This window comes from Salmo salar, unplaced genomic scaffold (genome assembly GCF_965601325.2).
Source record: "Salmo salar unplaced genomic scaffold, fSalSal1 ptg000587l, whole genome shotgun sequence".
Classification (NCBI taxonomy): Eukaryota; Metazoa; Chordata; class Actinopteri; order Salmoniformes; family Salmonidae; genus Salmo; species Salmo salar.
In genome coordinates this window covers 1,303,658-1,375,746 of record NW_027675427.1, presented here as the reverse complement: position 1 = coordinate 1,375,746, position 72,089 = coordinate 1,303,658, and the positions used below count along the sequence as shown (strand labels likewise).

The following is a 72,089-nucleotide window of genomic DNA, read 5'->3' as shown; positions in this document are numbered from 1 at the left end:
ACAGTCTGTAATGTCCATTGGGTGGTGGGGTGCAGGGTAACAGGGTAATAGTCTGTAATGTCCATTGGGTGGTGGGGGCAGGGTAACAGGGTAATAGTCTGTAATGTCCATTGGGTGGTGGGGGCAGGGTAACAGGGTAACAGTCTGTAATATCCATTGGGTGGTGGGGGCAGGGTAACAGGGTAACAGTCTGTAATGTCCATTGGGTGGTAGGGGCAGGGTAACAGTCTGTAATGTCCATTGGGTGGTGGGGGCAGGGTAACAGTCTGTAATGTCCATTGGGTGGAGGGGGCAGGGTAATAGTCTGTAATGTCCATTGGGTGGTGGGGGCAGGGTAACAGTCTGTAATGTCCATTGGGTGGTGGGGGCAGGGTAACAGTCTGTAATATCCATTGGGTGGTGGGGGCAGGGTAACAGTCTGTAATATCCATTGGGTGGTGGGGGCAGGGTAACAGGGTAACAGTCTGTAAAGTCCATTGGGTGGTGGGGGCAGGGTAACAGGGTATCAGTCTGTAATGTCCATTGGGTGGTGGGGGCAGGGTAACAGTCTGTAATGTCCATTGGGTGGTGGGGGCAGGGTAACAGTCTGTAATGTCCATTGGGTGGTGTGGGCAGGGTAACAGGGTAACAGTCTGTAATGTCCATTGGGTGGTGGGGGCAGGGTAACAGTCTGTAATGTCCATTGGGTGGTGGGGGCAGGGTAACAGTCTGTAATGTCCATTGGGTGGTGGGGGCAGGGTAACAGGGTATCAGTCTGTAATGTCCATTGGGTGGTGGGGGCAGGGTAACAGTCTGTAATGTCCATTGGGGGGTGGGGTGCAGGGTAAATGTTCCTGTGTGTGGGAGGTGGGGTGCCGTGTAAATGTTCCTGTGTGGGGGAGGTGGGGTGCAGGGTAAATGTTCCTGTGGGGGAAGTGGGGTGCAGGGTAAATGTTCCTGTGTGGGAGGTGGGGTGCAGGGTAAATGTTCCTGTGTGGGGGAGGTGGGGTGCAGGGTAAATGTTCCTGTGGGGGAGGTGGGGTGCAGGGTAAATGTTCCTGTGTGGGGGAGGTGGGGTGCAGGGTAACAGTCTGTAATGTCCATTGGGTGGTGGGGGCAGGGTAACAGTCTATAATGTCCATTGGGTGGTGGGGGCAGGGTAAGAGTCTATAATGTCCATTGGGTGGTGGGGGCAGGGTAACAGGGTAATAGTCTGTAATGTCCATTGGGGGGTGGGGGCAGGGTAACAGGGTAATAGTCTGTAATGTCCATTGGGGGGTGGGGGCAGGGTAACAGGGTAATAGTCTGTAATGTCCATTGGGTGGTGGGGGCAGGGTAACAGGGTAACAGTCTGTAATGTCCATTGGGTGGTGGGGGCAGGGTAACAGTCTGTAATGTCCATTGGGTGGTGGGGGCAGGGTAACAGTCTGTAATGTCCATTGGGGGGTGGGGTGCAGGGTAAATGTTCCTGTGTGTGGGAGGTGGGGTGCAGGGTAAATATTCCTGTGTGGGAGATGGGGTACAGGGTAAATGTTCCTGTGTGGGAGGTGGGGTGCAGGGTAAATGTTCCTGTGTATGAGGTGGGATGCAGGGTAAATGTTCCTATGTGGGAGATGGGGTGCAGGGTAAATGTTCCTGTGTGTGGGAGGTAGGGTGCAGGGTAAATGTTCCTGTGGGGGAGGTGGGGTGCAGGGTAAATGTTCCTGTGTGTGGGAGGTGGGGTGCAGGGTAAATGTTCCTGTGGGGGAGGTGGGGTGCAGGGTAAATGTTCCTGTGTGGGAGGTGGGGTGCAGGGTAAATGTTCCTGTGGGGGAGGTGGGGTGCAGGGTAAATGTTCCTGTGGGGGAGGTGGGGTGCAGGGTAAATGTTCCTGTGGGGGAGGTGGGGTGCAGGGTAAATGTTCCTGTGGGGGAGGTGGGGTGCAGGGTAAATGTTCCTGTGGGGGAGGTGGGGTGCAGGGTAAATGTTCCTGTGTGGGAGGTGGGGTGCAGGGTAAATGTTCCTGTGTGGGGGAGGTGGGGTGCAGGGTAAATGTTCCTGTGTGGGGGAGGTGGGGTGCAGGGTAAATGTTCCTGTGTATGAGGTGGGGTGCAGGGTAAATGTTCCTGTGTGGGAGGTGGGATGCAGGGTAAATGTTCCTGTGTGGGAGGTGGGGTGCAGGGTAAATGTTCCTGTGTGGGGGAGGTGGGGTGCAGGGTAAATGTTCCTGTGTGGGAGGTGGGGTGCAGGGTAAATGTTCCTGTGTGGGGGTGGTGGGGTGCAGGGTAAATGTTCCTGTGTGGGAGGTGGGGTGCAGGGTAAATGTTCCTGTGTGGGGGAGGTGGGGTGCAGGGTAAATGTTCCTGTGGGGGAGGTGGGGTGCAGGGTAAATGTTCCTGTGGGGGAGGTGGGGTGCAGGGTAAATGTTCCTGTGGGGGAGGTGGGATGCAGGGTAAATGTTCCTGTGGGGGAGGTGGGGTGCAGGGTAAATGTTCCTGTGTGGGAGGTGGGGTGCAGGGTAAATGTTCCTCTGTGGGAGGTGGGGTGCAGGGTAAATGTTCCTGTGTGGGAGGTGGGGTGCAGGGTAAATGTTCCTCTGTGGGAGGTGGGGTGCAGGGTAAATGTTCCTGTGTGGGAGGTGGGTGCACGGTAAATATTCCCGTGTGGGGGTGGATCTTGCAGTCACTCTGACTGTGGATTGCAGTCACTCCGATTCCTTATCCATAGACTGCTTTCATGGTAAGGAAACAAATATCTAAAATATTTCAAATCGCTGAACTATCACTGTAATGTCATCGTATAAATTGTAGCCTTACTGTTGTACTTTTGAATGTTCTAATAAAATAAAAAGTCTAATAAAATAAAATATTTTGGAAGTTTGAAAGACGTGCCCCAACCCTCCCTGGGAGTTCCACTGAATCTTTTCAACGGCCAATAAGGTTTGAGTATTAAGTTAATCAGTTAGACCAGGAAGTCTGATAAGACAGACTGAGTGGGAGCGAAGCTCACCTTGACTAAAGGTTCTTTGAAAACGTCTGTGTCAAGCAACATGGACGCAGTGTTGCAGTGAGACTAGGTCAATGTGCTGATACACAAACAAGTCAAACAACATTGACTTTGCATGCATAGGGTGGCAGGTAGCCTAGCGGTTAAGAGCGGTTCGAATCCCCGAGCCGACTAGGTGAAAAACCATGCCGGTGTGCCCTTAAGCAAGGCACTTAACCGTAATTTCTCCTGTAAGTCACTCTGAATAAGAGCGTCTGCTAAATGACTAAAATCATTTAAAAAATATATATATAAACATCCAATCCTGTCATACACTGAGTGGACAAAACATTATGAACACCTCTTTCCATGACAGACTGACCAGGTGAAAGCTTCGATCCCTTATTGATGTCACTTGTTAATAAATCCACTTCAATCAGTGTAGATGAAGAAGGGGAGGAGACAGGTAAAACAAAATGCTTGAGACAATTGAGACATGGATTGTGTGTGTGTGTGTCATTCAGAGTGTGAATGGGCAAGATCGAAATACACTACAAAAGTATGTGGACACGTGCTCATCGAACATCTCATTCCAAAATCATGGGCATTGACATGGAGTTGGTCCCCCACTTTGCTGCTAGATGTTGGTACATTGCTACGGGGGGACTTGGTTCCATTCAGCCACAAGAGCATTAGTGAGGTCGGGTCACTGATGTTGGGGCGATTAGGTCCTGGCTCGCAGTCGGCTTTCAGATTCATCCCGAAGGTGTTCAATGGGGTTGAGGTCAGGGCTCTGTGCAGACCAGTCAACTTCTTCCACATCGATCTCTGCCGTTGTTGCTCCTAGACGTTTCCACTTCACAATAACAGCACTTACAGTTGATCGGTGGGGGGGGTACCTCTAGCAGGGCAGAAATTTCGTGAAATGACTTGTTGGAAATGTGGCATCCTATGACAGTGCCACGTTGAAAATCACTGAGCTCTTCAGTAAGGCCTTTCTACTGCCTATGTTTGTCTATGGAGATTGCATGGCTGTGTGCTCAATTTTATAGACCTGTCAGCAACAGGTGTCTGAAATTGCTGAATCCACAAATTTGAAGGGGTGTTCACATACTATTTGTATATATAGTGTATTTAAGTTCCTTTGAACGGGGGTATGGTAATAGGTGCCAGGCGCACTGATTTGTGTCAAGAACTGCAACGCTGCTGGGTTTTTTCACACTCAACAGTTTCCAGTGTGTATCAAGACTGGTCCACCACCCAAAGGACATCCAGTCAACCTGCCACAACTGTGGGGAAGCATTGGAGTCAACATGGGCGCAGCATCCCTATGGAACGCTTTCCACACCTTGTAGTGTCCATGACCCAACGAATTGAGACTGTTCTGAGTGCAAAAGGAGGGGCGGGGGTAACTCAATATTAGGAAGGTATTGTTCATTTTTTGTACACTAAGTAGAAACAGAATTAGTATAATACAGTCAAGAAGACAGGGATGTGAATGATCTAGCTACTGCCTGTCTTATTTATCGGTGGACCGTTTCTTCTTCTCTCAGTTCTGGTGTGCCGTGCGAACCCCGGAGGGACTCGTGACCCCACTACCTCCCCCAAAATGCAGCCTCATCGGCACCCTCTCCAACTCGCCAGACTTTGCTGAGCACTTCCAGTGCCCCACTGGCTCCCTTATGAACTGGGGTCACCGCTGCGTGTCGTGGTAGGGCCTGGCAGACCCACTGGCTCCCTTATGAACTGGGGTCACCGCTGCGTGTCGTGGTAGGGCCTGGCAGACCCACTGGCTCCCTTATGAACTGGGGTCACCGCTGCGTGTCGTGGTAGGGCCTGGCAGACCCACTGGCTCCCTTATGAACTGGGGTCACCGCTGCGTGTCGTGGTAGGGCCTGGCAGACCCACTGGCTCCCTTATGAACTGGGGTCACCGCTGCGTGTCGTGGTAGGGCCTGGCAGACCCACTGGCTCCCTTATGAACTGGGGTCACCGCTGCGTGTCGTGGTAGGGCCTGGAAGACCCACTGGCTCCCTTATGAACTGGGGTCACTGCTGCGTGTCGTGGTAGGGCCTGGCAGACCCACTGGAGGGCGCTGCCTGCCTGTGGAGGCTGCATGGAGAACCAAGAGGAGGAGGAGGAGGAGGAAGAGAACCTCCAACTAATCATCTAATGTATTTTTTCATCTAGTAATCTTTTCTTTGTACATGACGCTGGATTACTTGTGGTTTGTGGGTAGAGCAGGACAGATCCCAGGTGAGCAAGAGGGAAGCGTGTGGAGAGAAATGTTGCTGTCTGTTGATGTGTGTGTAATTCCAGTGTTAGGGGATGGTATATTTCCTCATCGTCCAAACACCGTCACATCCCCCCACCCTACTCACCCGTGGGGCACAAAGGCACGTTTTATTTATTGTTTGCTGGACTTGGTAGGGGGCCGTCGCAGTCCTCACTGTGTACCCTGTTTACAATTCAATTCAGAACCTCTAATGACTGAGGGCTCTCACTGAAAGCACTGTAACCTCACAGGAAGTGCTCATCTGCCTCTGTGACCTCGCAGGAAGTGCAAAAAACTTGGCTGTGACCTCACAAGAAGTGCAGAAACTTCACTGTGATTGAACATTGCAGGGTTTTTTTCTGGATCAAAACGGGGCTTAGGGTGGTGGGTGTGACAGGGGGCGCAGCAATTGGCGCAGTCGGCACAGCTGAATTTTTAAAGGCTGCCATATTTGTGTTTTTTTTTATCGCCATTTTTAAGACATGCATTTTTGCAGTTTTAAAGTTAATTTCCTGCAATTCTATGCATTTTGCCATGGCAAGTGCTGTGTTATTTTGCTCAAACTTCAAAACAATATCAATACTGTTAAATTCATTCTTTTTGGAATTTCACAAATATTATATTATTAAAACATACATGCTTGTAGGTCCATTGTCTTTTTTACATACTTTATTATAAATAAAATTACAGTTTGGACTTAAGCGTCCCAAAAATAATTCCCCAAGGGTTTCTGTGGCAGAAAAATCCCTGCATTGTATATGGCTTCATCTCAAATGTATATTTAGTTTAAATTCTATTTCCTAAATGACTTACAGAGCCACATAAGTCATCCACAAGAGAGCACCACTGCTTCCGGTCTGCATTCCCTATATAGTAAACACATAGTACTATGTGGCTCTGGTAAATAGTATTGCCCTATGGGGTGTCAAAGGGTATCATTTGAGATGGAGCCATATAGACTAATCTCTCCTTTTCTTTCTCCGTTGCTTCACAGGAAGTTGTCGTGGAAATTCTAACCAGAAAGGAAGAGAGAGACAGTAGATTCCTCCAAACAACTATTTAAAAAAAAATAAGATTTGCATAAAAGAGAGCTGGTTAATAATCGCACAACAGGTGCAACAGTCAAAAGCCCAACAAACAAGAGTTGGGTCTCAGCCTTTATAGGAAAATACAACCTCTTTTGTCTATGTGGGAGTTTAGCAGGTGTGTGAGATCATGGTGGGGGCAGAGCGTACAAACAAGTGATAATGCCAGTTTTCTTACTTCTTTCTGCTGATAGAATTGTCGCTGCTGCTCAAGCTAGCCTCTGTTCTCTTCATATCTCCACACAGCTGTACCCTTGAAAGATAGGGAAAGAACAGGATGGACCAAAAAACTGGTCACTCTCAGACGGCCCTTTTGTCTTTGGCCACGTGACTAAGTTACTGAGAAACAAGAGAGGGAAAACACTGGCTTCTTCTTACATGAGAGAAACAGACAGTGGAAATGTTTAGATTTAAGGTTTATATAAATGATGTGCATAATAGAGTTTGCAATTTTACCACTATATTCCACAGTTTTGATACTAATCTCAACCTAATACAAAATTACAAGTAAGCATGTGAGTAATAATTCATAATATAAGTCAATTATGCCATAATCTAAGCAAAACTTAAAGCATTGGGGGGGATTTTTCTTACACTAGTACATTATCTGGCTTCTTCTTCCCATGAATAACAGATTAATGAGGCTGATGGTGATGACTACAACAACGATGGTGATATTGATGGAGGAATAGATGAATGAGGCTGAGGGTGATGACTACAACAACGATGGTGATATTGATGGAGGAATAGATGAATGAGGCTGAGGGTGATGACTACAACAACGATGGTGATATTGATGGAGGAACAGATTAATGAGGCTGATGGTGATGACTACAACAACGATGGTGATATTGATGGAGGAATAGATGAATGAGGCTGATGGTGATGACTACAACAACGATGGTGATATTGATGGAGGAATAGATGAATGAGGCTGATGGTGATGACTACAACAACGATGGTGATATTGATGGAGGAACAGATTAATGAGGCTGATGGTGATGACTACAACAACGATGGTGATATTGATGGAGGAATAGATGAATGAGGCTGATGGTGATGACTACAACAACGATGGTGATATTGATGGAGGAATAGATGAATGAGGCTGAGGGTGATGACTACAACAACGATGGTGATATTGATGGAGGAACAGATGAATGAGGCTGATGGTGATGACTACAACAACGATGGTGATATTGATGGAGGAATAGATGAATGAGGCTGAGGGTGATGACTACAACAACGATGGTGATATTGATGGAGGAATAGATGAATGAGGCTGATGGTGATGACTACAACAACGATGGTGATATTGATGGAGGAATAGATGAATGAGGCTGATGGTGATGACTACAACAACGATGGTGATATTGATGGAGGAATAGATGAATGAGGCTGAGGGTGATGACTACAACAACGATGGTGATATTGATGGAGGAATAGATTAATGAGGCTGATGGTGATGACTACAACAACGATGGTGATATTGATGGAGGAATAGATGAATGAGGCTGAGGGTAATGACTACAACAACGATGGTGATATTGATGGAGGAATAGATGAATGAGGCTGAGGGTGATGACTACAACAACGATGGTGATATTGATGGAGGAATAGATTAATGAGGCTGATGGTGATGACTACAACAACGATGGTGATATTGATGGAGGAATAGATGAATGAGGCTGAGGGTAATGACTACAACAACGATGGTGATATTGATGGAGGAATAGATGAATGAGGCTGAGGGTGATGACTACAACAACGATGGTGATATTGATGGAGGAACAGATGAATGAGGCTGATGGTGATGACTACAACAACGATGGTGATATTGATAGAGGAATAGATGAATGAGGCTGATGGTGATGACTACAACAACGATGGTGATATTGATGGAGGAACAGATGAATGAGGCTGATGGTGATGACTACAACAACGATGGTGATATTGATGGAGGAATAGATGAATGAGGCTGATGGTGATGACTACAACAACGATGGTGATATTGATGGAGGAATAGATGAATGAGGCTGATGGTGATGACTACAACAACGATGGTGATATTGATGGAGGAATAGATGAATGAGGCTGATGGTGTGTTGTTTTTAACATGTCCATTGCTTTTTAATTGATCTCATTGTATTCCTGAACCTTTGTTTATAATGGTATGTTTTATTGCTCTTTTGGGGTTGAAAGAAGCACATTTCTGTTTAATTGTTAGATGTGATACAGGTCATTGTTGCATGTCATTTACTATTTATGTCATGGTGAGGAGAACCTGACTTGAGCCTGATATACCCCAAGAGTCTAATGGAATACAGGTTTGCTTCCTCTAAAGTATTGTCTTTTCATTGACCTGTTAGTTGTGGAGTTTGTAAATATATTTTATTTAACCTATATTTAACTAGGCAAGTCAATTTAGATTATTTTGCAAATATTGTCATTTGAATATCTAGATCACCATCATCAATGTAGATTATTGTGTAAATATTGTCATGTGAATATCTAGATCACCATTGTCATCTTTAAAAAAATTAATAACTTCTGCAGCTGATCCTGCCTGGCACCCGCAAAATTTAACCGTCCAATAATGGAATTAGTAACTAAGGATTGTAGCTTTAAGGTTTCAGTATGTAGCCTACAGAGAAACACATTCAGAGATCAAGCCTTGTCATTTCAGATAAATTCACTTTGCAGGAGAGGGGAGACTGGAGGCCATGGTCAAAGTAGCACATTTAATAAATAGTTATTCTAAACAAAAACATTGTTTCTATTGAACATGCCATACTAATAAAGGCATTTTAATCAATTATATGAAGAGTGTCTTGGTCCTCCTTTCTTTTTGATGACCTACTCACCCCTTTTACCAAAGAGCACCTTCTGTCTACCAACATTTACTATTGTGTACCTTAGTAGCGCTTCCCTTCCTCCTCTTTCTACTAGTTGAAAATAACTTCTATTTCACATTATAATCAACTACAATGCTTCACCTTCACCAATATAAACATGGTGTCTACTGGCTGTCAACAATTATAAACAAGAAAAAATATATATATTCTCCCCACTAGCTTCTAGGACTCTCATCTTCCTAAAACTCACTAGCTTCTAGAACTCTCATCTTCCTAAAACTCACTAGCTTCTAGAACTCTCGTCCCCTTGGAACGAGCCCAAACAAAACTCATCTCCAATACGGAAAAACGTGCAGTCAAAATAAATTGTGATCCATGGCAACACACTGGCTAAACACAAAACACTAAACTTTTTAACTGCCCACCCTTGAGACAATCAGCAACCAAGTTGTCCTTACCACAGACATGTCTGATTTCAAGAGGAAACTCCTGCAATATCCATAGTAACTTTCCACCTCACTGCAGAGCTTCTCTCTCTTTTCAGGGTTCACTAGATAGGCATGTTGTTGGATCGGGGCCCAGTCCCCAATGTCATGCTCTAGTACATTTGGGTTGGCACATCTGAGAATGAACCCTGATATTCTAAAAGCAGGGCAACAGTGATGCATTTACATTTAGGGGTCGCTGAACAAAGGAACACAACACTTATTTGTCATCACTCATCGATATCATGTTGAAATCATTTGTGCGAGAGGAGGGAGATGAGGTTGCACGTCCTGTTAAAACTAACAGCTCAAAAACCACATGGAATATGGGAATAATGTGTACATCACTGGTTAGAGGACAATTTGTAGAAAACAGCTAGCTACATTTTGAAGTGTTGCATTGTGATTCCAGTGGGTCACCAACGTGGTGAGTATAACACAGCTCTTTTTTTATTAGTCACTTTTTGTTAAATCACATAAATAGTAACTCTTCCATTTCAGAGCCTGGATTTTTCCCCCTGAGGCTAATATCCATATCATGTTGAAATCAATAGAACAGGGGACAAACGTTTAGGGTTCTACATTCTGACGTTATTAAAATACTCCTACTACAATGTTAAAACATTCTACATTGTGACATTATTTCACTGATATCATGAAACAACTCCTTCATGTAGTTTCTGATGTTTGATCAGAGATCTTTTATCAGAGTATCTCTTCCCACACTGATCACAGCTATAAGGTTTCTGTCCTGTGTGTGTTCTCTGGTGTTTAGTTAGACAGCTAGATGTAGTAAAACTCTTCCCACACTGATCACAGCTATAAGGTTTCTCTCCTGTGTGTGCCCTCTGGTGTGCAGTCAGACAGCCAAACGTACTAAAACTCTTTACACATTGATCACAGACATAAGGTTTCTCTCCTGTGTGTGTCCGCTGGTGTACTATCAGGCTGTTTAGCTGAGTAAAACTCTTCCCACATTGATTACAGCTATATGGTTTCTCTCCTGTGTGTGTTCTCTTGTGTATAGTTAGATAGCTAGATGTCGTAAAACTTTTCCCACATTGATTACAGCCATAAGGTTTCTCTCCTGTGTGTGTCCGCTGGTGTACTATCAGGCTGTTTAGCTGAGTAAAACCCTTCCCACATTGATCACAGCCATAAGATTTCTCTCCAGTGTGAATTCTTTGATGTATTTTAAGGCCTAGTGAAGAGTTGAATATTTTCCCACAGTCAGAGCAGCAGTGAGATTTCTCTCCTGTGTGAACTCGCTGGTGTTTCTTGAGGAGTTCTGATCTGGAGAGACTCTTCTCTGCCTCGTCAGCATCATGATGTTGTTGAGGATCCCCAGGATCCCAATAGTTCCGTCTCTCTCCTGTGAGAACAAAGTCAGGCAGATGGTTAAAGGTCCACAACAGCAGAAATCCACTGTTTATTTGAGGTAAAAGGTGATGCCCAGAGCATACCCATGAAGTTGTACAACAATTGACGTCTGTTAAAATATTTGACAATTAAGACAGTCAACTTAGCAACAATCATATTTTGTCTTGTTTTCACACTAGTAGTAACTAGAAAAGTTTTTAAAGTTGTTGAAACCCTAAGCAGTGTGCCAGATGACTTTTGGTCTCCAATATTGGCCCCTTTCTGTGTTTGCTAAAATTGCGACACGAGGTCAATGCGCACACAAAAATGATTGCAGAAACACTTCCCTGCTAATGAGGAAACCACTAGTTATGGATGTAGTATATCTGGTAATGAGGAAACCACTAGTTATGGATGTAGTATATCTGGTAATGAGGAAACCACTAGTTATGGATGTAGTGTATCTGGTAATGAGGAAACCACTAGTTATGGATGTAGTATATCTGGTAATGAGGAAACCACTAGTTATGGATGTAGTATATCTGGTAATGAGGAAACCACTAGTTATGGATGTAGTATATCTGGTAATGAGGAAACCACTAGTTATGGATGTAGTATATCTGGTAATGAGGAAACCACTAGTTATGGATGTAGTATATCTGCCTGGAGCAAAAAATAGTGAGCAAAGATTTTAGTTTTCACAATGTATTCTGAATATTACAGCACAAGATCAGGAGTGCTACTCAAGGAAACTCACATTAAGCTCTGTGTCTATTCACTAATTCACCACCGTGGGGGAAACTCAGGGGAGTTCTCATAGGCTGACAGTAAAAATAGCCTCCATTTACAGGTTGCTTATGAGTGCATTTCACATTAAATATGGATTATAATTGTAAGACTCGCTTGAATCACCTACTTAATATGTTTGTGTTATTGTCGCATATCAACTGATTTATACTTAAAAAACACTTCAACCAGTAAAATGCTCTTTGGCTAGCTTTAACATCAGCCTGACAATGAGGGCTTGTACACTAAGTGTTTAACAAATTGGCCCATAACTTCACCTAACAATAACATAGACCAACTGTAAGACCCATAACTTCACCTAACAACATAGACCTACTGTAGGACCCATAACTTCACCTAACAACAACATAGACCTACTTCACCTAAGACTATATATAATTTAATATTTCAGGTGAAACATGGAAACTAACATGTCTTTGTCATGACATTTCATAACCTGATCACCAGATAATTTTGTGAATAATCCCACTAGGCTACTCTGTAATGTGTTGTCATTCTAAATGTCCTGAATAAAGGAAAATAGCTCTGTGTGTTGTACAATAGCCTATCCATCAAGGAACAGTTCTCTACACATTATGAGCTAAGTATGTCTGTGTCCAAACAGACTAACAAGACCCTACTGTAAATCAAGCAGACAATAACACTTTATAAACATAAATTTGTTAGGGATGTTGGATCCAACATGGAGAACGGCATAACTGTCTTTACCAGAGTAATGAATGAAGAAGCACTTTGGTTGTTGTTGCATGTCGTGATGTTTGTCATGTGACTGTCATTCAGAAAATGATTTCCTGGATCAGCTGATGATAGTTGAACATGTGACTGTAACTAAACAGCTACAGTATTAAGTATTATGTGTAATTATTGAAGAACGACGTTAATGACAGTATCTATTTGGGTGTTGTCAATAAAGTTAAGGTGACTCTCGGTTAGAACCATTGGATTTAGCAAACTCTGAAATTATTTAGGATTTCTGTGCCCATAAAAACTGTTTTGCCAGCGTAACATAAGGAGACACTAAATGTTACGTAGGTAGAGTGCATTTCAGAGATCTGAATACAGAAAAACGTCCTAACAGGACAATAACCTAAACCACAAGGCCAAATCTACACTGGAGGAGCTTACCAAGATGACATTGAATGTTCCTGAGTGGCCTAGTTACAGTTTGGACTTAAATCATCTTGAAAGTCAATGCAAGACTTGAAAACGGCTTTCTAGCAATGATCAACAACCAACTTGACAGAACAGGAAGGATTTTAAAAAGAATAATGAATATTCACATGAAGATCAGCCTCCTATTGGATGACATCACGACTTCCCATCAAGCCAACTCCTTGAAGGCCTTACTATGACATCACTCACTCCTTCTAGTTTGCAGTTGTTAAAAAAACACTATTTTGCTCAAAACATTTATTTGTTTCCCATTAGTGTGTTTATACTTTACTGTATTTATATATCACTTTTCAAAAGGAAAAGTTTAAAAATCCCTGGAGGACTTCATGGACAATTCATACCGTACAAAAATATATTCAAGTGTAGAATGCCCTTTTAAAAATCACACATTAGTTCAACAACTGCAGAGTTTGTGTCCCTGTTTTATTAGATATTACTCACTGTATTTACTGGTGTTAATCAGATCAATGTCCCTGTTTTATTAGATAGTAATCACTGTATTTACTGGTGTTAATCAGATCAATGTCCCTGTTTTATTAGATGGTACTCACTGTATTTACTGGTGTTAATCAGATCAATGTCCCTGTTTTATAAGATAGTACTCACTGTATTTACTGGTGTTAACCAGATCAATGTCCCTGTTTTATTAGATAGTACTCACTGTATTTACTGGTGTTAACCAGATCAATGTCCCTGTTTTATTAGATAGTACTCACTGTATTTACTGGTGTTAATCAGATCAATGTCCCTGTTTTATTAGATAGTACTCACTGTATTTACTGGTGTTAATCAGATCAATGTCCCTGTTTTATTAGATAGTACTCACTGTATTTACTGGTGTTAATCAGATCAATGTCCCTGTTTTATTAGATAGTACTCACTGTATTTACTGGTGTTAATCAGTTCTCCAGTCTTCTCTTCTTCGTCCTCCTCTAATGTGACAGTAATCTCCCCCTCTTCATCTTTCACTCCAAAAACTGCATCTTCCTCCTTTTCTTTCACAGTAACATCCTCCTCCTCTTTCACTCTGAAGGCGTCTTCCTCTTCTTTCACTGAAACGTCTTTCTCTTCTTCTTTCACGGTAACAGCCTCACCCTCTACTTGTTTTTGTATTGTATCAGTCTCCTCTTCCTCCTCCTCTTTCACGAGAGCCTCTTTCTCCGTCCAGCAGACCTCCTCTTTAGCAGGAGGAGAGTAACTTAGTGAGCGCATGGTCGGGGATGTTAGCTAGCTAGGCTAGTGCTAACTTAACCAGCCAGATAGTTGACTTACAACGTAAATATTACATTAAATGGGGTAGCTAGTTGTTTCCACATAAGTATGTTTAAATCACAGTTACAGTTAAACCAGGAAAGTGTCTAAAGAACTTGAATGTTCAGACTTTGTCGGCTAGCGAGCTACCGAGGTGGCTGCAGTTGTTGAAGAAGCGTTCCGTCCACTAGATTATACGTCACACTAGAAACATCGCCTGAAAGACACATATCGCCATCTGCTGTCTGGAGGGAGGAAACGCAGTTGAAGAGGGAAAACTATTTTTATTCTTCATTGAATTATAATATTATAAAGCAGTTTAGGGAAACGTTTTTTTCCTCTCCATTAAATATTAATATTATATCAACACGTACAAAGAGCAACAAGTGTTGTTTGATTAGTTAAGATTTTTTTATGAGAATTTTAAACAAACTCTACATCTACTCCACATCTGTATTTCTGATTCAGTCAAATAACTACATATCAAAATAAGCACCTAGTTATTGATACCCTTGATAAAGATGAGAAAAAATTACTGTATAAAATAAATAAATAAACTTTACCCACTACCAGGATATTTTAGCCCAAAACCTGGTTACCTCTCTGCTAGGAGGCTGAAACTTGGCCATAAGTGGATCTTCCAGCAAGACACATCAACATCCAAGAAGAAATGGTTAATTGAGCACAAAATCAACATTTTCAATGGCCATCTCAGTCTTCGGACTTGAACTCCATTGAAAACCTGTGGTTTGAATTGAACAGGGCAGTCCATAAGCGCAGACAAAATAAATCAAAGACCTGGAGAGATTCTGTATGGAGGAAGGGTCTAAGATCCCACCCAATGTGTACTCTAATCTCATAAAACATTTCAGTGTCGTTTTCCTCCCAAGGGGAGGGTGCTGGAGTATTGAAAACATGGGTGGCAGTAATTCAGACCCTTACCTTTTGAGAATAACATGTTCAACTAAATCTCTTTCTCTGAGCAATTGTTTCAGCATACAATAATATAATTCACCCTTTTTTTTACATAGAAGTATTTGAATTCTTTATTTTATAGAGTTGTTTTTGCTCATCTTTATCAAGGGTGTCAACAATTTTGTCCCCCACAGTACCTCCATACTGCTGCTACATGGTGTAACAATACATCATGCAGATGTATATAATGAACAGACTAGGTCTATACTGCTCCTACATGGTGTAACAATACATCATGTAGATGTATATAATGAACAGACTAGGTCTATACTGCTCCTACATGGTGTAACAATACAGTGCATTCGGAAAGTATTCAGACCCCTTCACTTTTTCCACATTTTGTTACATTACAGCCTTATTCTAAAATAATTAACGCTACCGTTCAAAAGGTTGGAGTCACTTAGAAATGTTCTTGTTTTTGAAAGAAAAACACTTTTTTTGTCCATTAAAATAACATCAAATTGATCTGAAATACAGTGTAGACATTGTTAATGTTGTAAATGACTATTGTAGCTGGAAACAGCTGATTGTTTATGGAATATCTACATAGGCGTACAGAGGCCCATTATCAGCAACCATCACTCCTGTGTTCCAATGGCACGTTGTGTTAGCTAATCCAAGTTTATCATTTTAAAAGGCTAATTGATCATTAGAAAACCCTTTTGCAATTATGTTAGCACAGCTGAAAACTGTTGTGCTGATTTAACAAAGCTTTTGTAAACAATGTTGTTGCATAACAATCAGGCAGTAGAACAACAATAATCATCACCCTCTTGACCAATCTTCCCTCCCCTTAACATTGGGTTGATTCAGACCCTGTCAGTGTACCAGGTGGACATTGGGTTTGATTCAGACCCTGTCAGTGTACCAGGTGGACATTGGGTTGATTCAGACCCTGCCAGTGTACCAGGTGGACATTGGGTTTGATTCAGACCCTGTCAGTGTACCAGGTGGACATTGGGTTTGATTCAGACCCTGCCAGTGTACCAGGTGGACATTGGGTTGATTCAGACCCTGTCAGTGTACCAGGTGGACATTGGGTTTAATTCAGACCCTGTCAGTGTACCAGGTGGACATTGGGTTTGATTCAGAGCCTGCCAGTGTACCAGGTGGACATTGGGTTTGATTCAGACCCTGCCAGTGTACCAGGTGGACATTGGGTTGATTCAGACCCTGCCAGTGTACCAGGTGGACATTGGGTTTGATTCAGACCCTGCTAGTGTACCAGGTGGACATTGGGTTTGATTCAGACCCTGCCAGCATGGCCAGAAATGTTTTCCAAGGTCAGTAACTTATAACCACAGAACCACCCCAGACCTTTCATGCCTGACTAAAAACACCAAAGTATTAGATTTACTGCCATGGTCTAGTATGTCACTGCATCAGACACCATTCACAATGCTGGCTGATGTACGAGTAAAACATGACATATTATTTCCTAACCATTCACAATGCTGGCTGAGGTACGAGTAAAACATGACATATTATTTCCTAACCATTCACAATGCTGGCTGAGGTACGAGTAAAACATGACATATTATTTCCTAACCATTCACAATGCTGGCTGAGGTACGAGTAAAACATGACATATTATTTCCTAACCATTCACAATGCTGGCTGAGGTACGAGTAAAACATGACATATTATTTCCTAACCATTCACAATGCTGGCTGAGGTACTAGTAAAACATGACATATTATTTCCTAACCATTCACAATGCTGGCTGAGGTACTAGTAAAACATGACATATTATTTCCTAACCATTCACAATGCTGGCTGAGGTACTAGTAAAACATGACATATTATTTCCTAACCATTCACAGTGCTGGCTGAGGTACTAGTAAAACATGACATATTATTTCCTAACCATTCACAATGCTGGCTGAGGTACGAGTAAAACATGACATATTATTTCCTAACCATTCACAATGCTGGCTGAGGTACTAGTAAAACATGACATATTATTTCCTAACCATTCACAATGCTGGCTGAGGTACTAGTAAAACATGACATATTATTTCCTAACCATTCACAATGCTGGCTGAAGTACGAGTAAAACATGACATATTATTTCCTAACCATTCACAATGCTGGCTGAGGTACGAGTAAAACATGACATATTATTTCCTAATTGTAAAAAAAATCCCCACTCCTTAATCAACTAGTCTCTCTCTGTTTAACCAGAATAACATGAGTTGTGTCCTTCAAACTGTTAGTCCATAATCATATTCAGCTACTTAGATGTCATGTATTGTCATGTTCTCTATAATGAAACATCACCACTGTAGATGTCATGTATTGTCATGTTATGTTCTCTATAATGACACATCACCACTGTAGATGTCATGTATTGTTATGTCATGTTCTCTATAATGAAACATCACCACTGTAGATGTCATGTATTGTTATGTTCTCTATAATGAAACATCACCACTGTAGATGTCATGTATTGTCATGTTATGTTCTCTATAATGAAACATCACCACTGTAGATGTCATGTATTGTTATGTTATGTTCTCTATAATGAAACATCACCACTGTAGATGTCATGTATTGTTATGTTATGTTCTCTATAATGAAACATCACCACTGTAGATGTCATGTATTGTCATGTTATGTTCTCTATAATGAAACATCACCACTGTAGATGTCATGTATTGTTATGTTCTCTATAATGAAACATCACCACTGTAGATGTCATGTATTGTTATGTTCTCTATAATGAAACATCACCACTGTAGATGTCATGTATTGTTATGTTATGTTCTCTATAATGAAACATCACCACTGTAGATGTCATGTATTGTCATGTTCTCTATAATGAAACATCACCACTGTAGATGTCATGTATTGTTATGTTATGTTCTCTATAATGACACATCACCACTGTAGATGTCATGTATTGTTATGTTATGTTCTCTATAATGAAACATCACCACTGTAGATGTCATGTATTGTCATGTTCTCTATAATGAAACATCACCACTGTAGATGTCATGTATTGTTATGTTCTCTATAATGAAACATCACCACTGTAGATGTCATGTATTGTTATGTTCTCTATAATGAAACATCACCACTGTAGATGTCATGTATTGTTATGTTATGTTCTCTATAATGAAACATCACCACTGTAGATGTCATGTATTGTCATGTTCTCTATAATGAAACATCACCACTGTAGATGTCATGTATTGTTATGTTATGTTCTCTATAATGACACATCACCACTGTAGATGTCATGTATTGTCATGTTATGTTCTCTATAATGAAACATCACCACTGTAGATGTCATGTATTGTCATGTTATGTTCTCTATAATGAAACATCACCACTGTAGATGTCATGTATTGTTATGTCATGTTCTCTATAATGAAACATCACCACTGTAGATGTCATGTATTGTTATGTCATGTTCTCTATAATGAAACATCACCACTGTAGATGTCATGTATTGTCATGTCATGTTCTCTATAATGAAACATCACCACTGTAGATGTCATGTATTGTTATGTCATGTTCTCTATAATGAAACATCACCACTGTAGATGTCATGTATTGTTATGTCATGTTCTCTATAATGAAACATCACCACTGTAGATGTCATGTATTGTCATGTCATGTTCTCTATAATGAAACATCACCACTGTAGATGTCATGTATTGTTATGTCATGTTCTCTATAATGAAACATCACCACTGTAGATGTCATGTATTGTTATGTCATGTTCTCTATAATGAAACATCACCACTGTAGATGTCATGTATTGTTATGTTCTCTATAATGAAACATCACCACTGTAGATGTCATGTATTGTCATGTTCTCTATAATGAAACATCACCACTGTAGATGTCATGTATTGTCATGTTCTCTATAATGAAACATCACCACTGTAGATGTCATGTATTGTTATGTTATGTTCTCTATAATGAAACATCACCACTGTAGATGTCATGTATTGTCATGTCATGTTCTCTATAATGAAACATCACCACTGTAGATGTCATGTATTGTTATGTTCTCTATAATGAAACATCACCACTGTAGATGTCATGTATTGTTATGTTCTCTATAATGAAACATCACCACTGTAGATGTCATGTATTGTTATGTTATGTTCTCTATAATGAAACATCACCACTGTAGATGTCATGTATTGTTATGTTATGTTCTCTATAATGAAACATCACCACTGTAGATGTCATGTATTGTGATGTTCTCTATAATGAAACATCACCACTGTAGATGTCATGTATTGTTATGTCATGTTCTCTATAATGAAACATCACCACTGTAGATGTCATGTATTGTCATGTTCTCTATAATGAAACATCACCACTGTAGATGTCATGTATTGTCATGTCATGTTCTCTATAATGAAACATCACCACTGTAGATGTCATGTATTGTCATGTCATGTTCTCTATAATGAAACATCACCACTGTAGATGTCATGTATTGTTATGTTCTCTATAATGACACATCACCACTGTAGATGTCATGTATTGTCATGTTCTCTATAATGAAACATCACCACTGTAGATGTCATGTATTGTCATGTTCTCTATAATGAAACATCACCACTGTAGATGTCATGTATTGTCATGTTATGTTCTCTATAATGAAACATCACCACTGTAGATGTCATGTATTGTCATGTTATGTTCTCTATAATGAAACATCACCACTGTAGATGTCATGTATTGTTATGTTCTCTATAATGAAACATCACCACTGTAGATGTCATGTATTGTTATGTTCTCTATAATGACACATCACCACTGTAGATGTCATGTATTGTCATGTTATGTTCTCTATAATGAAACATCACCACTGTAGATGTCATGTATTGTTATGTTATGTTCTCTATAATGAAACATCACCACTGTAGATGTCATGTATTGTCATGTCATGTTCTCTATAATGAAACATCACCACTGTAGATGTCATGTATTGTCATGTTATGTTCTCTATAATGAAACATCACCACTGTAGATGTCATGTATTGTCATGTTATGTTCTCTATAATGAAACATCACCACTGTAGATGTCATGTATTGTCATGTTCTCTATAATGAAACATCACCACTGTAGATGTCATGTATTGTTATGTTATGTTCTCTATAATGAAACATCACCACTGTAGATGTCATGTATTGTCATGTTCTCTATAATGAAACATCACCACTGTAGATGTCATGTATTGTCATGTTATGTTCTCTATAATGAAACATCACCACTGTAGATGTCATGTATTGTCATGTCATGTTCTCTATAATGAAACATCACCACTGTAGATGTCATGTATTGTTATGTTCTCTATAATGAAACATCACCACTGTAGATGTCATGTATTGTTATGTCATGTTCTCTATAATGAAACATCACCACTGTAGATGTCATGTATTGTTATGTTATGTTCTCTATAATGAAACATCACCACTGTAGATGTCATGTATTGTTATGTCATGTTCTCTATAATGAAACATCACCACTGTAGATGTCATGTATTGTCATGTTATGTTCTCTATAATGACACATCACCACTGTAGATGTCATGTATTGTTATGTTCTCTATAATGAAACATCACCACTGTAGATGTCATGTATTGTCATGTCATGTTCTCTATAATGAAACATCACCACTGTAGATGTCATGTATTGTCATGTTATGTTCTCTATAATGAAACATCACCACTGTAGATGTCATGTATTGTCATGTCATGTTCTCTATAATGAAACATCACCACTGTAGATGTCATGTATTGTTATGTTCTCTATAATGAAACATCACCACTGTAGATGTCATGTATTGTTATGTTCTCTATAATGAAACATAACCACTGTAGATGTCATGTATTGTTATGTTATGTTCTCTATAATGAAACATCACCACTGTAGATGTCATGTATTGTCATGTTCTCTATAATGAAACATCACCAAGTGAAATAAAGTTGATCAGATATTCTTAATAGACATTAAATAAAAAATGGTTGTTCAGAAATCATTAATTATCATGTTGCTCTGATGAAATGAACTAAATATTTCACAATCATTACCACTGCTGATATTCACAGAGAATAATTACAAGGATCATATTTCACAATCATTCCCACTGCTGATATTCACAGAGAATAATTACAAGGATCATATTTCACAATCATTACCACTGCTGATATTCACAGAGAATAATTACAAGGATCATATTTCACAATCATTACCACTGCTGATATTCACAGAGAATAGTTACAAGGATCATATTTCTCAGTTGCATTGACCTGCAGACATCAGACACCACCTCTCCCTTATGCACATGTGACTGAAATGGAACCAATCACAAAAATCCCTGACACAGCTTTGATGGCCCAATAAAAACGAAACTGCACGTTTCTGCCAGCCAATGGGATAATTCCAGTGCAGTACATGTGTAGAGGGGTAATTCCAATTCAGGAAGTTCCTACCGTTTAACTTTTTGTCTGAACATTATAATATACATTTTACTCAACTATGTTACCCACTCCAGTCAGCAGATGGCGGTGTGGGAATTTAAGGTAATGCTGTTGTTGTGACGTAAAATCTAGTGGACGGAACGCTTCTTTCAACAGCAACAACAGTTAGTCAGCCACCTCAGTAGCTTGCTAGACAAAATAGCCAAACCAATAAAGCTCTTTAGATGCTTTCGTGTATATTAGCCACTGTGTTTTAAACCCACTTCTGTCGTCTAGTTAGTTATCCGATTTAATTTCATATTTACGGTGTTGTTGTTATTATTCAGCTAGCGGGCTGGTTAAGTTAGCATTAGCCTAGCTAGCTAACATCTCCGACCATGCGTTCACTAAGCTACTCTCCTGCTAAAGAAGAGGTCTGTTGGACGGAGAAAGAAGCTCTCGTCAAAGAGGAGGAGGAAGAGGAGGCTGTTTCAATGCAAAAACAAGTAGAGGGTGAGGCTGTTACCGTGAAAGAAGAAGAGAAAGACGTTTCAGTAAAAGAAGAGGAAGATGCGTTCAGAGTGAAAGAGGAGGAGGATGTTACTGTAAAAGAAGAGGAGGAAGATGCAGTTTATGGAGTGGAAGAGGAGGGGGAGATGACTGTCACATCGAAAAAGGAAGAAGAGGAGGAAACTGTATATCTGGGCCCGGTTTCCCAAAGGCATGTTAAGGCATCCAATGGTTTTAACAATGAACGGGCCCTGATAAACACTAGTAAGTACTGTCTTAAATACAGAGTCACAAACTCTGCAGTTGTTGAACTGATGTGTGGTGTTAAAGGGGAAATCTGCAATTGCTACATCCATATTGTGACTTTATAATTATTAATTTATAGCCATTGATTCTTGAAGAATATAACACATGCCTCATGAGCTTAGTTCAACTGTTGTACCCCATCAGAACCCCCAAAGAAACTTTTTTTACTCCAATGTTTAGAAACAATGTAAATCAACACTGTATAGCCTCAACATGGTTAAAACTATAATGTTGATATCATGGATGGTCAGTCCTTGCATCCATAGGTCAGTCTATGAATTTGAAAGTAGTTACATTTCTCCAGACACATCATCATCTTATTACCAAAACAGTGGTGGAATGACAGATTTGTTATTGTATGAACTGCAGATTGGTTGATTGATTGTGTGGCTTTTTTAAAGGGGCAACCTAGTTTTAAAACAGAAACAAAATGGCTGCCCAGAGGCTTGGTTTGGTGAACAGCTGAGGGATGGGGGAAGGAGAAATGTAACCACTCTCAAATTCATAGGGACCTCGTCAAGAAGTTCAGATAATCATGGCGTAACAGTTATAAGGTGTTGGCTTGACAGTCACTGGACCCAGGTTTGAGTTCAGCTCAGGACTACCCCCTGAATTCACTACACTATGAATACAAGGACTGGCCATCCATGATTTCATAATGATAGTTTAACCAGGTTTCTAGGCTATATAGTATATTCTAGAATTCATCCATGATGTTATAATGATAGTTTACCCTGTTTGGGATAGGGGGCAGTATTTTCACGTCCGGATAAAAAACGTACCCGATTTAATCTGGTTACTACTCCTGCCCAGAAATTAGAATATGCATATAATTAGTAGATTTGGATAGAAAACACTCTAAAGTTTCTAAAACTGTTTGAATGGTGTCTGTGAGTATAACAGAACTCATATGGCAGGCAAAAACCTGAGAAGATTCCATACAGGAACGCCCTGTCTGATAATTTGTTGTCCTTCTGCATCTCTATCGACATTACAGCATCTGTGCTGTAACGTGACACTTTCTAAGGCTTCCATTTGCTCTCTAAAGCCACCAGAAAGTGGAATGGGGTGTCTGCTGTCTCTGGGCAAAGTACAGCAGCTCTGTTTGTGATCAGTCAGCCTGGGGACAGTGAGACTGAGATGCGCGTTCACGAGAATTCAATTTTTTTTTCTTTCAGCCTTTGAATGAATACAACGTTGCCCGGTTGTAATATTATCGCTATTTTACGAGAAAAGTAGCATAAAAATTGATTTTAAACAGCGTTTGATATGTCACAAAAACCAAAACCACAGCTAAATGCAGCACTAACCTTTGATGATCTTCATCAGATGACACTCCTAGGACATTATGTTATACAATACATGCATGTTTTGTTCAATCAAGTTCATATTTATATCAAAAACCAGCTTTTTACATTAGCATGTAAAAAGCCCATAGAGGGCTTTTTAACCTCTCTAGGCTAGGCGGGACGAATTCGTCCCACCTACGTAACAGCCACTGGCAGCCTGTGGCGCGATTTTCAAAACGTTAAAAATCCTATTACTTCAATTTCTCAAACATATGACTATTTTACAGCTATTTAAAGACAAGACTCTCGTTAATCTAACCACACTGTCCGATTTCAAAAAGGCTTTACAACGAAAGCAAAACATTAGATTATGTCAGCAGAGTACCAAGCCAGAAATAATCAGACACCCATTTTTCAAGCCAGCATATAATTTCACCAAAACCCAGAAGACAGCTAAATGCAGCACTCACCTTTGATGATCTTCATCAGATGACAACCCTAGGACATTATGTTATACAATACATGCATGTTTTGTTCAATCAAGTTCATATTTATATCAAAAACCAGCTTTTACATTAGCATGTGACTTTCAGAATTAGCATACCCCCCGAAAACTTCCGGGGAATTCGCTAACATTTTACTAAATTACTCACGATAAACGTTCACAAAAAGCATAACAATTATTTTAAGAATTATAGATACAGACCTCCTCTATGCACTCGATATGTCCGATTTTAAAATAGCTTTTTGGTGAAAGCACATTTTGCAATATTCTAAGTACATAGCCCAGGCATCACGGGCTCGCTATTTAGACACCCGGCAAGTTTAGCACTCACCATAATCATATTTACTATTATAAAAGTTTGATTACCTTTTGTTGTCTTCGTCAGAATGCACACCCAGGACTGCTACTTCAATAACAAATGTTGGTTTGGTCCAAAATAATCCATCGTTATATCCGAATAGCGGCGTTTTGTTCGTGCGTTCCAGACACTATCCGAAATAGTAAAGAAGTGTCGCGCGCATGGCGCAATTCGTGACAATAAAATTCTAAATATTCCATTACTGTACTTCGAAGCATGTCAACCGCTGTTTAAAATCAATTTTTACGACATTTTTCTCGTAGAAAAGCGATAATATTCCGACAGGGAATCTCCTTTTCGGCAAACAGAGGAAAAAATCACAAAGGCGGGGGCGGTCGGGTCACGCGCATAAGCCCAGAGTCCCTTGATCGGCCACTTGAGAAAGGCGATAATGTGTTTCAGCCTGGGGCTGGAATGACGACATTCTGTTTTTTCCCGGGCTCTGAGCGCCTATGGACGACGTGGGAAGTGTCACGTTAGAGCAGAGATCCTTAGTAAATGATAGAGATGGAAAAGAAGTTCAAGAAATGGTCAGACAGGCCACTTCCTGTAAAGGAATCTCTCAGGTTTTGACCTGCCATTTGAGTTCTGTTATACTCACAGACACCATTCAAACAGTTTTAGAAAATGTAGGGTGTTTTCTATCCATATGTAATAAGTATATGCATACTCTAGTTACTGGGTAGGAGTGGTAACCAGATTAAATCGGGTATGTTTTTTATCCAGCCGTGTCAATACTGCCCCCTAGCCCTAACAGGTTAACTTCGGCGATGTCATTTTCAAAATAGCCTCCAACACTCTACTCAGCAAACTGGATGCAGTCTATCACAGTGCCATCCGTTTTGTCACCAATGCCCCATATACCACCCACCACTGCGACCTGTACGCTCTCGTCGGCTGGCCCTCGCTACATATTCGTCGCCAAACCCACTGGCTCCAGGTCATCTATAAGTCTTTGCTATGTAAAGCTCCGCCTTAACTCAGCTCACTGGTCACCATAGCAACACCCACCCATAGCACGCGCTCCAGCAGGTATATCTCACTGGTCATCCCCAAAGCCAACACCTACTTTGGCCGCATTTCCTTCCAGTTCTCTGCTGCCAATGACTGGAACGAATTGCAAAAATCGCTTAACTTGGAGACTTATATCTCCCTCACTAACTTTAAGCATCAGCTATCTGAGCAGCTTACCGATCGCTGCAGCTGTACACAGCCCATCTGTAAATAGCCCATCCAACTGCCTACCTCATCCCCATGTTTTTATTTATATTTTTTTGCTCTTTTGCACACCAGTATTTCTACTTGCACATCATCATCTGCACATCTATCTCTCCAGTGTTAATTTGCTAAATTGTAATTACTTCACTACTATGGTCTATTTATTGCCTTGCCTCCGTACTCCATTTGCACACACTGTATATAGATTTTTCTATTGTGTTATTGACTGTACGTTTGTTTATTCCATGTGTAACTCTGTGTTGTTTGTGTCGCACTGCTTTGCCTTATCTTCACCAGGTCACAGTTGTAAATGAGAACTTGTTCTCAACTGGCCTACCTGGTTAAATAAAGGTGAAATACATTTTTTTTTTAAATCTTAGCTTTATTGACAACACTCAAATGGATACTGTCATTAACGCAGTTCTTCAATAATTACACATAATTCTTAATACTGTAGATGTTTAGTTACAGTCACATGATCAACTATCAGAAGATCCAGGAAATACTTTTCTGAATGACAGTCACATGACAAACATCACGACATGCAACAACAACCAAAGTGCTTCTTCATTCATTACTCTGGTAAAGACAGTTATGCCGTGCTCCACGTTGGATCCAACATCCCTAACAAATTGATGTTTATAATGTGTTACTGTCTGCTTGATTAACTGTAGGGTCTCGTTAGTCCGTTTGGAAACGGAGATACTTAGCTCATAATGTGTAGAGAACTGTTCCTTGATGGATAGGCTATTGTTCAACACACAGAGCTATTTTCCTATATTTGTTGTTAGGTGAAGTTATGGGTCCTACAGTAGGTCTATGTTGTTGTTAGGTGAAGTTATGGGCCAATTTGGCAAACAGTGTACAAACCCTCATTGTCAGGCTGATGTTAAAGCCAAAGAGCATTTTACTGGTTGAAGTGTTTTTTTAAGTACAAAGCGGTTGATTTGCGATGATGACACAAACATATTAAGCAGGAGATTCAAGCGAGCCTGACAATTATAATCCAAAGTAGTGTGAAATGAACTCATAAGCAACCTGGTAATGGAGGTTACTCCCCTGAGCAAACATCTTTTCTCACCAGCAAACATAGAAAAGGGCCTCCAATCTTAGATGTTACTACTAATGTGAAAACAAGACAAAATATGACTATTGTTGCTCATTTTAAGACAAATGTCAAGTAATCATTACATTCATTACAGATGTCAATTGTTGTTCAACATCATGGCTACGCTGTTGGCATGACCTTTTACAGTGGATTTCTGCTGTTGTGGGCCTTTAACCATCTGTATGACTTTGTCATTCACACAGGAGAGAGACGTGACTATCGTGGATCCTCTGGGGAGCCTCAACAACCTCATGATGCTGATGAGGCAGAGAAGAGTCTCTCCAGATCAGAACTCCTCAAGAAACACCAGCAGAGACCCACAGGGAAGATAATTCACCTCTCTGACTGTGGGAAGAGATTCACCTCATCAGCAGGCATTAAAATTCATCGGAGAAGCCACACAGTAGAGAAAGCTTATTGCTCTACTCAATGTGGGAAGAGTTTTGATACATCTAGCCATCTTATTGTACACCAAAGAACACACACAGGAGAGAAATCTTATAGCTGTGATGAATGTGGGAAGAGTTTTACTCGTTCAACCAGCCTGAAATTACACCAGAGAACACACACAGGAGAGAAATCTTTTAGCTGTGATGAATGTGGGAAGAGTTTTACTCGTTCAACCAGCCTGATATCACACCAGAGAATACACACAGGAGAGAAACCGTATATCTGTGATGAGTGTGGGAAGAGTTTTACTTGCTTGCGCAATCTGACTCTTCACCAGAGAACACACACAGGAGAGAAACCCTATAGCTGTACTCGATGTGGGAAGTTTTTTTTTAAATCTAACCATCTGACGATACACCAAAGAAGACACACAGGAGAGAAACCCTATAGCTGTACTCAATGTGGGAAGAGTTTTGTTCAATCTGGCAAACTGAAGATACACCAAAGAACACACACGGGAGAAAAACCTTATAGCTGTGGTCAATGTGGGAAGAGGTTTGCTGCATCTAGCACTCTGACTCAACACCAGAGAACACACACAGGAGAGAAACCTTATAGCTGTGATCAATGTGGGAAGAGTTTTACTACATCTAGCACTCTGACTCTACACCAGAGAACACACACAGGAGAGAAACCTTATAGCTGTGATCAATGTAACAAGAGATACTCTGATAAAAGACATCTGATCAAACATCAGAAAATTCATGAATGAGTTGTTTCATGATATCAATGAATTAATGTCACAATGTAGAATGTTTTAACATTGTAGAAGGAGTATTTTAATGATGTCACAATGTAGAACCCTAAACGTTTGTCCCCTGTTCTATTGATTTCAACATGATATGGATATTAGCCTCAGGGGGAAAATCCAGGCTCTGAAATGGAAGAGTTACTATTTATGTGATTTAATAAAAAGTGACTAACACAAAAAGAGCTGTTACAATTACCATGTTGGTGACCCACTGGAATCAAAATGCAACACTTCAAAATGTAGCTAGCTGTTTTCTACAAATTGTCCTCTAACCAGGGATGTACACATTACTCCCATATTCCATGTGGATTTTGAGCTGTTAGTTTAACAGGACGTGCAACCTCATCTCCCTCCTCTCACACAATTGATTTTAGCATGATATCGATGAGTGATGACATAAATGTTGTGTTCCTTTGTTTAGCGACCCCTAAATTTAAATGTATCACTCCAAAATGTAGCTGACTGTCTTCTGCAGGTTGTCCTCTAACCAGTGAGGTAAAATATATCTCCCATTTCCATGTGTTTTTTAGTTGTGTTAGTTTCAACATCACGTACAACCTGATTTCCCCCCTAATCGATATCAGTGATTTATTGCTGCTTGTGCAGTTTAAGGAGCTTGTTTAAAAAATTACAAGTAATATGATTATTGTGGGAGATGTTTGTGTATATTGTGTATATAGGGAAGGAATATATGGGAAGGTGTTTCACCTGAGCTGGCTTGTCCATCTCGTTGGTAGGAAGGTGTTTTACCTGAGCTGGTCCAGGTTCTATTTAAGAGTGTCTGGCCCAGTGCTCCAGTTGTCTTGATACATGTGGAGAGTCAACACCTTTAGTTGCTCCACCTTTTTGGTTTGCTTCCTGTCTTTAAGTTTGGTGTGGGTTTTTCTTTTGTTTGTCTCTTCTTGGGCAGATTTAGTGGGTCTCATGGTGGGTGTCTTTTATGTCCCAGTTGTTGTTACTAGTCAACTTTCAGTGGACACCCCCATAGTGTCTTTCAGAGCCCCTCCTAAAAACATGCTTATATTTTGTGTTGGATGTTGCATCCAATTAATATTTTAATCAATGGATTTTCCTTAGAATGCTAATTCGTCTTTCAGTTGTTAATCTTATGTTTGTTGTGGTAAATATTTCTGTTTATTTTCATTGTTTTATTTTTTTTCCTGTGAAGCATCCATGTCTGAAATGTGCTGTATAAATAAAGCTTGATTTGAACATATTGCAAAAGAAATTAACCCAATGACTGACAATCAACAGACTCTTGCTAAACCAATACGTATCTTGGTCCATCTTATTATGAAAAAAGTATAAATTCAGTAAATCTCCCACTATGTTAAAATAGTGCTGGTCTGTACATTTAGTATCACTTTTCAACCAACCTAGTGCATTTGTTGAAGATAAATGTTTAATTCAACAATACGTCAAAGGATTCAACTACTGCAAACCGAAACAAACAAATGGATCAACCAGATCAATCCCACTTTTCCAGCCTGCTGAAGGCGTGGTGGAGTGGTAAACACCACCCCCGGCTCTACCAGGGGCTTGAAGTGGTCTCCCACAGCTCTGCTTATGTCATGTTCTGTGGCCTTGCTGTTCCATTTATTTACTGTCCCTGCAACACAGAAACACATTTAGTCATATTATATAAAACACTCAAAGTAATGGATATGGAGCATCTACAGCCTCAGTTACACCTGGCACCTACATGTGACTTCTGTCATCCGATCACTCCAAGCTGCATTAGGTTCAGATCTACCAGGAAGGGCCTTTGACATAGTCTGGACACAGTCAGACCACTAAATATGCATAAGCAATGTAAAGAGATGGGGTGAATGAGTGGGGAAAATACATTCTACACAAATTACCTTCATAATAAATCAAATCTTATTGGTCACATACAGGGGTTCAGCAGATGTTATTGTGGGTGTAGCGAAATGCTTGTCCTAGTTCCCACAGTGCTGCAATATCTAACAATTTCACAACAAATACCTAATACACACAAATCTAAGTAATGGAATAAGAATATATAAATATATGGACGAGCAATGTCAGAGCTGCATAGACAGATACAGTAGAATAGAATACAGTATATACATATGAGATGAGTAATACATAGACAGATACAGTAGAATAGTATAGAATACAGTATATACATATGAGATGAGTAATACATAGACTAAGATACAGTAGAATAGTGTAGAATACAGTATATACATATGAGATGAGTAATGCCAGATATGTAAACATTATTAAAGTGACTAATGATTTCAAGTCTGTGTTTGTAGGCAGCAGCCTCTGTGTTAGTGATGCTATTTAACAGTCTGATGGCCTTGAGATTGAAAAACAGCTTCTGTCTCTCGGTCCCTGCTTTGATGCACCTGTACTGACCTCGCCTTCTGGATGATAGCAGGCTGAACAGGCAGTGGCTCGGGTAATAACAAAGAACAAATGTGTGTGTCTGAGGGGAAATTAACTTTCATACAGCCAAAAGGGGTGAGAAATTACACCAATATCAGTGGACAATTTGAACTAATGTTAATAAACATGGATGATGGAACATATTCCCTTTTGCTGACTTGATGGCTATTTAAACCTCTCTAGGGTACGTAGGACGGTAGCCTCCCACCTGGCCAACATCCAGTGAAGTGCAGGGCACCAAATTCAAACTACAGAATTGTAAATACACTGCTCAAAAAAATAAAGGGAACACTTAAACAACACATCCTAGATCTGAATGAAATAAATAATCTTATTAAATACTTTCTTCTTTACATAGTTGAATGTGCTGACAACAAAATCACACAAAAATAATCAATGGAAATCCAATTTATCAACCCATGGAGGTCTGGATTTGGAGTCACACTCAAAATTAAAGTGGAAAACCACACTACAGGCTGATCCAACTTTGATGTAATGTCCTTAAAACAAGTCAAAATGAGGCTCAGTAGTGTGTGTGGCCTCCACGTGCCTGTATGACCTCCCTACAACGCCTGGGCATGCTCCTGATGAGGTGGCGGATGGTCTCCTGAGGGATCTCCTCCCAGACCTGGACTAAAGCATCCGCCAACTCCTGGACAGTCTGTGGTGCAACGTGGCGTTGGTGGATGAAGCGAGACATGATGTCCCAGATGTGCTCAATTGGATTCAGGTCTGGGGAACGGGCGGGCCAGTCCATAGCATCAATGCCTTCCTCTTGCAGGAACTGCTGACACACTCCAGCCACATGAGGTCTAGCATTGTCTTGCATTAGGAGGAACCCAGGGACAACCGCACCAGCATATGGTCTCACAAGGGGTCTGAGGATCTCATCTCGGTACCTAATGGCAGTCAGGCTACCTCTGGCGAGCACATGGAGGGCTGTGCGGCCCCCCAAAGAAATGCCACCCCACACCATGACTGACCCACCGCCAAACCGGTCATGCTGGAGGATGTTGCAGGCAGCAGAACGTTCTCCACGGCGTCTCCAGACTGTCACGTCTGTCACATGTGCTCAGTGTGAACCTGCTTTCATCTGTGAAGAGCACAGGGCGCCAGTGGCGAATTTGCCAATCTTGGTGTTCTCTGGCAAATGCCAAACGTCCTGCACGGTGTTGGGCTGTAAGCACAACCCCCACCTGTGGACATCGAGCCCTCATACCACCCTCATGGAGTCTGTTTCTGACCGTTTGAGCAGACACATGCACATTTGTGGCCTGCTGGAGGTCATTTTGCAGGGCTCTGGCAGTGCTCCTCCTGCTCCTCCTTGCACAAAGGTGGAGGTAGCGGTCCTGCTGCTGGGTTGTTGCCCTCCTACGGCCTCCTCCACGTCTCCTGATGTACTGGCCTGTCTCCTGGTAGCGCCTCCATGCTCTGGACACTACGCTGACAGACACAGCAAACCTTCTTGCCACAGCTCGCATTGATGTGCCATCCTGGATGAGCTGCACTACCTGAGCCACTTGTGTGGGTTGTAGACTCCGTCTCATGCTACCACTAGAGTGAAAGCACCGCCAGCATTCAAAAGTGACCAAAACATCAGCCAGGAAGCATAGGAACTGAGAAGTAGTCTGTGGTTACCACCTGCAGAACCACTCCTTTATTGGGGGTGTCTTGCTAATTGCCTATAATTTCCACCTGTTGTCTATTCCATTTGCACAACAGCATGTGAAATTTATTGTCAATCAGTGTTGCTTCCTAAGTGGACAGTTTGATTTCACAGAAGTGTGATTGACTTGGAGTTACATTGTTAAGTGTTCCCTTTATTTTTTTGAGCAGTATATTTAACATTCTTGAAAATACACATGCAATATGTCAAATTTAAGCTTGACTTCTTGTTAATCCAGCCACGGTGTCATATTTCAAAAAAGGCTTTACGGTGAAAGCAAACCATGCGATTATCTGAGGACAGCACCCCATCAAACAAACACAGACAATCATATTTCAGACCGCCCGGCGCGACACAAAACTCAGAAACAACGATATAATTCATGCCTTACCTTTGAAGATCTTCTTCTGTTGGCACTCCAATATGTCACATAAACATAACAAATGGTCATTTTGTTCGATTAATTCCATCGTTATATCTCCAAAATGTCCATTTATTTGGCGCGTTTGATCCAGAAAAACATTGGTTCCAACTCGCACAACATGACTACAAAATATCTAATAAGTTACCTGTAATCTTTCTGCAGTGATACTCCATCACATCTGGTTTGCACTTAGTGTGACTATCATTTGTTTTTCAACAGGACAATGACCCAACACACCTCCAGGCTGTGTAAGGGCTATTTGACCAAGAAGGAGAGTGATGGAGTGCTGCATCAGATGACCTGGCCTCCACAATCACCCGACCTCAACCCAATTGAGATGGTTTGGGATGAGTTGGACCGCAGAGAAGGAAAAGAAGGAAAAGCAGCCAACAAGTGCTCAGCATATGTTGGAACTCCTTCAAGACTGTTGGAAAAGCATTCCTGATGAATTCCTCATGAAGCAGGTTGAGAGAATGCCAATAGTGTTATTGTTGTCATTATTATTGTACAATGTAGAAAATAGTTTAAAAAAATATGTAAAAAATGGAATGAGTGTGTCCAAAATGTTAGTCCAACTAGTCTCCCACTGTTTAACCAGAATAACATGAGTTGTGTCCTTCAGACTGTTAGTCCATAATAAACTAGTCTCCCACTGTTTAACCAGAATAACATAAATTGTGTCCTTTAGACTGTTAGTCTATAATCAACTAGTCTCTCACTGTTTAACCAGAATAACATGAGTTGTGTCCTTTAGACTGTTAGTCCATAATCATATTCAGCTACTTAGATGTCATGTATTGTCATGTTCTCTATAATGAAACATCACCACTGTAGATGTCATGTATTGTCATGTTATGTTCTCTATAATGAAACATCACCACTGTAGATGTCATGTATTGTTATGTTCTCTATAATGAAACATCACCACTGTAGATGTCATGTATTGTCATGTTCTCTATAATGAAACATCACCACTGTAGATGTCATGTATTGTTATGTCATGTTCTCTATAATGAAACATCACCACTGTAGATGTCATGTATTGTCATGTTCTCTATAATGAAACATCACCACTGTAGATGTCATGTATTGTTATGTTCTCTATAATGAAACATCACCACTGTAGATGTCATGTATTGTTATGTTATGTTCTCTATAATGAAACATCACCACTGTAGATGTCATGTATTGTCATGTTATGTTCTCTATAATGAAACATCACCACTGTAGATGTCATGTATTGTCATGTTATGTTCTCTATAATGAAACATCACCACTGTAGATGTCATGTATTGTTATGTTCTCTATAATGAAACATCACCACTGTAGATGTCATGTATTGTCATGTTCTCTATAATGAAACATCACCACTGTAGATGTCATGTATTGTTATGTTCTCTATAATGAAACATCACCACTGTAGATGTCATGTATTGTCATGTTCTCTATAATGAAACATCACCACTGTAGATGTCATGTATTGTTATGTCATGTTCTCTATAATGAAACATCACCACTGTAGATGTCATGTATTGTTATGTTCTCTATAATGAAACATCACCACTGTAGATGTCATGTATTGTCATGTTCTCTATAATGAAACATCACCACTGTAGATGTCATGTATTGTTATGTTCTCTATAATGAAACATCACCACTGTAGATGTCATGTATTGTTATGTCATGTTCTCTATAATGAAACATCACCACTGTAGATGTCATGTATTGTTATGTCATGTTCTCTATAATGAAACATCACCACTGTAGATGTCATGTATTGTTATGTTATGTTCTCTATAATGAAACATCACCACTGTAGATGTCATGTATTGTCATGTTATGTTCTCTATAATGAAACATCACCACTGTAGATGTCATGTATTGTTATGTCATGTTCTCTATAATGAAACATCACCACTGTAGATGTCATGTATTGTTATGTTCTCTATAATGAAACATCACCACTGTAGATGTCATGTATTGTCATGTTCTCTATAATGAAACATCACCACTGTAGATGTCATGTATTGTTATGTCATGTTCTCTATAATGAAACATCACCACTGTAGATGTCATGTATTGTTATGTTCTCTATAATGAAACATCACCACTGTAGATGTCATGTATTGTTATGTTCTCTATAATGAAACATCACCACTGTAGATGTCATGTATTGTCATGTTCTCTATAATGAAACATCACCACTGTAGATGTCATGTATTGTCATGTTATGTTCTCTATAATGAAACATCACCACTGTAGATGTCATGTATTGTCATGTTATGTTCTCTATAATGAAACATCACCACTGTAGATGTCATGTATTGTCATGTTCTCTATAATGAAACATCACCACTGTAGATGTCATGTATTGTCATGTCATGTTCTCTATAATGAAACATCACCACTGTAGATGTCATGTATTGTTATGTTATGTTCTCTATAATGAAACATCACCACTGTAGATGTCATGTATTGTCATGTTCTCTATAATGAAACATCACCACTGTAGATGTCATGTATTGTCATGTTATGTTCTCTATAATGAAACATCACCACTGTAGATGTCATGTATTGTCATGTTATGTTCTCTATAATGAAACATCACCACTGTAGATGTCATGTATTGTTATGTCATGTTCTCTATAATGAAACATCACCACTGTAGATGTCATGTATTGTCATGTCATGTTCTCTATAATGAAACATCACCACTGTAGATGTCATGTATTGTTATGTTATGTTCTCTATAATGAAACATCACCACTGTAGATGTCATGTATTGTCATGTCATGTTCTCTATAATGAAACATCACCACTGTAGATGTCATGTATTGTCATGTTCTCTATAATGAAACATCACCACTGTAGATGTCATGTATTGTCATGTTCTCTATAATGAAACATCACCACTGTAGATGTCATGTATTGTCATGTTCTCTATAATGAAACATCACCACTGTAGATGTCATGTATTGTCATGTCATGTTCTCTATAATGAAACATCACCACTGTAGATGTCATGTATTGTTATGTTATGTTCTCTATAATGAAACATCACCACTGTAGATGTCATGTATTGTCATGTTCTCTATAATGAAACATCACCACTGTAGATGTCATGTATTGTTATGTTCTCTATAATGAAACATCACCACTGTAGATGTCATGTATTGTCATGTTATGTTCTCTATAATGAAACATCACCACTGTAGATGTCATGTATTGTTATGTTATGTTCTCTATAATGAAACATCACCACTGTAGATGTCATGTATTGTCATGTTATGTTCTCTATAATGAAACATCACCACTGTAGATGTCATGTATTGTCATGTTATGTTCTCTATAATGAAACATCACCACTGTAGATGTCATGTATTGTTATGTTATGTTCTCTATAATGAAACATCACCACTGTAGATGTCATGTATTGTTATGTCATGTTCTCTATAATGAAACATCACCACTGTAGATGTCATGTATTGTCATGTTCTCTATAATGAAACATCACCACTGTAGATGTCATGTATTGTCATGTTCTCTATAATGAAACATCACCACTGTAGATGTCATGTATTGTCATGTCATGTTCTCTATAATGAAACATCACCACTGTAGATGTCATGTATTGTCATGTCATGTTCTCTATAATGAAACATCACCACTGTAGATGTCATGTATTGTTATGTCATGTTCTCTATAATGAAACATCACCACTGTAGATGTCATGTATTGTCATGTCATGTTCTCTATAATGAAACATCACCACTGTAGATGTCATGTATTGTTATGTCATGTTCTCTATAATGAAACATCACCACTGTAGATGTCATGTATTGTTATGTTATGTTCTCTATAATGAAACATCACCACTGTAGATGTCATGTATTGTTATGTTATGTTCTCTATAATGAAACATCACCACTGTAGATGTCATGTATTGTCATGTTCTCTATAATGAAACATCACCACTGTAGATGTCATGTATTGTTATGTTATGTTCTCTATAATGAAACATCACCACTGTAGATGTCATGTATTGTCATGTTATGTTCTCTATAATGACACATCACCACTGTAGATGTCATGTATTGTTATGTCATGTTCTCTATAATGAAACATCACCACTGTAGATGTCATGTATTGTTATGTTCTCTATAATGAAACATCACCACTGTAGATGTCATGTATTGTTATGTTCTCTATAATGAAACATCACCACTGTAGATGTCATGTATTGTTATGTTATGTTCTCTATAATGAAACATCACCACTGTAGATGTCATGTATTGTTATGTTCTCTATAATGAAACATCACCACTGTAGATGTCATGTATTGTCATGTCATGTTCTCTATAATGAAACATCACCACTGTAGATGTCATGTATTGTTATGTTATGTTCTCTATAATGAAACATCACCACTGTAGATGTCATGTATTGTCATGTTATGTTCTCTATAATGAAACATAACCACTGTAGATGTCATGTATTGTTATGTTATGTTCTCTATAATGAAACATCACCACTGTAGATGTCATGTATTGTTATGTCATGTTCTCTATAATGAAACATCACCACTGTAGATGTCATGTATTGTCATGTTCTCTATAATGAAACATCACCAAGTGAAATAAAGTTGATCAGATATTCTTAATAGACATTAAATAAAAAATGGTTGTTCAGAAATCATTAATTATCATGTTGCTCTGATGAAATGAACTAAATATTTCACAATCATTACCACTGCTGATATTCACAGAGAATAATTACAAGGATCATATTTCACAATCATTCCCACTGCTGATATTCACAGAGAATAATTACAAGGATCATATTTCACAATCATTCCCACTGCTGATATTCACAGAGAATAGTTACAAGGATCATATTTCACAATCATTCCCACTGCTGATATTCACAGAGAATAATTACAAGGATCATATTTCACAATCATTACCACTGCTGATATTCACAGAGAATAGTTACAAGGATCATATTTCTCAGCTGCATTGACCTGCAGACATCAGACACCACCTCTCCCTTATGCACATGTGACTGAAATGGAACCAATCACAAAAATCCCTGACACAGCTTTGATGGCCCAATAAAAACGAAACTGCACGTTTCTGCCAGCCAATGGGATAATTCCAGTGCAGTACATGTGTAGAGGGGTAATTCCAATTCAGGAAGTTCCTACCGTTTAACTTTTTGTCTGAACATTATAATATACATTTTACTCAACTGCGTTACCCACTCCAGTCAGCAGATGGCGGTCTGGGAATTTAAGGTAATGTTGTTGGTGTGACGTAAAATCTAGTGGACGGAACGCTTCGTTCAACAGCAACAACAGTTAGTCAGCCACCTCGGTAGCTTGCTAGACAAAATAGCCAAACCAATAAAGCTCTTTAGATGCTTTCGTGTATATTAGCCACTGTGTTTTAAACCCACTTCTGTCGTCTAGTTAGTTATCCGATTTAATTTCATATTTACGGTGTTGTTGTTATTATTCAGCTAGCGGGCTGGTTAAGTTAGCATTAGCCTAGCTAGCTAACATCTCCGACCATGCGGTCACTGAGCTACTCTCCTGCTAAAGAAGATGAGGACATCACAGTAAAACAAGAAGTGGAGGGTGAGGCCGTTACTCTGAAAGAAGAAGAGAAAGACGTTTCAGTAAAAGAAGAGGAAGATGCGTTCAGAGTGAAAGAGGAGGAGGATGTTACTGTAAAAGAAGAGGAGGAAGATGCAGTTTATGGAGTGGAAGAGGAGGGGGAGATGACTGTCACATCGAAAAAGGAAGAAGAGGAGGAAACTGTATATCTGGGCCCGGTTTCCCAAAGGCATGTTAAGGCATCCAATGGTTTTAACAATGAACGGGCCCTGATTAACACTAGTAAGTACTGTCTTAAATACAGAGGCACAAACTCTGCAGTTGTTGAACTGATGTGTGGTGTTAAAGGGGAAATCTGCAATTGCTACATCCATATTGTGACTTTATAATTATTAATTTATAGCCATTGATTCTTGAAGAATATAACACATGCCTCATGAGCTTAGTTCAACTGTTGTACCCCATCAGAACCCCCAAAGAAACTTTTTTTACTCCAATGTTTAGAAACAATGTAAACCAACACTGTATAGCCTCAACATGGTTAAAACTATAATGTTGACATCATGGATGGTCAGTCCTTGCATCCATAGGTCAGTCTATGAATTTGAGAGTAGTTACATTTCTCCAGACCCATAATCATCTTATTACCAAAACAGTGGTGGAATGACAGCTTTGTTATTGTATGAACTGCAGATTGGTTGATTGATTGTGTGGCTTTTTTAAAGGGGCAACCTAGTTTTAAAACAGAAACAAAATGGCTGCCCAGAGACTTGGTTTGGTGAACAGCTGAGGGATGGGGGAAGGAGAAATGTAACCACTCTCAAATTCATAGGGACCTCGTCAAGAAGTTCAGACATCTTGGCATAACAGTTATAAGGTGTTGGCATGACAGTCACTGGACCCAGGTTTGAGTTCAGCTCAGGGCCTCCCCCTGAATTCACTACACTATGAATACAAGGACTGGCCATCCATGAGGTCATAATGATAGTTTAACCAGGTTTCTAGGCTATATAGTATATTCTAGAATTCATCCATGATGTTATAATGATAGTTTACCCTGTTTGGGATAGGGGGCAGTATTTTCACGTCCGGATAAAAAACGTACCCGATTTAATCTGGTTACTACTCCTGCCCAGAAACTAGAATATGCATATAATTAGTAGATTTGGATAGAAAACACTCTAAAGTTTCTAAAACTGTTTGAATGGTGTCTGTGAGTATAACAGAACTCATATGGCAGGCAAAAACCTGAGAAGATTCCATACAGGAAGGCCCTGTCTGATAATTTGTTGTCCTTCTGCATCTCTATCGACATTACAGCATCTGTGCTGTAACGTGACACTTTCTAAGGCTTCCATTTGCTCTCTAAAGCCACCAGAAAGTGGAATGGGGTGTCTGCTGTCTCTGGGCAAAGTACAGCAGCTCTGTTTGTGATCAGTCAGCCTGGGGACAGTGAGACTGAGATGCGCGTTCACGAGAATTCAAATTTTTTTTCTTTCAGCCTTCGAATGAATACAACGTTGCCCGGTTGTAATATTATCGCTATTTTACGAGAAAAGTAGCATAAAAATAGATTTTAAACAGCGTTTGATATGTCACAAAAACCAAAACCACAGCTAAATGCAGTACTAACCTTTGATAATCTTCATCAGATGACACTCCTAGGACATTATGTTATACAATACATGCATGTTTTGTTCAATCAAGTTCATATTTATATCAAAAACCAGCTTTTTACATTAGCATGTAAAAAGCCCATAGAGCTTAACTTCGGCGATGTCATTTTCAAAATAGCCTCCAACACTCTACTCAGCAAACTGGATGCAGTCTATCACAGTGCCATCCGTTTTGTCACCAATGCCCCATATACCACCCACCACTGCGACCTGTACGCTCTCGTCGGCTGGCCCTCGCTACATATTCGTCGCCAAACCCACTGGCTCCAGGTCATCTATAAGTCTTTGCTATGTAAAGCTCCGCCTTAACTCAGCTCACTGGTCACCATAGCAACACCCACCCATAGCACACGCTCCAGGAGGTATATCTCACTGGTCATCCCCAAAGCCAACACCTACTTTGGCCGCATTTCCTTCCAGTTCTCTGCTGCCAATGACTGGAACGAATTGCAAAAATCGCTTAACTTGGAGACTTATATCTCCCTCACTAACTTTAAGCATCAGCTATCTGAGCAGCTTACCGATCGCTGCAGCTGTACACAGCCCATCTGTAAATAGTCCATCCAACTGCCTACCTCATCCCCATGTTTTTATTTACTTTTTTGCTCTTTTGCACACCAGTATTTCTACTTGCACATCATCATCTGCACATCTATCTCTCCAGTGTTAAATTGCTAAATTGTAATTACTTCACTACTATGGTCTATTTATTGCCTTGCCTCCGTACTCCATTTGCACACATTGTATGTAGATTTTTCTATTGTGTTATTGACTGTACGTTTGTTTATCCAACGTGTAACTCTGTTGTTTTTTTGTCGCACTGCTTTGCTTTATCTTGGCCAGGTCACAGTTGTAAATGAGAACTTGTTCTCAACTGGCCTACCTGGTTAAATAAATAAATAAAATCTTAACTTTATTGACAACACCCAAATGGATACTGTCATTAACGCGGTTCTTCAATAATTACACATAATTCTTAATGCTTTAGCAAGCATTATATTAAACAGGACATTCAAATATCCTTACAATTTTAATCCAAAGTAGTGTGAAATGTACTCATAAGCAACCTGGAAATGGAGGTTACTCCCCTGAGTTTCCCCCATTCACATTCAGAATACATTGTGAAAAACTAAAATCTTTGCTCACCATTTTTGCTCCAGGCAGATATAGTACATCCATAACTAGTGGTTTCCTCATTAGCAGGGAGGAGTTTCTGCAATCAAATTGCCCTCGTGCCGCAATTTTAGCAAATACAGAAAGGGGCCTATATTGGAGACCAAAAGTCGTCTGGCACACTGCTTAGAGTTTCAACAACATGAATAACTTATTTCTAGCCTACAATAATCTATGTCACTACTAATGTGAAAACAAGACAAAATATGACTATTCTTGCTCATTTTAAGGCAAATGTCAAATAATTTTAACATTTATTACAGACGTCAATTGTTGTCCAACATCATGGCGCGCCGCTGTTGGCATCACCTTTTACAGTGGATTACCGCTGTTGTGGGCCTTTAATCATCTGTCTGACTTTGTTGTTCACACAGGAGAGAGACAGGACTATCGTGGATCCTCTGGGGAGCCTCAACAACCTCATGATGCTGAAGAGGCAGAGAAGAGTCTCTCCACATCAGAACACCTCAAGAAACACCTGCAGAGATCCACAGGGAAGAGAACTCACTGCTGCTCTGACTGTGGGAAGAGATTTACTTCCTCATCAGGGATTAAAATTCATCAGAGAATACACACAGGAGAGAAATATTATAGCTGTGGTCAATGTGGGAAGAGTTTTGGTCAATCTTGCCATCTGACTCAACACAAGAGAATACACACAGGAGAGAAACCTTATAGCTGTGATCAATGTGGGAAGAGTTTTGGTCGATCTGGAGAGCTGACAGTACACCAGAGAACACACACAGGAGAGAAATCTTATAGCTGTGATCAATGTGGGAAGAGTTTTACTACATCTTGCTATCTGACTATACACCAACGAACACACACAGGAGAGAAACCATATAGCTGTGATCAATGTGGGAAGAGTTTTACTACATCTGGCTCTCTGACTTCACACCAGAGAATACACACAGGAGAGAAACCTTATATCTGTGATCAATGTGGGAAGAGTTTTAGTCAATCTAGCTATCTGACAATGCACCAGAGAACGCACAAAGGAGTGAAACCTTATATCTGTGGTCAATGTGGGAAGAGTTTTAGTCAATCTAGCTATCTGACAAAGCACCAGAGAACGCACACAGGAGAGAAATCTTATATCTGTGGTCAATGTGGGAAGAGTTTTAGTCAATCTAGCTATCTGACAATGCACCAGAGAATGCACACAGGAGAGAAACCTTATAGCTGTGATCAATGTGGGAAGAGTTTTAGTCAATCTAGCTATCTGACTATACACCGACGAACACACACAGGAGAGAAACCTTATAGCTGTAATCAATGTGGGAAGAGTTTTGTTTCATCTAGCGGTCTGACAGTACACAAGAGAACACACACAGGAGAGAAATCTTATAGCTGTGACCAGAGATAATCTGATTAAAGACATCTGATCAAACATCAGAAAATACATGAAGGAGTTGTTTCATGATATCAATGAATTAATGTCACAATGTACAATGTTTAAACATTGTAGAAGGAGTATTTTAATGATGTCACAATGTAGAACCCTAAACGTTTGTCCCCTGTTCTATTGATTTCAACATGATATGGATATTAGCCTCAGGGGGAAAATCCAGGCTCTGAAATGGAAGAGTACTATTTATGTGATTTAACAAAAAGTGACTAACACAAAAAGAGCTGTTACACTTACCATGTTGGTGACCCACTTGAATCAAAATGCAACACTTCAACATGTATCTGGCTGTTTTCTACAAATTGTCCTCTAACCAGGGATGTACACATTATTCCCAGATTCCGTGTGGTTTTTGAGCTGTTAGTTTTAACAGGACTTGCAACCTCATCTCCCTCCTCTCGCACAATTGATTTCAACATGATATCGATGAGTGATGACAAATAAGTGTTGCGTTCCTTTGTTTAGTGACCCCTAAGTTTAAATTCATCACTCCAAAATGTAGCTGACTGTCTTCTGCATGTTGTCCTCTAGTCAGTGAGGTAAAATATATCTCCATTTCCATGTGTTTTTTTAGTTGTGTTAGTTTCAACATCACGTACAACCTGATTTCACCCCTAATCGATATCAGTGATTTATTGCTGCTTGCGCAGTTTTATAAAGGTGCTTGTTTAAAAAAAAATCCAAGTAATATGATTATTGTGGCAGATGTTTGTGTAAATAGGCACATGTTATGTTTAGGTTTTCAATTTATCACAAACAGTTTTTGCATATTGGTTATTGATTTGGACACATTAAAACTGTGTTTTGACATCGGGGATATCCCACCCAGCAAAATGTCATTGAAAAGACTTTGAAAATAAGACTATGCAACCAAATATTTAATATTTACATTTCATGTGACATTTAGTAATCATAATTATTTATGTAACCAACTGACAATTTTTGGTACAATTATATTGACATTGTTGCCCTGCTTTTATAATATCAGGGTTAATTCTCAGATGTGCCAACCCAAATGTACTAGAGCATGACATTGGGGACTGGGCCCCGATCCAACAACATGCCTATCTAGTGAACCCTGAATAGAGAGAGAAGCTCTGCAGTGAGGTGGAAAGTTACTATGGATATTGCAGGAGTTTCCTCTTGAAATCAGACATGTCAGTGGTGAGGACAACTTGGTTGCTGATTGTCTCAAGGGTGGGCAGTTAAAAAGTTGAGTGTTTTGTGTTTAGCCAGTGTGTTGCCATGGATCACAATTTATTTTGACTGCACGGTTTTCCGTATTGGAGATGAGTTTTGTTTGGGCTCGTTCCAAGGGGATGAGAGTTCTAGAAGCTAGTGAGTTTTAGGAAGATGAGAGTTCTAGAAGCTAGTGGGGAGAATATATATATTTTTTCTTGTTTATAATTGTTGACAGCCAGTAGACACCATGTTTATATTGGTGAAGGTGAAGCATTGTACTTGATTATAATGTGAAATAGAAGTTATTTTCAACTAGTAGAAAGAGGAGGAAGGGAAGCGCTACTAAGGTACACAATAGTAAATGTTGGTAGACAGAAGGTGCTCTTTGGTAAAAGGGGTGAGTAGGTCATCAAATAGAAAGGAGGACCAAGACACTCTTCATATAATTGATTAAAATGCCTTTATTAGTATGGCAGGTTCAATAGAAACAATGTTTTAAAAAAAATCCAACGCGTTTCGGCTGCATGGCCTTCGTCAGGGAGTACAAAGAAATGATACAATGTCCTCTTTTTAACAGCTTTTCCAATCAGCCCTAATTGGAGAGGGAGTGGTTACAAAATTGATTGGACACACCTAGTAAGCAATACTATACACATTAAAAAGTGAAACACTGTGGCTGTGTCATCACAAAAAAGGAAAGGTAATACAACTCCAAGCTAGAGGCACTAGAACACCCAGCAAGGTAGTTCCAACCCTAAACATGTCTGGGAGAGAAGTCAAGAACAAGAAAGCAATCTATTCCCTAGTACACTTGAACCCAACAAAACATGAACAATAGTCTAAACATAGCTGAGGGCAATTGAGAAGAAAGACCACTAGATGACAGCAAATGGACCTATCACAACCCTACAGGAATGGACCTATCACAACCCTACAGGAAGGGTGAGAAATCCATATCTTCATGTAAACCAGGGTATTTAGTGGCCTGTAGTTTGTAAATCCATATCTTCATGTAAACCAGGGTATTTAGTGGCTTGTAGTTTGTAAATCCATATCTTCATGTAAACAAATGTACTTAGTGGCCTGTAGTTTGTAAATCCATATCTTCATTTAAACCCGGGTATTTAGTGGCCTGTAGTTTGTAAATCCATATCTTCATGTAAACCAGGGTATTTAGTGGCTTGTAGTTTGTAAATCCATATCTTCATGTAAACCAGGGTATTTAGTGGCTTGTAGTTTGTAAATCCATATCTTCATGTAAACCAGGGTATTTAGTGGCCTGTAGTTTGTAAATCCATATCTTCATGTAAACCAGGGTATTTAGTGGCTTGTAGTTTGTAAATCCATATCTTCATGTAAACCAGGGTATTTAGTGGCCTGTAGTTTGTAAATCCATATCTTCATGTAAACCAGGGTATTTAGTGGCCTGTAGTTTGTAAATCCATATCTTCATGTAAACCAGGGTATTTAGTGGCTTGTAGTTTGTAAATCCATATCTTCATGTAAACCAGGGTATTTAGTGGCCTGTAGTTTGTAAATCCATATCTTCATGTAAACCAGGGTATTTAGTGGCTTGTAGTTTGTAAATCCATATCTTCATGTAAACCAGGGTATTTAGTGGCTTGTAGTTTGTAAATCCATATCTTCATGTAAACCAGGGTATTTAGTGGCTTGTAGTTTGTAAATCCATATCTTCATGTAAACCAGGGTATTTAGTGGCCTGTAGTTTGTAAATCCATATCTTCATGTAAACCAGGGTATTTAGTGGCTTGTAGTTTGTAAATCCATATCTTCATGTAAACCAGGGTATTTAGTGGCTTGTAGTTTGTAAATCCATATCTTCATGTAAACCAGGGTATTTAGTGGCCTGTAGTTTGTAAATCCATATCTTCATGTAAACCAGGGTATTTAGTGGCCTGTAGTTTGTAAATCCATATCTTCATGTAAACCAGGGTATTTAGTGGCCTGTAGTTTGTAAATCCATATCTTCATGTAAACCAGTGTATTTAGTGGCCTGTAGTTTGTAAATCCATATCTTCATGTAAACCAGGGTATTTAGTGGCCTGTAGTTTGTAAATCCATATCTTCATGTAAACCAGGGTATTTAGTGGCCTGTAGTTTGTAAATCCATATCTTCATGTAAACCAGGGTATTTAGTGGCCTGTAGTTTGTAAATCCATATCTTCATGTAAACCAGGGTATTTAGTGGCCTGTAGTTTGTAAATCCATATCTTCATGTAAACCAGGGTATTTAGTGGCTTGTAGTTTGTAAATCCATATCTTCATGTAAACCAGGGTATTTAGTGGCCTGTAGTTTGTAAATCCATATCTTCATGTAAACCAGGGTATTTAGTGGCCTGTAGTTTGTAAATCCATATCTTCATGTAAACCAGGGTATTTAGTGGCCTGTAGTTTGTAAATCCATATCTTCATGTAAACCAGGGTATTTAGTGGCCTGTAGTTTGTAAATCCATATCTTCATTTAAACCAGGGTATTTAGTGGCCTGTAGTTTGTAAATCCATATCTTCATGTAAACCAGGGTATTTAGTGGCCTGTAGTTTGTAAATCCATATCTTCATGTAAACCAGGGTATTTAGTGGCCTGTAGTTTGTAAATCCATATCTTCATGTAAACCAGGGTATTTAGTGGCTTGTAGTTTGTAAATCCATATCTTCATGTAAACCAGGGTATTTAGTGGCCTGTAGTTTGTAAATCCATATCTTCATGTAAACCAGGGTATTTAGTGGCCTGTAGTTTGTAAATCCATATCTTCATGTAAACCAGGGTATTTAGTGGCCTGTAGTTTGTAAATCCATATCTTCATGTAAACCAGGGTATTTAGTGGCCTGTAGTTTGTAAATCCATATCTTCATGTAAACCAGGGTATTTAGTGGCCTGTAGTTTGTAAATCCATATCTTCATGTAAACCAGGGTATTTAGTGGCCTGTAGTTTGTAAATCCATATCTTCATGTAAACCAGGGTATTTAGTGGCCTGTAGTTTGTAAATCCATATCTTCATGTAAACCAGGGTATTTAGTGGCCTGTAGTTTGTAAATCCATATCTTCATGTAAACCAGGGTATTTAGTGGCCTGTAGTTTGTAAATCCATATCTTCATGTAAACCAGGGTATTTAGTGGCCTGTAGTTTGTAAATCCATATCTTCATGTAAACCAGGGTATTTAGTGGCCTGTAGTTTGTAAATCCATATCTTCATGTAAACCAGGGTATTTAGTGGCCTGTAGTTTGTAAATCCATATCTTCATGTAAACCAGGGTATTTAGTGGCCTGTAGTTTGTAAATCCCAAAACTTTCCCTTTGGTTTAACTGTTTAAGACGGTCCCCTTTTCTAATAGAGGCCGGAATGTGATCAATACCCACAAAATACAGTACTGAAGCAGAGAACATTAAAATAATCATTCAAAATAATTGGGGAATTATCCAAAGTGATACTCTACTACGCCAAGTCTTTCCTGAGCCACCAGTCATAAGCTTTAAAAGATGTCCTACCCTAAATGATAAATTAGTACACAGTTATCTTCCGGGTGACTCTCAAAAAACTTGGCTTGACCACAAACCCAAGGGCTCTTTTAAATATAACCACTGCAGAAATATTGCACAGGAAAAGTATTTTGTAGACACAGCTTCCAAAATGGAGTATTACGTCAAGCATTTCATTAACTGCAAAACCACTCATGTCATTTATAGATTGGAATGTCCACAGTGCAAGGTGTTCTACATTGGACGGACAAAGAGACGCCTTCAAGACCGCCTAGCGGAACACAAGTACGCCATACGGGTAGGCAATGACGACTACCCCATGGCAAGGCACTATAAGTCCTTACACCAAGGCAACCCTGCCTCCCTCTCTTCGCCCCAACCCGGGCTCAAACCAGGGACCCTTGCACACATCAACAACTGACACCCCACGAAGCAACGTTACCCATCGCGCCACAAAAGCCGCGGACCTTGCAACGCAAGGGGAAACCCTACTTCAAGTCTCAGAGCGAGTGACGTCACCGATTGAAACACTATTAGCGCGCACCACCGCTAACTAGCTAGCCATTTCACATCGGTTACACCTACAAGCTGTGGGTATTGATCACATTCCGGCCTCTATTAGAAAAGGGGACCGTCTTAAACAGTTAAACCAAAGGGAAAGTTTTGGGATTAAATATTTATGTCCCCTTAGTGGTTCATCACGTCAGCAAAAGGGAATATGTTCCATTTATGTTTATTTAGTGCAAATTGTCCACTGGTATTGCTGTATGAAAGTGAATTTCCCCCCAGGCATACATACATGTTCTTTGTTATTACCCGAGCCACTGCCTGTTCACCCCGCTATCATTTAGAAGGCGAGATCAGTACAGGTGCATCAAAGCTGGGACCGAAAGACTGAAAAACAGCTTCTATCTCAAGGCCATCAGACTGTTAAATAGCACAGAGAGGCTGCAGCCTACATATAGACTTGACATCATTGGCCACTTTAATAAATGGAACACTAGTCACTTTAATAATGTTTACATATCATTTCTCATCTCATATGTATAAACTGTATCTCAGTCTATGCTGCTCTAGTAGTACTATACTAGTTAATAAATGGAACACTAGTCACTTTAATAATGTTTACATATCATTTCTCATCTCATATGTATAAACTGTATCTCAGTCTATGCTGCTCTAGTAGTACTATACTAGTTAATAAATGGAACACTAGTCACTTTAATAATGTTTACATATCATTTCTCATCTCATATGTATAAACTGTATCTCAGTCTATGCTGCTCTAGTAGTACTATACTAGTTAATAAATGGAACACTAGTCACTTTAATAATGTTTACATATCATTTCTCATCTCATATGTATAAACTGTATCTCAGTCTATGCTGCTCTAGTAGTACTATACTAGTTAATAAATGGAACACTAGTCACTTTAATAATGTTTGCATATCATTTCTCATCTCATATGTATAAACTGTATCTCAGTCTATGCTGCTCTAGTAGTACTATACTAGTTAATAAATGGAACACTAGTCACTTTAATAATGTTTGCATATCATTTCTCATCTCATATGTATTAACTGTATCTCAGTCTATGCTGCTCTGACATTGTTTATCCATATATTTATATATTCCTAATTCCATTCCTTTACTTAGATTTGTGTGTATTAGGTATTTGTTGTGAAATTGTTAGATATTACTTGTTAGATATTACTGCACTGTGGGAACTAGAAGGACAAGCATTTCACTACACCTGCAATAACATCTGCTGAACACCTGTATGTGACCAACAACATTTGATTTGTTATGAAGGTAATTTGTGTCAAATGTACTTTTCCCCTCATTCACCCCATCTCTTTACATTGCTGATGCATATTCAGTGGCCTGACTGTGTCAAAGGCTCATCCTGGTAGATCTGAACCTAATGCAGCTTGGAGAGATCAGATGACAGAAGTCACATGTTGGTGCCAGGTGTAACTGAGGCCATAGATGCTCCATATCCATTACTTTGAGTGTTTTATATAATATGACTAAATGTGTTTCTGTGTTACAGGGGCAGTCAGAAATGGAACAGCAAGTCCACAGAACATGACATAAGCAGAGCTGTGGGAGACCACCTCAAGCCCCTGGTAGAGCCGGGGGTGGTGTTTACCACTCCACCACGCCTTCAGCAGGCTGGAAAAGTGGGATTGATCTGGTTGATCCATTTGTTTGTTTCGGTTTGAAGTAGTTGAATCCTTTGACATATTGTTGAATTAAACATTTATCTTCAACAAATGCACTGGGTTGGTTGAAAAGTGATACTAAACGTACATACCAGCACTATTTTGACATAGTGGGAGATTTACTGAATTTATACTTTTTTCATAATAAGATGGACCAAGATACGTATTGGTTTTGCAAGAGTCTGTTGATTGTCAGTCATTGGGTTAATTTCTTTTGCAATATGTTCAAATCAAGCTTTATTTATACAGCACATTCCAGACATGGATGCTTCACAGGAAAAAAAGTAAAACAATGAAAATAAACAGAATTATTTACCACAACAAACATAAGATTAACAACTGAAAGACAAATTATCATTCTAAGGAAAATCCATTGATTAAAATATTAATTGGATGCAACATCCAACCCAAAATATAAGCTTGTTTTTTAGGAGGGGCTCTGAAAGACACTATGGGGGTGTCCACTGGAAGTTGACTAGTAACAACAACTGGGACCTAAAAGACACCCACCATGAGACCCACTAAATCTGCCCAAGAAGAGGAAAACAAAAGAAAATCCCACACCAAACTTAAAGACAGGAAGCAAACCAAAAAGGTGGAGCAACTAAAGGTGTTGACTCTCCACATGTATCAAGACAACTGGAGCACTGGGCCAGACACTCTTAAATAGAACCTGGACCAGCTCAGGTGAAACACCTTCCCACTAACGAGATGGACAAGCCAGCACAGGTGTAACACATACTGACTAACGAGGTGACACCAATCAGTGCGTCCTACGTGCTAACGAGCTAGACGTGCTAACCAGCTAGACGTGCTAACGGGCTAGACGTGCTAACGAGCTAGACGTGCTAACGAGCTAGACGTGCTAACGAGCTAGACGGGCTAAAGTCCAACCTCAAAACATAAATGGAAAAACCAAAGCCTGTAACACCTTCCCCCTTAAGACAACAAATATATCCTATATTTTTGTTGGACAAGTTTGCTCACCACCAACAGAAAACAACTTCCATTTCACATTATAATCAACTAAAATGATTCCCTTCTACAATATAAACATGGTGTCTACTGGCTGTCAACAATTAAAAACAAGAAAAAAAATGTCTAAATAATATACAGTATCTTTTCTCCTTCATCTTTCGTTCTATACAATCCTTCCTTAGCTTCTAGAACTCTCGTCCTCTTGGAACGAGCCCAAACAAAACTCATCTCCAATAGGACACAGACATGTCTGATTTCAAGAGGAAACTCCTGCAATATCCGTAGTAACTTTCCACCTCACTGCAGAGCTTCTCTCTCTTTTCAGGGTTCACTAGATAGGTATGTTGTTGGATCGGGGCCCAGTCCCCAATGTCATGTTCTAGTACATTTGGTTTGGCACATCTGAGAATGAACCCTGATATTCTAAAAGCAGGGCAGCAATGTCAATATAATTGTACCAAAAAATTGTCAGTTGGTTGCATAAATAAATATCATTACTAAATGTTACATGAAATGTAAATATGAAATAGCCCCAATGTCAAAACACAGTTTTAACGTGTCCAAATCAATAACCAATATGCAGAAACAGTTTGGGATGAATTGAAAACCTAAACATAAAATGTGCTATATACACAAACATCTGCCACAATAATCATATTACTTGTATTTTTTAAACAAGCTCCTTATAAACTGCACAAGCACCAGAAACACTGTTGTTTTGACAAGTAGCAATAAATCACTGATATGGATTAGGGGGGAAATCAGGTTGTTCGTGCTGTTGAAACTAACACAACTAAAAAAACACATGGAAATGGAGATATATTTTACCTCACTGGTTAGAGGACAACCTGCAGAAAACAGTTAGCTACATTTTGGAATGATGCATTTAAATGTAGGGTCCCTAAACAAAGGAACGCAACACTTATTTTTCATAACTCATCGATATCACGATGAGATCAATTGTGTGACAGAAGGGAGATGAAGTTGCACGTCCTGTTAAAACTAACAGCTCAAAAACCACACGGAATCTGGGAATAATGTGTACATCACTAGTTAGAGGACAATTTGTAGAAAACAGCTATCTACATTTTGAAGTGTTGCATTTTGATTCCAGTGGGTCACCAACGTGGTAAGTGTAACACAACTCTTTTTTTGTTAGTCACTTTTTGTTATATCACATAAATAGTACTCTTCCATTTCAGAGCCTGGATTTTCCCTCTGAGGCTAATATCCATATCATGCTGAAATCAATAGAACAGGGGACAAACGTTTAGGGTTCTACATTGTGACATTATTAAAATACTCCTACAATGTTAAAACATTCTACATTGTGACATTAATTCATTGATATCATGAAACAACTCCTTCATGTATGTATTTTCTGATATTTGATCAGAGATCTTTTATCAGATTATCTCTGGTCACAGCTATGAGGTTTCTCTCCTGTGTGTGTTCTCTGGTGTTGAGTCAGAGAGCCAGAATCAGCAAAACTCTTCCCACATTGATCACAGCTATAAGATTTCTCTCCTGTGTGTATTCTCTGGTGCACTGTCAGCTGGCCAGATCTACCAAAACTCTTCCCACATTGATCACTGCTATAGGATTTCTCTCCTGTGTGTATTCTCTGGTGCACTGTCAGATTGCCAGATCTACCAAAACTCTTCCCACATTGATCACAGCTATAAGGTTTCTCTCCTGTGTGTCTTCTCTGGTGTAATATCAGACCCCCAGACTCAGTAAAACTCTTCCCACACTGATCACAGCTATATGGTTTCTCTCCTGTGTGTGTTCTCTGGTGTGATGTCAGATTGCTAGATTTACCAAAACTCTTCCCACATTGATCACAGCTATAGGGTTTCTCTCCTGTGTGTGTTCTCTGATGAATATTAATGCCTGATGAGGTGAATCTCTTCCCACAGTCTGAGCAGCAGTTAGATTTCTTCCCTGTGGGTCTCTGCTGGTGTTTCTAGAGGAGTTCTGATCTGGAGAGACTCTTCTCTGCCTCGTCAGCATCATGAGGTTGTTGAGGCTCCTCAGAGGATCCACGATAGTCCCGTCTCTCTCCTGTGTGAACAACAAAGTCAGACAGACGGTTAAAGGCCCACAACAGCAGAAATCCATTGTTTATTTTAGGTAAAAAGGGATGACGAAATCAAATCAAATGTATTTGTCAGATCATACCCATGAGGTTGTACAACAATTGACTTCTGTTAAATTATTTGACCATTACCACAGTCAACTTAGCAACAATCATATTTTGTCTTGTTTTCACATTAGTAGTAACTAGAAATAAGTTATTCATGTTGTTGAAACTCTAAGCAGTGTGCCAGACGACTTTTGGTCTCCAATATAGGCCCCTTTCTGTGTTTGCTAAAATTACGGCACGAGGGCAATGCGCACACAATTTGATTGCAGAAACACCTCCCTGCTAATGAGGAAACCACTAGTTATGGATGTAGTATATCTGGTAATGAGGAAACCACTAGTTATGGATGTAGTATATCTGGTAATGAGGAAACCACTAGTTATGGATGTAGTATATCTGGTAATGAGGAAACCACTAGTTATGGATGTAGTGTATCTGGTAATGAGGAAACCACTAGTTATGGATGTAGTATATCTGCTAATGAGGAAACCACTAGTTATGGATGTAGTATATCTGCTAATGAGGAAACCACTAGTTATGGATGTAGTATATCTGGTAATGAGGAAACCACTAGTTATGGATGTAGTATATCTGGTAATGAGGAAACCACTAGTTATGGATGTAGTATATCTGGTAATGAGGAAACCACTAGTTATGGATGTAGTATATCTGGTAATGAGGAAACCACTAGTTATGGATGTAGTATATCTGGTAATGAGGAAACCACTAGTTATGGATGTAGTATATCTGGTAATGAGGAAACCACTAGTTATGGATGTAGTATATCTGGTCATGAGGAAACCACTAGTTATGGATGTAGTATATCTGGTAATGAGGAAACCACTAGTTATGGATGTAGTATATCTGGTAATGAGGAAACCACTAGTTATGGATGTAGTATATCTGCTAATGAGGAAACCACTAGTTACGGATGTAGTATATCTGCCTGGAGCAAAAAATAGTGCGCAAAGATTTTAGATATTCACAATGTATTCTGAATATTACAGCACAAGATCAGGAGTGCTACTCAAGGAAACTCACATTAAGCTCTGTGTCTATTCACTAATTCAGCACTGTGGGGGAAAACTCAGGGGAGTTCTCATAGGCTGACAGCAAAAATAGCCTCCATTTACAGGTTGCTTATGAGTGCATTTCACATTACTTTTGGATTATAATTGTAAGGCTCGCTTGAATCTCCTGCTTAATATGTTTGTGTTATTGTCGCAAATCAAGTGCTTTATACTTAAAAAACACTTCAACCAGTAAAATTATCTTTGGCTAGCTTTAACATCAGCCTGACAATGAGGGTTTGTACACTAAGTGTTTAACAAACAATAACATAGTAGAGGTCGACCGATTATGATTTTTCAACGCCGATACCGATTATTGGATGACCCCCCCCAAAAAACATACCGATTAAATCGGCCGATTTTAAATATATATATTTGTAATAATGACAATTACAACAATACTGAATGAACACATTTATTTTAACTTAATATAATACATCAATAAAATCAATTTAGTCTCAAATAAATAATGAAACATGTTCCATTTGGTTTAAATAAAGCAAAAACACAGTGTTGGAGAAGAAAGTAAAAGTGCAATATGTGCCATGTAAAAAAGCTAACGTTTAAGTTCCTTGCTCAGAACATGAGAACATATGAAAGCTGGTGGTTCCTTTTAACATGAGTCTTCAATATTCCCAGGTAAGAAGTTTTAGGTTGCAGTTATTATAGGAATTATAGGACTATTTCTCTCCATACGATTTGTATTTCATATACCTTTGACTATTGGATGTTCTTATAGGCACTTTAGTATTGCCAGCATAATCTCAGGAGTTGATAGGCTTGATGTCATAAACAGCGCTGTGCTTCAAGCATTGCTAAGAGCTGCTGGCAAACGCAGTAAAGTTTGAATGAATGCTTACGAGCCTGCTGCTGCCTACCACCACTCAGTCAGACTGCTCTATCAAATATCAAATCATAGACTTAATTATAATATAATAAACACAGAAATACGAGCCTTAGGTCATATTCAATTTAATATCGCTCTTCACCGACCCAGGAAGGGGTGGGGCCAAACAGGTGTTGTACCTCATTTCCCTCCTTCAGGGAAGAGTAATTATAGTCATAAAGTTACACTCCCTTTCAGTTGGTCAACTTCGGTACAACATACTATGGGGAAATACAATCATTCCTCATGCCGACCCAAACGGATACTAAATGAAATGGCCCCTGGCAGACCACCCAGACCTGACCCCGCAAGATTGTTGTCAATTTATTAATTGTCTTTTGTTTGAAACACTCCTGTCAATGTTGAGTAAGGACGCACACCTGAATACGCATATAGAAGTAGGACTAGTCTACCTGGTTACACATATAGAAGTAGGACTAGTCTACCTGGTTACACATATAGAAGTAGGACTAGTCTACCTGGTTACACATATAGAAGTAGGACTAGTCTACCTGGTTACACATATAGAAGTAGGACTAGTCTACCTGGTTACCCATATAGAAGTAGGACTAGTCTACCTGAATACGCATATAGAAGTAGGACTAGTCTACCTGGTTACACATATAGAAGTAGGACTAGTCTACCTGGTTACCCATATAGAAGTAGGACTAGTCTACCTGGTTACACATATAGAAGTAGGACTAGTCTACCTGGTTACACATATAGAAGTAGGACTAGTCTACCTGGTTACCCATATAGAAGTAGGACTAGTCTACCTGGTTACACATATAGAAGTAGGACTAGTCTACCTGGTTAACCATATAGAAGTAGGACTAGTCTACCTGGTTACACATATAGAAGTAGGACTAGTCTACCTGGTTACACATATAGAAGTAGGACTAGTCTACCTGGTTACCCATATAGAAGTAGGACTAGTCTACCTGGTTACACATATAGAAGTAGGACTAGTCTACCTGGTTACCCATATAGAAGTAGGACTAGTCTACCTGGTTACCCATATAGAAGTAGGACTAGTCTACCTGGTTACACATATAGAAGTAGGATTAGTCTACCTGGTTACCCATATAGAAGTAGGACTAGTCTACCTGGTTACCCATATAGAAGTAGGACTAGTCTACCTGATTACACATATAGAAGTAGGACTAGTCTACCTGGTTACACATATAGAAGTAGGACTAGTCTACCTGGTTACACATATAGAAGTAGGACTAGTCTACCTGGTTACACATATAGAAGTAGGACTAGTCTACCTGGTTACACATATAGAAGTAGGATTAGTCTACCTGGTTACCCATATAGAAGTAGGACTAGTCTACCTGGTTACCCATATAGAAGTAGGACTAGTCTACCTGGTTACCCATATAGAAGTAGGACTAGTCTACCTGGTTACCCATATAGAAGTAGGACTAGTCTACCTGGTTACCCATATAGAAGTAGGACTAGTCTACCTGGTTACCCATATAGAAGTAGGACTAGTCTACCTGGTTACACATATAGAAGTAGGACTAGTCTACCTGGTTACACATATAGAAGTAGGACTAGTCTACCTGGTTACACATATAGAAGTAGGACTAGTCTACCTGGTTACCCATATAGAAGTAGGACTAGTCTACCTGGTTACACATATAGAAGTAGGACTAGTCTACCTGGTTACACATATAGAAGTAGGACTAGTCTACCTGGTTACACATATAGAAGTAGGACTAGTCTACCTGGTTACACATATAGAAGTAGGACTAGTCTACCTGGTTACCCATATAGAAGTAGGACTAGTCTACCTGGTTACACATATAGAAGTAGGACTAGTCTACCTGGTTACCCATATAGAAGTAGGACTAGTCTACCTGGTTACACATATAGAAGTAGGACTAGTCTACCTGGTTACCCATATAGAAGTAGGACTAGTCTACCTGGTTACCCATATAGAAGTAGGACTAGTCTACCTGGTTACCCATATAGAAGTAGGACTAGTCTACCTGGTTACACATATAGAAGTAGGACTAGTCTACCTGGTTACACATATAGAAGTAGGACTAGTCTACCTGGTTACACATATAGAAGTAGGACTAGTCTACCTGGTTACCCATATAGAAGTAGGATTAGTCTACCTGGTTACCCATATAGAAGTAGGACTAGTCTACCTGGTTACACATATAGAAGTAGGACTAGTCTACCTGGTTACACATATAGAAGTAGGACTAGTCTACCTGGTTACACATATAGAAGTAGGACTAGTCTACCTGGTTACCCATATAGAAGTAGGACTAGTCTACCTGGTTACACATATAGAAGTAGGACTAGTCTACCTGGTTACCCATATAGAAGTAGGACTAGTCTACCTGGTTACACATATAGAAGTAGGACTAGTCTACCTGGTTACCCATATAGAAGTAGGACTAGTCTACCTAATTACACATATAGAAGTAGGACTAGTCTACCTGGTTACCCATATAGAAGTAGGACTAGTCTACCTGGTTACACATATAGAAGTAGGACTAGTCTACCTGGTTACACATATAGAAGTAGGACTAGTCTACCTGGTTACACATATAGAAGTAGGACTAGTCTACCTGGTTACACATATAGAAGTAGGACTAGTCTACCTGGTTACCCATATAGAAGTAGGACTAGTCTACCTGGTTACCCATATAGAAGTAGGACTAGTCTACCTGGTTACACATATAGAAGTAGGACTAGTCTACCTGGTTACACATATAGAAGTAGGACTAGTCTACCTGGTTACACATATAGAAGTAGGACTAGTCTACCTGGTTACACATATAGAAGTAGGACTAGTCTACCTGGTTACACATATAGAAGTAGGACTAGTCTACCTGGTTACCCATATAGAAGTAGGACTAGTCTACCTGGTTACCCATATAGAAGTAGGACTAGTCTACCTGGTTACCCATATAGAAGTAGGACTAGTCTACCTGGTTACACATATAGAAGTAGGACTAGTCTACCTGGCCTGTGTGCAAATGTAGGCCTATAAATGTGCCCATTTGGGGATGTCTGATAGTATTTCTGATTGTCTTAATGCACCACCACTAATGAGTTGTGGAGCTTCTCAAAACAAATGTTTCTTCACCTCAAACAGCAAGTGCACCTCAGCCACGCTCAAGATCCTAAACGATATCTTAACCGCCATCGATAAGAAACAATACTGTGCAGCCGTATTAATTGACCTGGCCAAGGCTTTCGACTCTGTCAATCACCACATCCTCATCGGCAGACTCAATAACATTGGTTTCTCAAATGATTGCCTCGCCTGGTTCACCAACTACTTCTCTGATAGAGTTCAGTGTGTCAAATCGGAGGGCCTGTTGTCCCGACCTCTGGCAGTCTCTATGGGGGTGCCACAGGGTTCAATTCTTGGGCCGACTCTCTTCTCTGTATACATCAATGATGTCGCTCTTGCTGCTGGTGAGTCTCTGATCCACCTCTACGCAGACGACACCATTCTGTATACTAATGGCCCTTCTTTGGACACTGTGTTAACAACCCTCCAGACGAGCTTCAATGCCATACAACTCTCCTTCCGTGGCCACCAACTGCTCTTAAATACAAGTAAAACTAAATGCATGCTCTTCAACCGATCGCTGCCTGCACCTGCCCGCCCGTCCAGCATCACTACTCTGGACGGTTCTGACTTAGAATATGTGGACAACTACAAATACCTAGGTGTCTGGTTAGACTGTAAACTCTCCTTCCAGACTCACTATAAGCATCTCCAATCCAAAGTTAAATCTAGAACTGGCTTCCTATTTCGCAACAAAGCATCTTTCACTCATGCTGCCAAACATACCCTCATAAAACTGACCATCCTACCGATCCTCGACTTCGGCGATGTCATTTACAAAATAGCCTCCAATACCCTACTCAATAAATTGGATGCAGTCTATCACAGTGCCATCCGTTTTGTCACCAAAGCCCCATATACTACCCACCACTGTGACCTGTACACTCTCGTTGGCTGGCCCTCGCTTCATACTCGTCGCCAAACCCACTGGCTCCAGGTCATCTACAAGACCCTGCTAGGTAAAGTCCCCCCTTATCTCCGCTCACTGGTCACCATAGCAGCACCCACCTGTAGCACGCGCTCCAGCAGGTATATCTCTGGTCACCCCCAAAGCCAATTCCCCCTTCGGCCGCCTCTCCTTCCAGTTCTCTGCTGCCAATGACGGGAACGAACTACAAAAATCTCTGAAACTGGAAACACTTATCTCCCTCACTAGCTTTAAGCACCAGCTGTCAGAGCAGCTCACAGATGACTGCACCTGTACATAGCCCATCTATAATTTAGCCCAAACAACTGCCTCTTCCCCTACTGTATTTATTTATTTTGCTCCTTTGCACCCCATTATTTCTATTTCTACTTTGCACTTTCTTCTACTTCAAATCTACCATTCCAGTGTTTTACTTGCTATATTGTATTTACTTTGCCACCACGGCCTTTTTGTCATTACCTTCCTTATCTCACCTCATTTGCTCACATTGTATATAGACTTATTTTTCTACTGTATTATTGACTGTATGTTTGTTTTACTCCATGTGTAACTCTGTGTTGTTGTATGTTGTCGAACTGCTTTGCTTTATCTTGGCCAGGTCGCAATTGTAAATGAGAACTTGTTCTCAACTTGCCTACCTGGTTAAATAAAGGTAAAAAAAATAAAATAAAATATCAATGTCCCTGTTTTATTAGATAGTACTCACTGTATTTACTGGTGTTAATCAGATCAATGTCCCTGTTTTATAAGATAGTACTCATTGTATTTACTGGTGTTAATCAGATCAATGTCCCTGTTTTATTAGATAGTACTCACTGTATTTACTGGTGTTAATCAGATCAATGTCCCTGTTTTATAAGATATTACTCACTGTATTTACTGGTGTTAATCAGATCAATGTCCCTGTTTTATTAGATAGTACTCACTGTATTTACTGGTGTTAATCAGATCAATGTCCCTGTTTTATAAGATAGTACTCACTGTATTTACTGGTGTTAATCAGATCAATGTCCCTGTTTTATTAGATAGTACTCACTGTATTTACTGGTGTTAATCAGATCAATGTCCCTGTTTTATTAGATAGTACTCACTGTATTTACTGGTGTTAATCAGATCAATGTCCCTGTTTTATTAGATAGTACTCACTGTATTTACTGGTGTTAATCAGTTCTCCAGTCTTCTCTTCTTCGTCCTCCTCTAATGTGACAGTAATCTCCCCCTCTTCATCTTTCACTCCAAAAACTGCATCTTCCTCCTTTTCTTTCACTGAAACGTCTTTCTCTTCTTTTTTCACGGTAACAGCCTCACCCTCTACTTGTTTTTGTATTGTAACAGCCTCCTCCTCTTTCACGAGAACTTCTTTCTCCGTCCAGCAGACCTCTTCTTTAGCAGGAGGAGAGTAGCTTAGTGAACTCATGGTCGGGGATGTTAGCTAGCTAGGCTAGTGCTAACTTAACCAGCCAGCTAGTTGACTTACAACGTAAATATGAAATTAAATGGGGTAGCTAGTTGTTTACACATAAGTATGTTTAAATCACAGTTACAATTAAACCAGGAAAGTGTCTAAAGAACTTGAATGTTCCGACTTTGTCAGCTAGCGAGCTACCGAGGTGGCTGCAGTTGTTGAAGAAGCGTTCCGTCCACTAGATTATACGTCACACTAGAAACATCGCCTGAAAGACACATATCGCCATCTGTTGTCTGGAGGGAGGAAACGCAGTTGAGGAGGGAAAACTATTTTTATTCTTCATTGAATTATAATATTATAAAGCAGTTTAGGAAAACGTTTTTTTCTCTTCATTAAATATGAATATTATATCAACACGTACAAAGAGCAACAAGTGTTGTTTGATTAGTTCAGATTTTTTATGAAAATGTAAAACAAACTTAACCTCTACTTCACATCTGTATTTCTGATTAAGAAGCAAATGATTATATATCAAAATAAGCACCTAGTTATTGATACCCTTGATAAAGATGAGCAAAAATTACTGTATGAAATAAATAAATTAACTTTACCCACTACCAGGATATTTTAGCCCAAAACCTGGTTACCTCTCTGCTAGGAGGCTGAAACTTGGCCATAAGTGGATCTTCCAGCAAGACACATCAACATCCACAACGAAATGGTTATTTGGGCACAAAAATCAACATTTTCAATGGCCATCTCAGTCTTCGGACTTGAACTCCATTGAAAACCTGTGGTTTGAATTGAACAGGGCAGTCCACAAGCGCAGACAAAATAAATCAAGGACATGGAGAGATTCTGTATGGAGGAAGGGTCTAAGATCCCACCCAATGTGTTCTCTAATCTCATTAAACATTTCAGTGTCGTTATTCTCCCAAGGGGAGGGTGCTGGAGTATTGAAAACATGGGTGGCAATAATTCAGACCCCAACCTTTTGAGAATTACATTTTAAACTAAATCTCTTTCTCTGAGCAATTGTATTAGTATAAAATAATATAATTTCCTTTTTTTGTGTTGGTGTAACAATACATCATGTAGATGTATATAATGAACAGACTAGGTCTATACTGCTCCTACATGGTGTAACAATACATCATGTAGATGTATATAATGAACAGACTAGGTCTATACTGCTCCTACATGGTGTAACAATACATCATGTAGATGTATATAATGAACAGACTAGGTCTATACTGCTCCTACATGGTGTAACAATACATCATGTAGAAGTATATAATGAACAGACTAGGTCTATACTGCTCCTACATGGTGTAACAATACATCATGTAGATGTATATAATGAACAGACTAGGTTCTATCCTATTCTACTGTATCTGTCTATGTATTACTCATCACATATGTATATACTGTATTCTATCCTATTCTACTGTATCTCTCTATGCATTACTCATCTCATATGTATATACTGTATTCTATCCTATTCTACTGTATCTGTCTATGTATTACTCATCTCATATGTATATACTGTATTCTATACTATTCTACTGTATTTTAGTCTATGCCACTCTGACGTTGCTCGTCCAAATATTTATATATTCTTAATTCCATTCCTTTACTTTAGATGTGTGTATTTGTTGTGAAGTTGTTACATATTATTGCACTGTTGTCCTTGAGTGGTCCAGCCAGAGCCCGGACTTGAACCCGATCAAACATCTCTGGAGAGACCTGAAAATAGTTGTGCAGCGATGCTCCCCATCCAACCTGACAGAGCTTGAGAGGATCTGCAGAGAAGAATGGGAGAAACTCCCCAAATACAGTTGTGCCAAGCTTCTAGTGTCATACCCAAGAAGACTCAAGGCTGTAATCGCTGCCAAAGGTGTTTCAACAAAGTACTGAGTTAAGGGTCTGAACACTTATGTAAATGTAGGATTGGGCCGTTGTCATCAAACTTCCATGATTAGTAAGAATTAGGGTAGATTTATAGGACTATTGTTTTTATGATTCATACATACTTTCCTAACCCTAAAATGTACCTAAATAATCTACAAGATCAGAGTATTTTTAAATCTACCAGTTGGTGTTGAAACAGAGACGAATGATGACTTTCTTGAATTGATCCCTAGTTTCTGACTCCGTGTATTCTATTGAGTCCGTCAACAAAATTAGAATGAAAAGGTATTTAAAGATACAACATTCTAATTAAAGGTATTACCGTATTTAAAAGAATGGCTTAAGATGAAATGGACTCTAAACCCTATTGAATGAAAACTCCATGACAAAATCTGTTGGCCAACAACTGTGAGGGTTTTCAGCAAGGTATCAACACATGCAGAGTGTGAGTAAGCAAGACATACATTCCTAAATGGGGATCGGCCCCAGTCTCCTGGTAAAACACCAGAACCCTCCCCCTACAGCATTTATGTTCATTTTGAGAAAGTAGCACTACAGTCTCCGGGTAAAAAACTACTTTTGGGTAAAAATAGACGCAACACCTGTCTATGAATTTGAGAGGTTACATTGATGCTCCAGATACTCAACTAGTCTAAAGCAGACCAGTTTTATTGCTTCTTTAATCATAACAACAGTTTTCAGCTGTGCTAACATAATTGCAAAAGGGTTTTCTAATGATCAATTAGCCTTTTAAAATGATAAACTTGGATTAGCTAACACAACGTGCCATAGGAACACAGGAGTGATGGTTGCTGATAATGGGCCTCTGTACGCATATGTAGATATTCCATTAATAATCAGCCGTTTCCAGCTACAATAGTCATTTACAACATTAACAATGTCTACACTGTATTTCTGATCAATTTGATGTTATTTTAATGGACAAAAAATGGCTTTCTTTTAAAAAAAAAGGTTATTTCTAAGTGACCCCAAACTGTTGAACGGTAGTGTACATCTACATCCTCCCATGTTGCTGAACCACTGATCAATAACTCCCTATTACAGGAAAAAACACTATTTCCATTGATTGTTAGTACTGTACTGACCTCTCGTCCTCTGTCTCTCTCTTACTCTGCCTTGTGTATTTATCTTCAAAATATTCTTATAGTCCAAACATAGAACCAAATAGACTTCCCAAAAATAATATGGCATTTACTTTATTTCACATTTATTTAATCAGATATGTCAATTGAGAACCAATACGCATTTACAATGACAATCTGAATGAAGAAATACTAATATCAATCTATTTAATAATTAACATGTTTGAAATATCCCAATGATATAGTGAACAACATTTAGGGGTTTACACTTGCATTCAATCAATCTTAAGTTCATAATCAAATTTTTTTTTTTTACTCTTTTAATACGATTTTTTCGACATGATCATGTCTTGAGCTGGGAAAAACATGTAGACCTATTTTTCAGTATGATTTCATTCATACAATATTATTTAATGTAGAATGAACAAAAACACAATTTCTCAATCAAAAACATAAGTCAGAACACAGCCTCTCTATTCTCTCATGTGATTTCAGGTCCTCTGACTGGGAAAATGTCTTTTCACAATGAGAGCAGTGGTATGTCTTCTCCTCCTGTGTATTAGTATGTTGGAAAGGCTTTTCTCCTGTGTGTGTTCTCTCATGCTTTTTCAAGCTCCCTAACCGGGTAAAACTCTTTTCACATCGGGAACATTTGTAAGGCTTTTCTCCTGAGTGTATTCTCTCATGCGCTTTCAGGCTCCCTCGATGGGTAAAACTCTTTTCACAATTGGAACAGTGGTAAGGCTTTTCTCCTGTGTGTATTCTCTCATGCTCCTTCAGGCTCGCATACCAACTAAAATTCCTTCCACAGTGGGAACAGTGATAAGGCTTCTCTCCAGTGTGTCCCCTCTCATGTGGTTTCAGGCTCCCTAACTGAGTAAAACTCTTTACACAGTGGGAACAGTGGTACGGCTTCTCTCCAGAGTGTCTTCTCATATGTATTTTCAGGTTCCCTAACCCAGTAAATATCTTTCCACACTGAGAGCAGTGGTAGGTCTTCCTATCTTCTGTGTGTATTTCTTCATGTTGTTTCAGGTACCGTAACTGGGTAAACCTCTTTCCACACTGGGAACATTGGAAACTCTTTTCTCTTGTGTGTGTCCTCTCATGCTCTTTTAGGTTCCCTAACTTGGTAAAACTCTTTCCACAGTGGGAGCATTCGTAAGGGTTTTCTCCTGTATGCGTTCTCTCATGTACTTTCAGGTTCCTTAACCACTTAAAACTCTTTTCACACTGGGAACAGTGGTGTTGTCTCGCTGGTTTGGGCGTCTCTGGGTCTGGTTCCCTTGAAGGAGTCTCCCCGCTGTCAGAGTGAGAGTCTGGTCCCTCTCCTACCAAAGACAGAGTATTTAGTTCAATATTAAACAGAGAACTGAATTAAACCTCCATAAAATAAAACTGTCTTCCTGTGAGGCTAGATTCCTCAAAAACCTGAAGTCAGTTTTCAGAACATTACATAATTTAATAAAAACTTGGTGGCTGCCCTAATAATAATAATAATGTAGAACATAAAATCTAATCTTTCTCACATGTTTATAGGCTGAGCAGAGCTCTACAATAGGGAAAGGGGGATACCTAGTCAACTGAATGGATTCAACTGAAATGTGTGTCCCGTATTTAACCCAACCCCTCTGAATCAGAGAGGTGCGGGGGGCTGCCTTAATAGACATCCACGTCATCGGCAGCCAGGGAACAGTGGGTTAACTTCCTTGCTCAGGGGCAGAATGACAGCGTTTTTACCTTGTCAGCTCGGGGATTTGATCCAGCAACCTTTCGGTTACTGGCTCCTACCTGCCAGGCTACATAATGTCGTATTTTAGGCTGAGCAGAGCTCTATAATAATAGATAATGTCATGTTTATAGGCTGAGCAGAGCTGTATAATAATAGATCATGTTTATAGGCTGAGCAGAGCTGTATAATAATAGATAATGTCATGTCTATAGGCTGAGCAGAGCTCTATAATAATAAATAATGTCATGTTTACAGGCTGAGCACAGCTCTATAATAATAGATAATGTCATGTTTACAGGCTGATCAGAGCTCTATAATAATAGATAATGTTTATAGGCTGAGCAGAGCTCTATAATAATAGATCATGTTTATAGGCTGAACAGAGCTCTACAATAATAGATAATGCCATGTTTATAGGCTGATCAGAGCTCTATAATAATAGATAACGTCATGTTTATAGGCTGATCAGAGCTCTATAATAATAGATCATGTCATGTTTATAGGCTGAGCAGAGCTCTATAATAATAGATAATGTCATGTCTTCAGGCTGATCAGAGCTCTATAATAATAGATAATGTCATGTTTATAGGCTGAGCAGAGCTCTATAATAATAGATAATGTCATGTTTACAGGCTAATCAGAGCTCTATAATAATAGATAATGTCATGTTTACAGGCTGATCAGAGCTCTATAATAATAGATAATGTCATGTTTCCAGGCTGATCAGAGCTCTATAATAATAGATAATGTCATGTTTACAGGCTGATCAGAGCTCTATAATAATAGATAATGTCATGTTTATAGGCTGAACAGAGCTCTATAATAATAGATAATGTCATGTTTATAGGCTGAGCAGAGCTCTATAATAATAGATAATGTCATGTTTATAGGCTGAACAGAGCTCTATAATAATAGATAATGTCATGTTTATAGGCTGAGCAGAGCTCTATAATAATAGATCATGTCATGTTTACAGGCTGATCAGAGCTCTATAATAATAAATAATGTCATGTTTATAGGCTGAACAGAGCTCTATAATAATAGATCATGTTTATAGGCTGAGCAGAGCTCTATAATAATAGATCATGTTTATAGGCTGATCAGAGCTCTATAATAATAGATAATGTCATGTTTATAAGCTGAGCAGAGCTCTATAATAATAGATCATGTTTATAGGCTGATCAGAGCTCTATAATAATAGATCATGTTTATAGGCTGAGCAGAGCTCTATAATAATAGATAATGTCATGTTTATAGGCTGATCAGAGCTCTATAATAATAGATAATGTCATATTTACAGGCTGAGCAGAGCTCTATAATAATAGATAACGTCATGTTTATAGGCTGATCAGAGCTCTATAATAATAGATAATGTCATGTTTATAGGCTGATCAGAGCTCTATAATAATAGATAATGTCATGTTTATAGGCTGAGCAGAGCTCTATAATAATAGATCATGTCATGTTATAGGCTGATCAGAGCTCTATAATAATAGATAATGTCATGTTTATAGGCTGATCAGAGCTCTATAATAATAGATAATGTCATGTTTATAGGCTGATCAGAGCTCTTTAATAATAGATAATGTCATGTTTATAGGCTGATCAGAGCTCTATAATAATAGATAATGTCATGTTATAGGCTGAGCAGAACTCTATAATAATAGATAACGTCATGTTTATAGGCTGATCAGAGCTCTATAATAATAGATAATGTCATGTTTATAGGCTGATCAGAGCTCTATAATAATAGATAATGTCATGTTTATAGGCTGAGCAGAGCTCTATAATAATAGATCATGTCATGTTATAGGCTGATCAGAGCTCTATAATAATAGATAATGTCATGTTTATAGGCTGATCAGAGCTCTATAATAATAGATAATGTCATGTTATAGGCTGATCAGAGCTCTATAATAATAGATAATGTCATGTTATAGGCTGATCTGAGCTCTATAATAATAGATAATGTCATGTTATAGGCTGATCAGAGCTCTATAATAATAGATAATGTCATGTTATAGGCTGATCAGAGCTCTATAATAATAGATCATGTCATGTTATAGGCTGATCAGAGCTCTATAATAATAGATAATGTCATGTTATAGGCTGATCAGAGCTCTATAATAATAGATCATGTTTATAGGCTGATCAGAGCTCTATAATAATAGATAATGTCATGTTTATAGGCTGATCAGAGCTCTATAATAATAGATAATGTCATGTTATAGGCTGAACAGAGCTCTATAATAATAGATAATGTCATGTTTATAGGCTGAGCAGAGCTCTATAATAATAGATAATGTCATGTTATAGGCTGATCAGAGCTCTATAATAATAGATAATGTCATGTTTATAGGCTGATCAGAGCTCTATAATAATAGATAATGTCATGTTTATAGGCTGAACAGAGCTCTATAATAATAGATAATGTCATGTTATAGGCTGATCAGAGCTCTATAATAATAGATAATGTCATGTTATAGGCTGATCAGAGCTCTATAATAATAGATAATGTCATGTTATAGGCTGATCAGAGCTCTATAATAATAGATAATGTCATGTTATAGGCTGATCAGAGCTCTATAATAATAGATAATGTCATGTTATAGGCTGATCAGAGCTCTATAATAATAGATCATGTCATGTTATAGGCTGTATTTGATCCAATGTAAATAACATTTTGTTGGTGTCCCACTTCATCTCTAAAGTAATAATTACCATACTTTCTAAATGATAATTCTTTAGTTCAGCCTTTCCTTGAAATGGCTATTTTATTTTATGTTTTTTTGTAGACTTCTAAACGTTTGCTAATATGTTCAGTCTCCCCAAAACGCTTGTCCTTTTGCTAATATGTTCAGTCTCCCCATAACACATGTCCATTTCATGTCAATAATGCATCTTATTTTATGTATTTCTCCAACATTATTTAGAAATCTGCTTTTTGTTGGTATACACACTCCACACAAGGCCTACAATAGACACACATCAAAAGTTTCATTTATAACTTGTTTGCCATTCTGTGAGACAATTAAGTTGTGATTTTGTGGTGGGAGGGACTCTGATGGTATACACATGTTACAGTTAAGCAATAAGACCAGAGGAAGTGTGGTATATGGCCAATATAGCACGGTTAAAGACTGTCCTTATGCACGACGCAACACAGAGTACCTGGATACAGCCCTTAGCCGTGGTATATTGGCCATCTATCACTGAGGTGTCTTATTGCTATTATAAACTGGTTACCAACGTAATCAGAACAGTAAAAATACATGTTGTCATACCCATGGTATACGGCCTGATATACCACGGCTGTCAGCCAATCAGCATTCAGGGATTTAAAATGTAGCTTCAACATTATATTATAACATAAATTCCTATAGTACAGAACAACATTTTCAAGTATAGAATTTCAGTAGCATGCTGCTTTAAAACAACACATTCGTTCAAAACCTTTGCAGTTAGAGCCCGTTTTTAAGACAGTACTTACTGGTGGTAATCAGATCTCCTGACTCCTCTGTCAATATGACAGTTCTCTCTCCCTGTTTCCCCTCCTTCACTTCAAAAACTACATCCTCCTCTTTCACCTCTTCCTCTTCTTTTACTGTAACATCCTCCTCCTCTTTCACTCTGAACGCATCTTCTTCTTTCACTGAAACGTCTTTCTCTTCTTCTTTCACGGTAACAGCTTCACCCTCTACTTCTTGTTTTACTGTGACATCCTCCTCTTCCTTCTCCTCTTTCACGACAATGTTCAGCCCCAGAGCTTCTTTCTCCGTCCAGCAGACCTCCTCTTCTTTAACAGGAGGGGAGTAGTTTAGGGAGCTCATGTTCGGGGATGTTAGCTAGCTAGCTAGTTAGCATGAGCGACTAGTTTAGTGCTAGGCTAATTTATCAAGCCAGCTAGTTGACTAACAATGTACCTATAACATTTAAATGGGGGAAATTAACTAGATGTCAGAAGTATATTTAAAAAACAGAGGCAAATATGCACAGAAACAGTCTAAATGTTTCGGCTGTTGGCTACCGAGGTGGCTGACTAGATGTTGTTGAAGAAGTGTTCCGTCCACTAGATTATACGTCACGCTGCAGCATCGCCTGAAAGACGCACATCGCCGTCTGCTGACTGGAGGGAAACGCAGTTGTTGTTGCACACAAATGTATTTTTCATTCCTTTCATTAAATAATAATATTATATTGAGACGTTCAAAAAGAGCAGTGCATATTTTGAGTGAGAATTTAAAACATACTGTCCTTCACATCTGTATTTAAGGCAGTTTCATATTCATTCATTTAAAGAAACCCACTGGTCACACTGGTTGAATTATCTGTCAAAATAGGAACTCTGCAGCCTAGTTGAACAGTGATCTATGTTCTATTAACGCTGCTGGGAGCAAACTGGAGAGTAGCTAGAGGAAAACAAACCTAACTGCATGTCCAGGCCCTGGTATATCACCAGACTGTACAAACCTAACGGCATCCCCAGTCCCTGGTATATCATCAGACTGTACAAACCTAACTACATCCCCAGTCCCTGGTATATCATCAGACTGTACAAACCTAACTACATCCCCAGTCCCTGGTATATCACCAGACTGTACAAACCTAACTGCATCCCCAGTCCCTGGTATATCACCAGACTGTACAAACCTAACTGCATCCCAGTCCCTGGTATATCACCAGACTGTACAAACCTAAGTGCATCCCCAGTCCCTGGTATATCACCAGACTGTACAAACCTAACTACATCCCCAGTCCCTGGTATATCACCAGACTGCGTACAAACCTAACTGCATCCCCAGTCCCTGGTATATCACCAGACTGTACAAACCTAACTGCATCCCCAGACCCTGGTATATCACCAGACTGTACAAACTTAACTACATCCCCAGTCCCTGGTATATCATCAGACTGCATACAAACCTAACTGCATCCCCAGTCCCTGGTATATCATCAGACTGCATACAAACCTAACTGCATCCCCAGTCCCTGGTATATCATCAGACTGCATACAAACCTAACTGCATCCCCAGTCCCTGGTATATCACCAGACTGTACAAACCTAACTGCATCCCCAGTCCCTGGTATATCATCAGACTGTACAAACCTAACTACATCCCCAGGCCATGGTATATCACCAGACTGCATACAAACCTAACTGCATCCCCAGTCCCTGGTATATCATCAGACTGCATACAAACCTAACTGCATCCCCAGTCCCTGGTATATCATCAGACTGCATACAAACCTAACTGCATCCCCAGTCCCTGGTATATCATCAGACTGTATACAAACCTAACTGCATCCCCAGTCCCTGGTATATCATCAGACTGTACAAACCTAACTGCATCCCCAGTCCCTGGTATATCACCAGACTGCTGTGACCCTCCCACTCTGTCTGCTGAATTCTTTCTCTTTGCTCTTCCTTAATAGGATGTCGGTGGGCGGAGCCGGGAGGGTCGTCAGTGAAATGGGACACACCTGGGCTGGGGGGGGCGCTGGAAGATGGCGGCGAGTGTAGACGAGATTTCAGCTTGCTCCGAGTAACCTTAACTTTTATCCCTCTCAAACTTACTTAAATGTAACGGAACTTGGCTTATAGTAAACACAATAGAGAACAACACTTAGTTGACCGATAATTTGATTCATAACTTCGAGAAATGGAAGGAAAAAATGTGCGAAAGAGCAAAGGGAGGAGAAGGCAGTTGCTAGCTGAGCACTCATACGTTGGAGAAAAACCGCCACCTGACTCCTCAGGAGAAGAAATGGAGGATTCTGGACATTCGGTTGATTCTGACAATGCAGTCAATAGTCCTGCACCCAAAAAGACACATAAAGAATTATCTTTGCGCGAACTACAGATCAACATAATCGATGCTGTAAACGAAAGAGCCGACGGTCTGGATTAAATGATACGCGAAAACACATCAAAAATAGTTGACCTCGAGACCTCTCTGAATCATGCATACAAGAGTATCGAAGAGCTTAAACTTGCAAACACTGCTACGTCTGAGAAATGCATTGCTCAGGAGAAGACCATCGCAGACATGCAAGAGCGCTTATCGGAAGCAGAGCGATACCGGAGAAGGTGGGGTCTACGGCTTTACGGTGTCCCCGAGAACCAGGATGAGAATGTGAAGCGCTTAGTAAGAGACATCTGTAACCGTGTGGCACCGGACTTCCCCGGTGGATATATGGATATGGCTGTGGATGTCGCTCATCGTATTGGGAAGAAACAAGATGCCATCGTCAGCCGATCGATCATCATCCAGTTTGCTTTTCGCACAGCGAGAGATGCAGTTTGGAAGAAAGCAAAGGAAAGCGCCTTTCTGAAAGAAAGAAAACTTAGATTCGGTGAGGACTTGACTGCAGCAGACAAGGCAGCAAAGGCAAAATTGTGGCCTCTCGTACAACAGGCCCGAAATCAAGGAAACGGTGGATACTACAGGGGAATCAGAGCTTTTTTCGCCAACGGTAAAGAAATACGACCGGGGTGATTTGATTTGTTCTGTCGGTAGGTTTACAAGGTAGTTCCTTCCCCACTGCAAACTGAACGTTCTACTTTTGAAACATGGTGTTAGTATTTTACAAGTTAAGAATTCTGTTAATACATATATGAAGCAACTTTTTATAGAGAGGGTAAAGTTGAGATTGCATAGGATTTTTCTTTCTATTCTATAGATATGGACTTGAAGTTTATGTCAATCAATGCCAGGGGGATACGTAACCTGTTGAAGAGAAAAGCTTTTTTTTGTTTTGTAAGGACTGCAACGCAGATCTTGTATTCGTTCAAGAAACACATTCATGCAAAGAGGACTATAATTATTGGAAAAATCAGTGGGGTAGTGACATTTTTTTGGCCCACGGGACAAATCATTCAGCTGGGGTTGCAATTTTAGCACACAATTTCAAAGGGAAATTTTTGTTTACTCAAATGGACTCCAATGGACATTGGCTAGTAGCGGTCATCAACCACATGGACAGATTATTTGTGTTGTGTAATGTATATGGATACTGTTCTAGTCCTCCAAATAACTTACTTCTAGAGGAAATTGAAGAAATTCTTAAAAATCTTCTGAGAAAATATCCATCCAGTCAGATAATAGTTGGTGGAGATTTTAATATGGTTTATTCTAATGAGACTGATAGATTGCCTCATAGGCCTAACATTGGTGTGAACAAGTTGGTGAATTTCTGCCAAAGCCTGGACTTAATTGACATATGGAGAGTAAAAAACCCTGGAGAGATACAATACACATGGAGTAATAGAGATCATTTCTTACAATCAAGAATTGATTTGTGGGTGATAACCTCTAGTCTTGTGCCCAAAATGTAGAGGTGAAAATACTGCCTGCAGTCCTGACGGATCATAAAGTCATATGGTTGACTGTAAGAATATGCAGTAATG

The 72,089-nt window shown here is 39.5% G+C and overlaps 4 protein-coding genes across 4 annotated transcripts; 2 read left to right on the top strand and 2 right to left on the bottom strand.

Moving 5' to 3' along the window:
* Positions 1–9,147: 9,147 nt before the first annotated feature.
* On the bottom strand, positions 9,148–12,157 carry LOC145876394 (uncharacterized). Its single transcript, XM_082972174.1, has 2 exons — positions 12,145–12,157; positions 9,148–11,014 (listed from the first exon to the last, which is right to left on the bottom strand). Exons 1-2 carry the CDS (start codon positions 12,155–12,157, stop codon positions 10,296–10,298), a joined length of 732 nt encoding a protein of 243 aa, XP_082828300.1. The 3' UTR covers positions 9,148–10,295.
* A 2,990-nt stretch (positions 12,158–15,147) lies between these two features.
* On the top strand, positions 15,148–28,179 carry LOC145876393 (uncharacterized). Its single transcript, XM_082972173.1, has 2 exons — positions 15,148–15,157; positions 27,200–28,179. Exons 1-2 carry the CDS (start codon positions 15,148–15,150, stop codon positions 28,090–28,092), a joined length of 903 nt encoding a protein of 300 aa, XP_082828299.1. The 3' UTR covers positions 28,093–28,179.
* A 5,061-nt stretch (positions 28,180–33,240) lies between these two features.
* On the top strand, positions 33,241–42,475 carry LOC145876392 (uncharacterized). Its single transcript, XM_082972172.1, has 2 exons — positions 33,241–33,261; positions 41,536–42,475. The coding sequence occupies exons 1-2, from the start codon at positions 33,241–33,243 to the stop codon at positions 42,463–42,465; spliced, it is 951 nt and encodes a 316-aa protein (XP_082828298.1). The 3' UTR covers positions 42,466–42,475.
* Positions 42,476–63,047: 20,572 nt separating this feature from the next.
* Positions 63,048–69,093, bottom strand: LOC145876415 (uncharacterized). The gene is made up of 2 exons (XM_082972190.1): positions 68,172–69,093; positions 63,048–64,280 (listed from the first exon to the last, which is right to left on the bottom strand). Exons 1-2 carry the CDS (start codon positions 68,509–68,511, stop codon positions 63,394–63,396), a joined length of 1,227 nt encoding a protein of 408 aa, XP_082828316.1. The 5' UTR covers positions 68,512–69,093; the 3' UTR covers positions 63,048–63,393.
* Between the last annotated feature and the right edge of the window lie 2,996 nt (positions 69,094–72,089).

Bases quoted from the DNA above. Each gene is read 5' to 3' on its own strand.
- LOC145876392 (XM_082972172.1), top strand. From the start codon at position 33,241: ATGAGTTGTGTCCTTCAGACT. The intron at 33,262-41,535 runs GTTAGTCCATAA...GATGCTGAAGAG, and splicing joins TGAGTTGTGTCCTTCAGACT to GCAGAGAAGAGTCTCTCCAC.
- LOC145876415 (XM_082972190.1), bottom strand. From the start codon at position 68,511: ATGAGCTCCCTAAACTACTCCCCTCCTGTTAAAGAAGAGGAGGTCTGC. The intron at 64,281-68,171 runs GTAAGTACTGTC...TGTCTTTGGTAG, and splicing joins AGGAGATCTGATTACCACCA to GAGAGGGACCAGACTCTCAC.